The following is a 72089-nucleotide window of genomic DNA, read 5'->3' on the forward strand; positions in this document are numbered from 1 at the left end:
ATTATTGCATAAATCATCATGATGCATTAATCACGTCGCTTCACTCATGCATATCATTCATCTAGAATAGCATGAAGCCTTGTATGTAAATCAGAAAAGCCAAAGCCTAATATTTATTGGCACTTCCAAATATCAAACTTTCTTGGTATCTTTTAAAGCTAGTCTTGTTTAGCATCTCTCTCAAAACCTAACCTATTTGGCATCTTTTAAAGTCCGGTTTGTTTGGTATCTGTAGCGGTAAATTCATGACCACTGAGCTATTAGTTAACTCAACGTCAATAAAACCAGAATCACCACCACGCTTTTATTATTTCTAAAGGAAAAGGGCGAAAGTACGAACAAAACCCAAAGATAAGAAGTTTTCAAATCAAAACTAATAAAATTTCAGAGGTACGGGGGTTGGTTACACAGAGGGAAGGTATTAACACTCAAAGTGTCCTAGGTACTCCTAGGGAGCCCTTTTTGTGTGTACTTGTTTTGGTTGAAAAGATGTTTTTTTTAAAAATAGCATGAGGGGATGAGAAAATAATTCATTATTTACATTTCGTGTTTGATAAGACTTTTGGTCTTATGCCTACGTACTAACATAAATGAGGGATTAAAACCTCGTAGTTCGTGGTAAAATTTCAAAGATGGGTGGATTGATTTTAACAAAAGCTTAAAGATCTTTTGTTATCAATGAGAGAATACTCAACCAAACATCCACCGATATTGGGGGCTTTACAATATTTAAGAGGGAGGGCTCCAACTCAAATTAAATCAACAAGTATGCCTCTAACCACTAGTAAATGGAAAGTCTTACACTCAATATATCATAGAATAGGAGAATTACATCTCAACCAAGGATAACTCAAATCTAAATGCTTTCTTTTTGAAAAGCTTAAAAGGTAAAAGGCACCAAGTGGCCAAAAATGATTAGATGAGGTTATTAGTTCTTTTTGGTCTTTTTGAAAATAAAGTCAATATGATTAAGTCTTCTTACAAGTTTGATTAAGAAAATAGTTTGAAAATCAATGGCATAAGGCCAACTCATTAAAACAAGTATAAGTTGAAAAATAATAAGCAAAGAAGTTTTAAAAATGAGAAGGAGATTTTGAAATTAAAGAAGAAGGAGGAGGAAATGAATAGGCTATCTTAGACAAGATTAAGAGTTCTGAGTTGAAAAGATCTAACCTATGGTAAGCATCCACAAGACAATAGTGTCAGATAGAAAACCATTCCTTTGGATTGTCAAGCAAACAACAAAGCCATAATCATCCAAGCAATTAATAAGAAACCCAATGGTATCAAATAAAGATAACCAATCATCCAAGCTAGCACTCCAAAGAAAGCAATCTTCAATGTCCTTTATATGTATCAGATGAAAAATTCCTTGAAACATTCTCAAAGAGAAAACATCAAATAATAATAATAAGATCAAAATAACAATTTAGACAAAGAGAAAGAGTGTATCAGATAAACCCAAGGGAGTCTCTCAAGCTTGTGTTAGATGAATGATATCGGCCATGTTTTTGGTCTCAAATTAATGGCATTGGCCAAGTTTTTCTTCCATAGCTCAGGAATGTTGCCTACTCTAAGTCCATAGGTCCAAATCAAGTCACATACAAAGATCCAACAGTCCATCAATGTGTTTTTTAGTGGTTTTGTTTTTATTAAGTATTTTAAGGTCCTAAGACCACAAATAAAATATAATCACAAGCACAAATATATCACAAGCACAAAATATAATGGCTCAAGTGAGCAAAAATGAAAATAACTGAAGCATAAACATAGGCCCAAGTGGGCAAAGAGCAAATGAATGAAGCATAAACAATTCGAATTAATGTAAATGACAATGAATGATAAAGCGCAAGAATTTAAATTTCATTAAAGTAAATGACAAGAAAATTAAATGTTAGTTGTCAAGTTAGTATGTTAATTTGTGCCTTGAGGCAAATTTAGCGCTATTTTAAGCAACCGTAAGTAGGCTTATGTAGAAGCCATACCTATCTAAGGCCAGTCAATAATAATGTTGGTGTTAATGCATACTAGAGACAAGGTATCCAAGACCGAACTCCTAAAGCATACCACACACAAAAACAAGAGAGGATATGCCTATCTCAATCAAGCCTATGTTGATTCATTTGACACAAGGTCATTGATGAATCAACTAGCTAATGATCCATGAGAATTCACTGGCTAAGAGATTATTTGGGAATAAATGAGATGAAAATGGAGAGATGAAATGAAGGGGATCCCAAATTGGTCAAGGGATGAACCTCACTTGATCAATACCATTCATTCATTCGAGGGATAAAGTTTTAAACTTCATCAACCTCCTAAATCCAATGGTATTGACCAAGTCAAGGTCCAATTCAACCAAGACCAAGGCTAATCAGAAGTAAGGTCAACATAAAGTAAATACAAAAGCTCACCAAAGCATTAAATCAATTAAATTATTTTTAAAACATTTTTAAGAATAAAGAAAAATAAATTTTCAAAGATAAAAAACCTAAAACCCCTTCAAAACACTAAAGAAATGGCCAAGGGATTTATCATAGGTCAAGTAAGGTCAAATGCCCATTGACTATTTTTTTTGGTATTTTTCAAAATTCAGAAGTAATTAAAAAATAATTAAAACAAGTTAAAAAACACAAAATTCACCAAAAATATCAAACTTAATCCAAAAATTAATTTAAATCATAAATGGGAAGAAGAAAATATTTGTGAATTTTGGCGTTGGTCCCATAATTTTTGGATCAAAAATGAACTTATGGTGAATTTTAAAATAAATGGATATTTAAAAAACAATTTAGAAAAATAAAATAAAATGGGAAATCAGGAACCATCAGATCACCCCTCATTAATTGAGGTGGCAGATCTAATGATCCAAAAAACACATTCCATGTATTCCCTCAATTAGCGCACCACAAACATGGTCAAAGCAACCAAAGGCTCATATTAAAAGAGATAGGAGAGATCTAAGGGTGAGGGCATTGTCACGCCACCACTGAAGCCCTAGCTCTAGTTATCTTCTCCGGTGAGGGTCACTGGACTGTCAAGAACACACTTGCCCAGAAATTGATGAATCTAACATCATTTGAAAGGAAAAATTTCAAGGATCACGAATATGACCTATGGTTGTTCTATCTCTCATTCTATAATTAGAAAAGAGAAGATCAAACCAGAGGTATTCAACCCGAGTTGCTTCGAATCAAGCCTAAAACAACTCAGTCATGTTGCCTACATTGGTAGGACTTCAGCCATCACAAAATTCAGCTTAGATCTAGAGTATGAAGGGAGAATCGAAGAGATGAAGTTTTGTGAAATTCATCTTCTTTGAGCTGCTTCTGAGCTTTGTTCTTGATGTAATTCTTCGTGCTTTCTCTTCCTTTTGCTTACAGAAACTCAATGAAGTGGAAAAGGGAATGAATCTTTGGAGTTTTTGTTCAGAAACTTGAGTTCAATAAAAACTCTATTTCTCAAGAAATATTCAAATAATTCTATGATGTGAGATTAGGGAAATGGATAGCAAAGCTTGGGCAGTCTCCTCTTATTATTTCTGAGCAAATGGTGTTTGATTTATAGGTCAAGCAATTGATATGTGCACCTTTCTAATTTTGAATGAAAAATGAGCAATTCTTGGTGCTTGGGTGATAGTACATGCCCAATTAATTATTAGAATCCATTCTAAATTGTGCGAAGAGGTTGCTGAACTCATCACACAAGGCCATGCAAATTTGTGCGTTGTTTGGAGCTCAAAACTTGCCAAAATAAGGCATGGAAGGACCTTATGCATAAGTCCCCCATTTCTCATCCAAATGATTTGATCTTGGACTTTTTGGAAATATATCATCATAATGAATAACTTTTATATTGTGACTTTTTCAATTTGAAGCTTGGAAAATGGAGAAAACTGGCCTTGGAGGTGGAGGTATCAAACATACTTAGAATTTTTTCTAAGTTATAAGCTAAATGACCTCTCTTTCAACCTTTAATAACTTTTAACGTGAGCTTGAAATGAACTTGACTCCTTATACAAGGTTGTATATATTTCAATTAACTTCAATTTTACCATAAATTTTGCACCATTTGAAGTTTGGTTGATGGCGTTATGGATTTTAGAAGTTGAGGAGATTTGCTTGTTCAATGATGAGGACCAAAATGGACCTATAATGTTTCCTCACGGTACATGACTTTGAAAGTAGAATTTGATCTTTATCAAAGAAGAAAAGTTGAACAAGACATCTTGAAATTAATTATGAAACTTGGATCATCTTCATATCATAAAAAATGAGGAAGTTATGGCTCTTGGAAGTTGACCTTCTATCTAGGACACAAACAAAATGACCTATAATCTTTCACCATCCAAAATGACCTTCCAAGCAAAATTAGATATTGAGGCCAACATGAAAGATGTTTGGAATGTCATAAAGAGTAATGTTTCTCTTGGAATAATTTTCATATGACAAAAAAGGTAGGATATAGGGTCTATGAAACCCTAGATTTGACCAGTTGACTTTTCTGGTTAACTTCCTTGAATCAACTTGCATACTTGAAGTTACTTTTCTCTTAGGCGCTCATGGAGGATCATATATTCTTATTATGATGTAAAATTAAGTATCACTTGATATATTTGACCAACTGTTGAAGAAACTTGCTGAGGAAGGCACACAAGATACCCAGATGAATAAGGGATTCCTTGACAAACAAGCTTCAAACTCTTGATGAACTCTTGATCAAAATGAAAAATAAAGAACATGGGGATCCGTATATGATTTTTAGTACCAATGTGGACATTTTCTTGCTTGATATCTTGCATTGAGACTCTCAAACCCTAGTTGTGGGCTTGGTGGGGCACAAATGGACACACACACTACCTATAAAAGAAACAAAGTTATACTACACATATTTTTGTATTTTGGTTAGTAAACAAAGAAAATAAATTATGATACAATCATATATGCTTGGTGATCTTTCCCAATGCAAACCCAATGAATGATTGGTGAGGAGAATACCAAGGTGTGATCCCAATGCCAATGCAAAGTTATGAGATGGCATAAGGGATCTTAGGGGTCAAAATTAGGGTCTTACAGTATCCCTAAAGTTTTTAAAGCCATGATTGTTGATCTTTATTTACAACCTTCATGCTTGATGATTTTTGCTTCCAATCTTCGTGGGTGATGAACCTTTTTTCAACCTTCATGGTTGATAATCTTTTTGTTTTCAACCTTCAGGATTGGTGAATCCTTTTTCAAACCTCATGGTTGACAATCCTTTTATTTCCAGCCTTCACGGTTGATGAATATTTTTTAAACCTTCATTTTTGACAAACGTTTTTGTTTCCAACCTTCATGGTTGATGATATTTGTTTCCAACCTTAGGGGTTGACGATCCTTGTTTCCAACCTTCATGGTTGATGAGCCTTAATCTTCTTCCAACTGTCATGGTTGTTGATCTTTGTTTCCAACCTTCATGGTTGATAATCCTTTTTCCAACCATCATGGTTGATGAGATTATTTCCAATCATGGTATTGTTGATTTATTTGACATCCCTGACAGAAAAGATTAAGTTGAAACCTCTTAATGGAAAGGGTATTATGGAACTTGCTTGTTTAAAACTATGGGCTCCTTGTTTCCATACCAGAGCCAAAACCTATCTAAATAACATACATGGCTTCATGCGTCATAAAAAATGAATCATACATTACATATATCATGCACAACATGTTTTCCTTTATGATTGATATGTTTCCCCATAGAATATCTTCAATCAACCCCTAACAGATGAACCTATGAAAGTCTATCTGCCACTCCATATTCCATATACGCTTATCTGTATCACATTATAACTGTTCTCAACGGGATTTTTGTGTGGATATTTTGGTATTTAATCCTCTTCTACCTCGAATACTCGAAGAACTTTCACCATTCACGCATTCATGTTTAAGAAGATTAAATAGGGGCAACTGTCATCCCCCAAAATTTGCCCTCCCCTTTTCATTTTTTTAATCTAACCTATGGCTTGATATTCATATATACTCATTCATGCCTCATTCATGTGCATCATTCATTCATGTTAACACTTTCTAATAAGCATCATATATTCAAAGCTTGTGGTTAATAAAAATTAGGGTTTTGCTTAAGAATTGGAGTATTGCTTAACATATGAGGGGGAAACCTTAATTTCTTGATCTTTGGGACCTTGATTCATGAAGTCCATAACATGATATTCATATGTGCATTAAAGCACTAATTTATGGCTTTGCTACTATAGGGTCTTGTGTTTGACCTCATGAGTTTGAATGGATCATGAAACCCTAGTTTTGGGCTCATGTGTTGGGATGTGATTATGGAGCTCGATGCTTGGTTTGAAGACCCTGATCAGAAGGTGTGCATCATGAAACCCTAATCAGGGATCATAGGTATTTATGTGCCATGTTGGTTGACTTTTTGGATTTGTGATTAACCAAAACCCTAATTCTTGGTTGGTTGAACCTAATGGATCATTGTGGATTGCATCTTGGTAATTGGAGTTTAATCAAGGATTGTAAGTATGAATGAGCAACTATGAAGTTGAGTTATGACTAATCAATCTCTTTTTCTGACTTTGGTCATTGCATTAGTCCATTGTTTTTGGGTCAGATCCATGTCATGCATTGTGTTTCATTCAAAGATTATGTCCAAGTTGCAAGGTTCTCAATCAAAACTTAGGTTTCCACTCATTGCTCAGGTTCATTATCTTTTTCCAACATACCATTTCAAAGTCCTTATTTAAAAACCAAGTTTCATTCATTTTTGCTTGAGGATGTATATTTTAATAAAGTCATAAAGTCATTGTTTCATTTAAGTAGAAAATCAAGTTTTATTTCATACCAAGAACTTTTTTATATTACAAATCATATGTACATTTTACAAGTCCATACATTTTACATCCAAGAAAACCCTAGTCTAAAACCTACAAATGACTTTGGCCAACTAGTTGACCAAAGTCAACCACCTTTTCCCAAGTCCACGCCATTTTGATCTTCGAGCCCATATATTTTGGTTCATGTCTTGGCATCCATGATCAAATCTCCATGCCAAGCAAAACCTGTAAAATCAAATTCAACCAATGTTTTAAAAACCGGAGCGGAGATCGAACCGGTGAAACTTACAGTTTAAGGTTCAATTGGTTCAACCGGTTCAACCTACGGTTGAACCGTTTATTAAATAAACTAAAATATAAAATTAAACTTCATAAGTATGTCACACATAATCATATGTTCACAACTTAATAAAATAAATATTTCAAAAATTCATTACAAATTTAATACAACAATATCGATAATACATATAATAACATAACATAGTTCTACACTTCATTTTTCAACATTCATTTAAGAACAATTTGACCAAATTAAAGAATTACAATAAAATAAGTTAAACTAATTCAAATCAAAATTAAAATAATAAAATATAATAGCTAAAATAAAGTTCAAATAATTAAGAATATCTAAATTAAATAAGATAAAATATCAAAAATAAATAATATAATATATTTTATTAAACAAAAAAAAATGAATTTGAATTGAATTACGACAAATAAATCTTAATTGACAATTACAAACAATATTGACTTGATTGACAATCAATATTAAGTTAGATATCGTGACTATGTTTGAAAGAGGAGACATGATGATGATGAAGTGTGGTTGAAAGAAAAACTATAATGAAGTGATAAAACTTAGAAGTTTGTTTGGTTGTAAAAAATTATGGATTTTTTTTAGGTGATTGAGAATGTATTTTAAGTTTTGATATTGACATATTAAAATTTATAAAAAAATAAATTAAAAAATGATCAATTTGATGATTTTTTTTGAACCGGATGGTTTTACAAAATCGGCTCCGATTCTTTGGTTCGAATGGTTTTGAACGGTTCAATCCGGTTTTTCCGGTTTTACTCCGATTTTAACACACTAACGGTTTTGAAAGGTTAACCCAACCAGATTCATCTCCGGTTCCCGGTTCAACCGGTTGAACCGGCCGATTCGATCTGATTTTTAAAACATTGCATTCAACACCATTAATCACCAACCATATGCCATGGATATGTTCAACACACATCTTATTTTAACACAAAAATCAACACAAAATCATTTGTTTTTTTCCTATTACTAAGATGAATGAAGGGACCTAACGTAACAATTACCAATTACTCATTAACTTCATTTAACCAATGTATAACAATTTGTTGAAATAACTAACAATTTGTTGAAATAATCACCATTCAAGTATAGCATTCATTCAAACAATTCCTACACAGTCCAATGCAAACATTCACAATTCACATTCCATACACAATACAACCAATCAATTTAATACACAAACATATGCCATACGCAGTCCATTAATTAACAAGCATAACACTAGTCCAAATTCCATAACAATATTCCATGCATCATACACTAGCTCATTCCATTAATCCAAACATTCAACCTCAATTCCATCCAAATTCCATACGCAACCCTGAGATCCTAACAACATAGCTAATACATATTCAAGTATTATGGCTAACTGTACCGTCTCAATTAATTTGAAAACCCTATTCTATTTTAAAATTAGACATTTAATAGATGAAAATACAACAAATAAAAAAGATATATTTTGTTTAATTATAAATAAAATTAAATATATAGAGACAAAGATAATAAAAAATATTATCGAAGTTTAGTTATTCCCATTTTACTTCTCTTACTATCTTCGATTTATAAAAAGAGTTCATACCATTTAATAAAAGGAAAAAAATTTCTGAACAATTTCCATAATATTAATAATGAAGTGTTTTACTTAATAAACAATCAACAATTTAAAATTATAAATTTTCAAAATGTCACACAACAATGTAAGAACTAGCAATTGAACCCAGGTTGTATTACTACCTAAATAATATGATCACATTATAAAATTTGAGGCCCTAAAAAGTCGGAGGCCGGTAGCATTCTTCGCACCCTCAAAGGACCGGCCCTAATGGCTAAGCAGTTCCATACATTTCAAACCTTTCCACACAAACAATTCCATAACTCAATCCCCACACATTCATACGCTGGCCTATATTCCCTGACAACATGATTAACTTTTCAAGCAGCAAAATGAATACATGACAGAAAATTAAAACACATTGAACTTGTAGAATATTTTTTAAAAGAACAAATGGAAGACCACTGTAACTAACTAACATGACGCGGCACACATAGCATCACACTAAACTAACTGAATTTGGCAAACTAACCGAAAATCATCATCAACCGAATTCACCCTCATCTAACAGAATACTTAATAGATAACTAATCAAAACCTCTGAGATTTAACATAGTTTTCACTCTGTTAAATCAAGGGTTGTATAAATAGCAATCTCCCTGCAATTTTCGGAAAAAACATTCACTCACCAAACTCTCAGATTCACTCTTCAATTCTAACATTCATTCTTCAAGTTTCACTCTTCCATCTCCAATTCCTCACAAATACTCAACTCACGTCGTAGTAGTTGCACGAAGAAGAAGAGAGGTGAAATTCAAGAAGAGCAAAGAAAGAATTCGATACCTGTAATTGCCGGAAGGCCATCGCGTCGGAGCTCCAATTCGGTAAGTGTTCTTCTCCTTCTTGCTTCTTTAATCCGCGTGCACACGTCCATGCTTTGATAGTTCCCCGATTCTCCTCGATTTTGCGTGCAAAAGCGAATTAATTGCGAATTGATTTTGGTGTTGGATTTTGCAATTCGATGAAGATGAAATCAAATTGTATAGGATTTCAGTATGATGATTAAGCTTGTATCAAGATTTGTTTCTTTTTGGCTCATGGTTTGCATTTGACATTCAAAATGAATGTGAAAGCGTGGAATCGAAATGAATCAGAGGAGTTTCATTGTTGCTGAGTTCATGTATCCGAATTCGTTTTGATTTGTTCATTTTTTGCATTTGGTTTTCGTTTGGACTTTGGAAGTGAGAAGGAGAAACTGTGAGATTGATGCTGAAGCAAAGAGGAACTCAGGAGTTCATGTGTTTGTGTGTTAGCTTGGACCCGAGTTACTTGGAGCTTGGGCTTGAGGACCAAGCCTTCCAATTCACACACCTCCCAAACAATGTTCATACCCCTGCCTCATTCATTTTAATTTAATTCCATTTTATTATTTTGTTTCAATTATTTTTAATTGATTGTTCATAATTTTATTTTATGATTTATGATTGTGTGAATTGAAATCATTTGTTAGAATTAGTATTAGGTTAGCTTAATATTTTTTGATCATGTAATTTAATTAGGATTAATTAGATTTAATTATTTTTATTTAAAAATTTTATATTAGAAATTAATTCCATATTAATATATTTTTGTACATTGACCTTATTACCCCTAGGGTTTAGAAAATTCCTGATATGCATGTTTCCTTAGCTTAGGGTTTGTGTAGATGCAATTAGTATAATTTGATTGATCAATTCATTAGGTTTATTGTGTAAATGATTCAACTATTGATTTTCATCCTCATTAATTATGTTGATCAAAATTTACTTTAATCAACCAAATCCTTTGAAATTATGCTCAATTCCCCAAGCCTGTTCAAGTGATCAAAAAACCCTTGATCACTTGATAGGGCAAGTCCCTTGTGTTCAAGTTGTATTAGACTCAGGAGCTCAAGACCTAAAGATTCAAATTCAAGTTTAAGACTTCAATTTAGTACAAGACATTCACCTCTATTCATAGACTTTAGTACATTTCAAATGAAATGATTGTCAAGTCTCCTCCTACAACCAGCAACACTGCATCATCAGAATCAACAATCAGAATCTTCTATCAACACTTGTTAATCATGATGAGAGTTACACACCATGACCCTTAAGTAACGAAGAATGATGATATGGAGCATTCCTATCCTTGTCTAGAGTATCTTTGAGTACGGGGCGTAAGCCCCAATTTCTTAAAGTATTCGCCTTTGTTCATAGACTTTAGTGCAATTCTAATTTGGTAATTGACAAGGTCTTCTTCAGGAAAACAAATCAATCATTCAACACTTCAACAGTGCAACAACATTGCTTCATCAATCACACTTTCCTCTTTGGATCACTAATCATGCTCTATTTGACATCCATACACCCTTTGGATTAATTCTCTTGTGGTCAAATATTTGAATCCTAATCAATCTTATTCATGTTTTCCTTATTAGTCCTCTTGTGTTAGGCCAACTCTCTTATTCATTGTTTGTCTTATAAGACTTATTCTTAGACAAACCCATTTGAGTTATTTTTCCTTGTAAACCTTATCGTATGTTTGCAAATCACTCTCTTATTCATTGTTTGTCTTATAAGACCTCTTGTGCTTAGACAAACTCCTTTGAGCCCTTTTGCCTTGTAAACCCTCTCGTGTGTTAGTGATCAGTGCATTTTGATGCACATTCTTCTATAATTGTACTTAGGCATTTCTATAGTTTATTCTATTATTTTTACTATTTTAGTGTGTTTTTATATTTAAGTTTATTTTTGCTTTTATTTTATTTTCGAACTTTATTTTCAGCATAAACAGTTATTTGATACATTGTTACTATATAGACCATAACTTAAGCTACGAGAATCAGATTGATGTGTTCTAAAATGAGTTGAAAAGCTAAGAGAAAGAGCTACAAGTTTCGTGTTTAAGTAAAAATCTGATTCAAAGTGAAAGAGGGTCGAATAATTCTTTGAAGTGCCAGACATAATTAAAATAGTTAGTTTGGGTCAGTTTTTGTAATTTTCGGATCGGACCCCATAAGGGCCCGAATTTACCTTTTATTATGTTAGATATTTCACTACTTTAGAATCCTATTCTGAATTTTGATGATACAATATTGCTTAGAAAATTTCATGGAGAACTAAAATTCACAAGGTTGATCTGCTATAATCGATTTCCGCCGATACTTTGAGGTTTCTAAATTTTCAACCAAATGTCTTTTCCCTTTCAATATTTTGTTCTATGTCTTGTATGCTTTATTCAAGTTCTACATAATATGTGTTGATTAATTTCGATTGATATATATTCCATAATCGTGTTTGCTTAATTTGCGTGTGCTTAACCCGTTTGCTTAATTCAGAAATTAGGAACACTTATCATATATTAGTATCAATGCGCTTGCTATTGTTACTATAATCGAAAAGGGATTAGAATCCGCTTAGGGCATGTAAATTATATTAACCAATGATAAGTTAGGAAACCAAACCAGTAGATCGACTTATTTCATAATCATTTTTTATAATCACTTTTTATAATAACTTATTCTTAATCGAATCGAAAACCCCTATTTTGTTTTCTTAATTGATTAATTTTCCAAGAGTCCTTGCGATACGATACTCGAGGTGTCGCTTTCCGTTTACTATATTTTATTACTCGTTTTTGACCCGTGTGCAACAGCGGATCAAATTGGCGCCGTTGCAGGAGATTTTTGTGGATTTTAACCATTATTATAGTCTAACCATTATTATATTCATAGCTATTGTGTTTTAACATTTTTTTTGCCCTAACTTTCTTGCGTTATGGTCTTTTTGCGTTTTAGGATAAGAAAATCTGTTTTTTTTTAAAGAAAATTGTCTCAAATTACTCCGATTCTTTGTCGATTAACTAGGAAAAAATCAAGGATCAAAAGCCACTACTAAATAGTGGAAGTCGTCCTAAACACCCGAAATTCCTTATTTTTCTATTTTTTGTTTTGATAGTTTTAAAAAATTTCGAAAAAAATCTCAATTTTTTTAATTGATGTAATTAGATTAAATTTCGTGTTTTTCTATTTTTTTCCTTTTATTTTAATATTTTTTTTTCGTATTTCAATTATTTTTTCTTAATAGGGACATTGTCGGTATTTTCCTATGTGTTGCTACATTGCTGAATTAGTTATGTGTTTTCTCATTGTTTGTTGATTTTATTTTCTATTGAGTCTAACATGGCTGACCAAAGAACTCTGAGAGAACTTGCTTCCCATGATGTTAATTATAATGCTTTATGTATTGAATATCCTGTTGCTGTTGTACCTTTCGAATTGAAATCTAGTTTAATACACTTGTTGTCAAGGTTTAATGGTCTTGCAGATGAGGATCCGCATAAGCATCTAATTTTTTTTCCAGATTGTGTGTTCTACACCATTGAGGCCTCAAGGAATTACTGAAGATCATGTCAATCTTAGAGCATTTCCATTCTCACTACAAGGTGCTGCAAAAGATTGATTATATTATCTTGAGCCAAATTCTATTACAAGTTGGAATGATATGAAGAAAATCTTCTTAGAAAGACTTTTCCCTACTTCAAGAGCTTCTTCAATCAGAAAAGAAATATGTGGTATTAAACAGGTTGACATGGAATCATTGGCCGAATACTGGGAGAGATTCAAGCAGTTAGTGTTGAGTTGTCCTCACCACTATATTTCTGAAGAATTGCTAATACAATACTTTTATGAGGGATTGCTACCAATGGAAAGAAACATTTTAGATACTGCTAGTGGTGGAGCACTTGTTGATAAGACTCCAGCTGCTTCCAAATCCTTGATTGAGAACATGTCACTTAACTCCCAACAGTTCACAACAAGGGATAATTTTGTGGTCCAAGCAAAAGGTGTGAATGAGATTCAAGTTTCTTCTTCCAACAAAGCTCTAGAAACCAGAATTGATGAACTTACCTCTTTAGTGAAACAATTGATGCTACCCCTTCCACCACCACCACCATATAACCCTCCCCAAGTAACCACTTTTATACCTTCCGGGCCTTCACTTGAGGATCTTGTCAAGCAAATGACTATAAATAATCTTCAGTTTCAACAACGAACAGATTCTAGTATTCAGACTTTGCAAAAAGAAATTGGACAGCTTTCCACTTCAATGAATGTCATGCAGCAAGCTCAAGGATCGAACCAATTACCTTCCCAAACATTAGTGAATCCAAAATGCCTCAATGTGAGTGCAATTTCCTTGAGATCCGGAAAAGTTACAGAACCAGCCCTAGAAAAAAAACTGTTAGTGTAACATCTGAACCTTCTATTGTTGTTGAGGCTGAAAAAGAGTATGTACCACCAATCCCTTTCCAACAAAGAGTTATGAAAAATAAGAAAAATTAATGAGGAAGACAAAGAGAGAGAGAGATTTTGGATGTATTTAGAAAGGTGGCAATGGACATTCCACTACGTGATGTTATTAAGCAGATCCCGAAATATGCAAAATTTCTGAAGGATTTGTACACACGCAAGAGGAGGCTTACCGGAAATGAGAGAGTGAATTTAGGAAGAAATGTTTCGGCCCTTATTCAACCCAACACTTCACTTACCAGTTCAACCCTCACTCAGGACATGCCACAAAAGTGAAAGGATCCATGAACTTTTGCTATTCCTTGTAGCATTGGGGATAGTAGATTAAAAAATTGCATGCTTGATTTATGAGCGGGCATTAATGTTATGCCTACTTCTGTTTATAATAACCTTGATTTTTCCTGCAGATTTTTACATTCTGGACATGTATGGAGAAACAAATTCAAGAAGATCGCCCATCATTTTAGGCAGACCGTTCATAAAAACGGCGAATACAAAAATTGATGTTGACGATGGAACCATGTCCATGGAATTTGGTGACATTGTCGCAAAATTTAACATTTTCGATGCCATGAAACATCCCTTGGATGGGCATTCTGTTTTTTATATTGAATTGATATCTGAGTTGGTTGATGATACTTTTTCTGAACTGTTTTCACTTGGTTTTCCATCTCTATCTGGGTTTGATGATGTTTATTCATGTGATGATTATACTGACACTAACCTTTATATTGTATATGCTGAGATTGATGCTGCCTTGTAGGGTAACATTTCTCCTACAAGTGAATTTATCGATGAAACTGTTTATGTAGTTGAAGCTCTCGACATCCCGGCTGCCTGAAACATACCATCCATTGAACAACCACCTTCTTTAGAGCCTAAACCACTTCCCGAGGATTCATATTATTCATCAAAACTTCAACTTAAGAAGAAACATAAGAAGGGAATTGGATGGACCTTAGCTGACACTCGTGATATTAGCCTATCCATATGTATGCATAGGATCTCACTTAAAGATGAAACAAAAGTAGTGAGGCTACCCCGTAATCCTTTGATTCTTGATGTTGTGAAAAAGGAGATCACTTTCACGTGCCCATTCAACACTTTTATTTATCGAAGATTCTTCTTTGGTCCTGGAATACAAGGAAAATTCACTAATCAAAATTTCAAGGTTAATGGACACTACCCAAAGCTACTCCATGAGAACCCGACTTTGGAAGAAGAGACTGTAGAAGAACTCTCTTTGGGAAATGCTGCTTATGCAATCATTTATTCGCCTTTACTTCTCGAGTGTGTTCTTTCCTTTCTCACACTCTTATTTTATATTTATTCTCTTTCATTGAGGACAATGTATGTTTTAAGTGTGGGGGATGGAACCATTTATTTGTTTTGTTTTCAGTTTTTCTCTGTTTTGGTTTTTGTTTGCTTTCTTAAAAAAAATTGCATGTTTTTTCCTTTGGTTTTTGAGTTACAATTATGAGTATTTCTCTTAGTTCTCTTGACTAAAGTCTTGTGGTGTGATGTGAAAAATTTGTTGTGCATTTTTAATATGATAGGTATGACTAAACTCTAAATTGTACATCATTTATGGTAGATCAATTAACCTTGTGAGATTTTGAGCCTTATATGGATAACATACAAAAATCTATCTCTTTCTTTCTTGTGTGATTCACTCATGTCTGTTAGTCTCTAGAACTTGAATTGAATCTTGTTGATGAAGTTGTTTACTTGTGTACACTGATATAATAAAGACAATTTTGTTTTTTGTTTTTTTAGCCAGTTAGCCAAAAAGCCAACCCTGAAATAATATCATCCCTTGTTTGAAACCCCCTTGAGCCTATTATCTTTTTTTTGTTCAAAACTCATTACAAACCGAGAAGTGAAAAACAATGTTATCACCCTATTCAAAGGGTTGAAAGAGTCTTGTTTGGAGTTGTGTGAGGTTGAATAATTATGTTTGTAATATTTCAGAAGTTGGTAGAAAAAAAATAAAAAAAATAAAAATGAAAAGAAGAAAAAATGAATGAAAAAAAATAGAAGGGTGTATATATGTCAATACATACTCCTTACGAAAAAAAAGAAAAAAAAGAAAGGAGAAGAAATATATGAATGAAAACAGTTACTATAGAGTTGTTGAAGTGAATGAAATATTTTGTAAATTCAACTCCCGCAGTTTCTTTTAAGTCTCTTTTGTCTCTTTGAATTTTAGCCTAGTACCCCTTAGGATTTATCTCACGTTACAACCAAATAAAAGTCCTTTTGATCTTTGTGTGCATGTATTTCAATTGTGGATGTTAGAGTTTTTTCAAGCTTATGGTAGTACTAATTTTCATGTTGTGCTTTGAGTGTAAACAGTTAATCTAAACACTTGAGAGTTTAGTGAATTTTATCCTGTGAGGATCTTACTACTGTTGATGTACTCTTTGGTAATCTGTTTTCCTATCTGCTTTGAATGTCACAAAAAGTTGCTAACTAACACCATATTCTTGAATCTTAGACTTAGAATTATGCTTGTACCTTTCATCTTGAAAACTTTTGGAAGTGCATGCTCTATTTTCTTTCCTTTTGTTTTGAAATTGTAATTTTGCTCGGAGTGCAAAAGTTCAAGTGTGGGGGAATTTGATCAGTGCATTTTGATGCCCATTCTTCTATAATTGTACTTAGGCATTTCTATAGTTTATTCTATTATTTTTACTATTTTAGTGTGTGTTTATATTTAAGTTTATTTTTGCTTTTATTTTATTTTTGAACTTTATTTTCAGCATAAACAGTTATTTGATACCTTGTTACTATACAAACCATAACGTAAGCTACGAGAATCAGATTGATGCATTCTAAAATGAGTTGGAAAGCTAAGAGAAATATATACAAGTTTCATGTTGAAGTAAAAAGCTGACTCGAAGTGAAGGAGGGTCGAATAGTTTGTTGAAGTGTCAAACTTAATTAAAATAGTTAGTTTGAGCCAGTTTTTGTAATTTTCGGGTCGGACCTCATAAAGGCCCGAATTTACCTTTTATTATATTAAATCTTTTACTACTATAGAATCCTATTCTGAATTTTGATGATACAATATTACTTAGAAGATTTCATGGAGAACTAAAATTCACAAGGTTGATCTGCTGTAATCGGTTTCCGCCGATACTTTGAGGTTTCTAAATTTTCAATCAAATGTCTTTTCCCTTTCAATATTTTGTTCTATATCTTGTATGCTTTATTCAAGTTCTATATAATATGTGTTGATTAATTTTGATTGATATATGTTCCATAATCGTGTTTGCTTAATTCGCGTGTGCTTAACCCGTTTGCTTAATTCGGAATCTGTTTGCTTAATTCAGAAATTAGGAACACATATCATATATTAGTATCAATGCACTTGTTATTGTTACTATAATCGAAAAGGGATTAGAATCCGCTTAGGACATGCAAATTATATTAACCAATGATAAGTTAGGAAACCAAACCAGCAGGTCGACTTATTTCATAATCACTTTTTATAATCACATTTTATAACCACTTATTCTTGATCGAATTGAAACCCCCTATTTTGTTTTCTTAATTGGTTAATTTACTAAGAGTCCTTTCAATACGATACTCGAGGTGTCACTTCTCGCTTAGTATATTTTATTACTCGTTTTTGACCTGTGTGCGACAGCGGACCAGTTAGTAAATCACTCTCTTATGCATTGTTTGTCTTATAAAACCTCTAGTGCTTAGACAAATCCCTTCGAGTTCTTTTTCCTTGTAAACTCTCTCATGTGTTGGAAAATCACTGTCATATTCATTGTTTATCTTATAAGACCTCTTGTGCTTAGACAAACCCCTTTGAGCCCTTTTCCTTGTAAACACTCTCGTGTGTTGGCAAATTACTTTCTTATTCATTGTTTGTCTTATAATACCTCTTGTGCTTTGGTAAACCCTATCATTCATTATGAGCCTTATAATTCCTCTTGTGCTTAGGCCAACTCTCTTATTCATTATTTTTCTTATAAGAACTCTTGTGCTTAGACGAATCCCTATTGATCTCTATTACCTTGTAAACCCTCTAATGTTTAGGCAAATCATCTCTCTTTTGTCACTTTAGCTAAACACCACTCATTGGTTAATGCCACACTCCTGCTATTCAAGCAATTTGCTTCGCCTTTTGAAAACCTAATCATCTCTTTCTTTCTTTGTACCAAATTAGCTTCCCGAACTATAAAGCTATGACTTTCTCATTGCACGGTGAGAGTACGTAGGCACGAGGATTCAAATCCTCCGCGAGCACATATATTTATTCACTCCCTTTCTCTAACCATTCACCTATCATCATTCACTACTCATTATCTTCATTGAATATCTTCTACCAATCATTCACCCCAATGATATATTGTTCTCCTTGAACCAAACACAATCTTTCTTTGAGTTCCATACATACTTTTTGGCCAATAACCATTATCTTTCTCTGAACCAAGAGCCGTTTTATTTGTCTTGTTAGTCCTTTTGTTGCTTAGACAAACATCTCCTTGCTTACTTTGCAGCCTTATATATGCAATACCCTTCTTTTTGGATTGATGCCAGTTTTCTCTTGGGTTCAGATGTACCTACCCTATGGGTTCAAACAACATTATCCTTTGGTTCAAACCATACTTCAATTACAACTTCTTTCATCTCCCACCATTAGTTCTATGAACTACGGAGCTATGAATTCCTCATTGCACTATAAGGATACGTAAGCATAAAGACCCTAATCCTCACCGAGCACTTTGTTTATTCCATTATTTTTCCTTTATCCTTTTGCGAGTAATCTTCAGATAGTAACACCCATTCGAGCATAGAACAATCAAAACGGTTTCTGTTGGGTACAACAGATGTGAGGGATGCTAATACCTTCCCCTTGCATAATAAACTTCCTTACCCATTTTCTCTTCCCACGAGTTTTATCGATGTTTTCCCTTTCCTTCAGAAATAAATAAAGTTTGATGGCGACTCTGTTGTATCTTCGAGCGTGCGATGTACTCGGGTATTTTTCGCATAGCTTTAGGATCAAAATCATTGAGGATCATGTTTTTATGAGCAGTTTGAGTATCTGTATCAACAGAGAAAATTATCGTGTGATATTTTGTTGTAATTAAAATGATTGTATCAAACTTATGAAATAATGGAAAATCATGATTATTATCATACGACATTAACACCATTGAAGAGTGTTGTAGTCAAAGTGAGGACGAATGCGAAACCACTATATATTTTTGTGTACCTTTCTTTCTTCCCTTATCTCTTTAATTTTCTACGTTCATTACTATAGCTATTGCATCGTTGCATCATTTGTATGTCATTTAGGTTAGATCTTGCTTATTACAATTTAATGTGTAAGCTTAGGTTTGTGATGCATAAAACCTATTGAATCATCATAAATCCAATTATATTCTTAATAAATTTCTATGTAAAAGTTTTTAAATAACTTTTAAAATCGACTTTGGTTATCTAGGAATTGATTTGCATTAGAAAAAGTAATTCCTTTAGTGATATCTTATAATACTATCATTGGCTTAATTAATTGAGAAGCTTTCAAGCTCTCTTCGTGTTGTGTTTTACTTTCGCATATTTTAAAACCCCTGATTTTGTTTTATGTGTCCTAAAATGTCTTTGAAATTGTCTTTTTGGGGATAAGTTTATTCAACCCTCTTCTAGACCTTGTTGTGTCTATATTCTCAACCAACATAGATATTTCAAGTCATGCACTCACATAAGAGGATATTACTGGTGATTATCAAACCCTAACTCTTTTTCTTTATTTAGACGAATAACTTGATCAACCATCTTGTGAATCTTTGATTGCTTGGACTAGCTTTAGAACTTGCTTATCTTCATGCATTGTTAACATCAATGTCATTTTATATCTTTAGGTTTTGTCAGCATCAAAACCATGGTCTTATCAGGGATATACATAATGTGATTTGATCACATCCTAATTAAACTTGCAAGATGATAGTTCCATACATTCAGCTGATGGTCACCTTTGGAGAAACACCAAACAATCAACCTTTAATTCCTGGTAGTTCCTTGCTGAAGCGTGTACAACTGCATACCGAATAGATCTTTCTTGGAGAAAACAAAAATCAGTGTTACCTTTCTACATTATGTTACTAATTCTACGCCAATTCACCTTGTTACCACCTCATCTTATTTTGAATGTGAAGCAATTCATTGGACACCCGATATAGTCTTCTCCCTCAAGCACTCGCCTTCTCTATCTCTCACATCCATCTCTATTATCCGCTCCTGAAATCCCTAACTTCTAAATGAACTTCCAAACCTTCTTGTCAACTTCAGAATCCACATATTACCTGAGACGAGAGTTACATCTGACTGCGTCCGATTCAGCCAACGATTAACAACAGAATATCAAACCACCTGGGAATTAAACTTCCGAAGACTTCGATACCGCATTAATGTCTCACCGTTTAATGGTTCGACACATTTTTATTGAATTCAAAATTGTTGTCTTTGGAAAATTCGTTGACAAGCTCATTTAGAACCTATGATGCTCACTTAAAAACTAATTGAGACCGAATGTTTGGGCTGTCATTGTGAGAAACAATAATAATAAGAAAACAATAATAATAAGAAACTTGCGTATCTTTAACGAATTTTTACACATAATAATAAGAAAAGAAAACAATAATAATATTTGGGTTGTCATTGTGAGAAACTGTCAACATAAGACTTTCTCATAAATTGTTATAAATTATATCAATATTCGATTTTAACTTGTTTGACTTATCATCATGTTTAATAAAATGGATATTTAATAAAGTCTCTAAAAAATTAATTTTTTTATTACGCGATACACTCGCCCAGTTTAAAAGAAAAAAAATAGGAGTGTTATATATTAAGATCAATTTCTCTAAAAACAATTATATGTGAAAGTATGGTTGTCGATCAAATACATTTGTAAATATAAATGTGAAAAAAATAAGATTATCCGAGAAAGAAAATGGAAGTTGTCAATGATTAGGTTAATGGATAGTGTGTATAATAAATAATAGATTTTGACTCATAAGAAAGAATATAATATTGCATTATAAAGACATACAAATCAAAGGAAAATATTGAAAAGTATGTACGTAGAGATGATGAAGTGGCAAGAAACAATACTATTTGTCAACCAACCAACCAAGGGAGAATTGGTCAGAATTGTGAATATGGAAAAGGTTGAGGAGCGAATTAGCAAACCTTTGCAGTGCAACGCGTTGAAGGTAGCGGACATGAGTGACCATGAAACATTCTCTCGCAGTTTCTATTACACACACTATATATATATATATATATATATGCATGATCGATCATTTCATAATCATCTTGCTAACATTCATATATTATTTTCTGAAATTCAATCATCAATCAACACTTACATGGCTTATAGAATTGTTGTTACAATATTGGTGCTGCTAGCCACAATATGTGATGCACAGTTGTCTTCTACATTTTACGACACTACATGCCCCGATGCACTAACCACCATTAGAACTGCCATTCGTACAGCTGTCTCTAAAGAGCGTCGCATGGCTGCATCTCTCATTCGCCTTCATTTTCATGACTGCTTTGTGCAGGGCTGTGATGCATCCATTTTGCTAGATGACAGTACCACAATCGAGAGCGAAAAGACTGCACTTCCAAATCTTAACTCAGCAAGAGGATTTCAAGTCATTGATAATGCAAAATCACAGGTAGAGAAAGTATGTCCCGGAGTTGTGTCTTGTGCAGACATAGTAGCTGTAGCCGCACGTGATGCATCATTCGCTGTAAGTTTACAATTTGCATTGCATGCTTATTAATAATTTCATGACTATATATTAATAATTTCATATTTACAATTACAGGTAGGTGGTCCATCATGGACAGTGAAACTTGGAAGAAGAGATTCTACTACGGCAAGCAAAAGTTTGGCCAATACGGACCTTCCATTCTTTACCGACGATCTTCAAACTCTTATATCTAAATTTACTATTAAAGGTCTCACTGCCAAAGACATGGTTGCTCTATCTGGTAAATTTATTACTAGTTTCAAACATCCATATTTTCATATTTGCTTATATTAATCAATTTCATTTTAACTAACTTAGGTGCCCACACAATCGGACAAGCTCAATGCTTTACATTTCGTGATAGGATATACAACAATGCAAGTGACATAGATGCTGGATTCGCTACCACTCGCCAACGTGGTTGTCCATCTTCCAGTTCCACTTCAAACAATCAGAAGTTGGCAGCACTCGACTTGGTCACACCAAATTCTTTTGACAACAACTACTTTAAGAATTTAATTCAAAAGAAGGGTCTTCTACAATCAGACCAAGTTCTTTTCAGCGGTGGATCTACGGATTCTATCGTTTCTCAATACAGCCAAAATCCTACCGCTTTTAAATCTGATTTTGCAGCTTCTATGATAAACATGGGAGATATTCAACCATTAACAGGATCCGCCGGAATCATTAGACGTATCTGCAGTGCTGCCAACTAATTCTACACATTCTTTCTTTCTTTATCACAAACAATCCATTGATATTCATTAAATGGTCTGTTTCAATATTTTATAATTAAATTAATTATTTTATTTATTTTTGTTCTTGTGTAATCAATTGTAAAGTGTTAAATGATTATCTTTTGTTATAATTTTATTATATACAAATGTATTTCTAGATGATCAAAAGGATTTTCATATCTCATATGATGAATGGGTCTAAATGGAGAAACTCAACATATATTGAGAGATGTTCTAAAGAGTCATTGTTTCAAATATGCAATTTTTATATTTATCAGAATGATTAATTTGCAAACATCTATGTATAAGAAAAATTAATATTGATCAATTTGATTTTAACTTAAGTTAGCCCAAAACAGAACAAGTTCAATGCTTTACATTTCGTGACATAGTAGATAACGCAAGTGATACAGATGTTGGATTTGCTAACACTCTTATGTGAAAGCTTGAATTTTGATTTCAAAGTTGAAAGTGTGAAATCTTGCTCTATAAAACAAATGAGAATTTGTTATTAGTCTCAAATCTTGTTCTTTGTATGATTTACATGGATGCTTTTTATGTGCATAAATGGAGTGTTTTTCAGAGCTTAGATATTTTACACTCGATTAAACCTTTGTCAGTACCAACTAAATCTAATATGCAATTTTCAAACTTGGTATCCCCAATAGTTCGTGGAATAGAAAAGTTTCCTGAATCTTTTCACTTTTAGGGCATGGTCTGAGTGGGAGACAAAACATTCTGGCCAATTTTGACTTTTACAAATAAATGCATAGGTCGAATGAAAGTTGAAACGTTTTGTCTCATGTTCACTCTTTCATTTTCCTTTATTATCCTTTGTGTGTGCATAACTCTTTCATAAATTTTACATATTTGGGAACCTGCTTAATAACATCAAGAAGCGATTCAAAGAGATCAAACACATTACATGCATAATACTGCATAATTCTGACAAAACACTTCTCACAACCACTCCATCAAACATATTATTGCATCCTTCATTCTCCTAACTTTCCCATACATACCCACCAATTCATTCATCACAATGATATCTTATTTCAACATTAGAGAATTTCTACATTTCCATAAGGAAATGCATTCATCTCCACGGTTCTTCCATAAGTGATTCAAAGAGATCAAAACTAATACGAACGAAATCCAAAGACTTCCAACTTGGAAGAAGGCTGCTTCACGGAAAGAATCGTCATACAACCAAAAACAACACACGGATAACCAACAACCATCACTCTCAGCAGCGCCCCAAACGAAGTTTATCATGGAGGTTATTAGGGTTATGTAGGGATGAATTCCATGGAGGAATAAAAAGGGAAAGAGGTGTGATAGGAAATTCGTTATTCACAAAATATAAATGGAAAAAAAAATTAAAATATTTTCATTCATTTTTGTATTTTTTTTTTAAAAAAAAAATATAAATTAAATATAAAAAAATCCACATGGATTTTTAAAAAATAATAAAAATTATATTAAATGAGTTATGTTCTTCCCTTCTATATTACAAGGAGAGTACACATTTAGAAAGAAATAGTTCTGGCCTTTACAATCTGCGTTGACTCCAACAAACCCCTTGCCCTTGAAGCTAAAGTTCAAGTTTAAAAGACCCTTCTTCCAGAAGATAACCAGACCATCCGCCGCTCCATTAGCTCCATTAGAAGACGACTCAACACAATTGTTACAAAAAAAAAAAGAAACTAAAAAATAATTGAAAATAGGTAATTTTATTTCTTGGAGAAAACAAAAACCAACATTACCTTTCTATACTATGTTGCTAATTCTACATTTGTTCACCTTGTTACCACCTCATCTAATGTTAAATGTGAAGCAATTTATTGGACATCCAATATAGTCTTCTCCTTCAAGAACTTGCCTTCTTTATCTCTCACATACATCTTTCGCATTTCTTCCTCATACACCTTGTTATTCTCCACATTTCAAAATCATTACTTTTGGAAAATTCGTTGACAATCTCATTTAGGACCTATGATGATCACATATAAACTAATTGAGACCGAAAGGATATTTAAATTACAAGAAAATTGTCTATCTTTAAGGAATTATTAGAATTTTTTACCAAAATAATCCAATTTTTTAAAGAAATTCCCAAAATACCCCTGGTTTCAAAAAAAATCTCAAACTACCCCACTTTTAGGACGAGGCGCCAATTCAATTGGCGACTCCTCTTAAAGTTTGAATGGAGGAGCCAATTGGATTGACTAGGGCACAATTTAATTGGTGCTCATGTGTATTTTTACAAAGGAGGCGCCAATTGGATTGGCACCTCAGTGTAAAATGCATTTTTTTTGTTATAAATAGATGTGTTGTGTGAGTCTTTGTTCCACATCTCAATTAATCATTTGGCAATCATGTTTGGTGTTCGTGGACAATACAAAAAGGTGATTTATGCGAGAGACAAACCTCAGATGCTGATGCTATTCTGGAATATCACTACGTTCAAGCAACTGAAGAGGGAGTTGGTTCGTTGGTTAGATGAGAAAATACTAGAAGGGAAAAAAATTAGAAGTATTGAGAGACTCGACAATATCTTTGGTTGGGTGCGGATGAAGACTGATAAGGATGCTAGGGAAATGATGTTCGATCGAGATGACATCAATTTGATTGTTGTAATAAGTTAGAAATATTTTTGTTTTCAGTTAGCTTATTTTGTATTGATGTTTGTTGTGAACCTCGTTGTAACAAAAACTTTATGATATATAATGATTGAAGCTTACAGAAATACAATGTTACAAAAAGCTTATGACCCAAATGATGTTCCTCGGTTGGGACAGTTGTTCTTGTTGTGTCTTGGTTGACGACAGATACTACATAATCTTATCATTTTATCTGTCGAATCCATTTATGTCCTGATACGTGTGCTGTTTGGCCTTCCTTTTTTCTTTCTACACATCATGTCGTTGTGCCAAACTATATCACCTTCATATGGAGGCCAGTATTCCTTCATTGGCGCCTCCATTCAAACTTTGCGAGGAGTCGCCAATTGAATTGACGCCTCCTCCTAAAAGTGGGGTAGTTTGAGATTTTTTTTGAAACCAGGGGTATTTTGGGAATTTCCTTGAAAAATTGAGTTACTTTTGTAAAAAAATCGAATATTTACCCATAATAATAAGAAAACAATAATAATATTTGGGCTGTCATTCTGAGAAATTATCAACACAAGACTTTCTCATAAATTATTATAAATTATACCAATCTTCGATTTTAACCTGTTTGACTAATCATCACATTTAATAAAATGAGTATATAATAAATTTTCTAAAAAATCAATTTATTTTATTACGCAAGGCATTCGTTCACTTTAAAAAAAGGTTGTTTCACGAAAAGAATCGTCATCCAACTAAAAACAACACACAGATAACCAACAATCGTCACTCTCAGCGGACCCCCGAACGTTTATCATGGAGGTTATTAGGATTATGTATTGGTGAGTTCCATGGAGGAAGAAGAAGGGAAAATGCGTGGGGAATGGTGTGAGTGTGAGAGGAAATTCATCATTCACAAAATATAAATGAAAAAAATTAAAAAAGAAATTAATATTTTTTAAATATAAAAACAAAATAAAATAAAATACATGTGGATTTTAAAAAATAATAAAAATTAAATTAAATGAGTTATGACCTTCATTATATATAGACATTTAATAGAGTTTGCTAGAGCTCTACTTTTTTCAAATAAAGTACCAAATTATTTGTGGGGCGAAGCTGTTTTAACAGCTGCGTATTTAGTTAACAGAATGCCCTCCAAAATTCTCAATTTTCAAACTCCTATTAATGTCTTCAAAGAATGTTTTCCTCCTGGCTTTGAAAACAAATTTGGATCAAATGTGTGCAAACTAAATACGTCTTTGTATGGAGTAAAGCAGTCCCCTAGAGCTTGGTTTGAAAAATTCACTCAATCCATGAAGAAACAAGGGTACATCCAAGGACAGGCTGACCACACCTTGTTCACAAAGTTCTCCCACGATGGGAAAGTTGTTGTCCTGATTGTTTATGTTTATGATATTGTCCTTATTGGAGACGATACAGTGGAAATGGCAAGCTTAAAAGAGAAATTGGCAGTAGACTTTAAAATCAAGGACTTGGGATTCATGAGATATTTTCTAGGTATTGAGGTTGCTCGGTCAAAGAATGGTATTATGGTTTCACAATATAAATACATTCTAAACTTGTTGAAAGAAACATGAATGAGTGGATGTCGTCCTGCAGATACCCCTATGGATCCTAATGCTAAACTTTGGGGAGAATGTAATGTTTCTGTTGATACTGGGAGATATCAGAGACTGGTTGGGAAACTGATTTATTTATCACACACGCAACCTGATATTGCTTTCTCAGTTAGTGTAGTGAGTCAGTTTATGCATTCTCCTTTCGAGGAACATCTTGAGGCAGTCTATAGGATACTGAGATATTTGAAAGGAAATCATGGAAAGGGTTTATTTTTTAAGACTAGTGAAAGAAATGTGTCTATCTTCACCGATGTCGATTGGACAGGTTCAGTCACAGATAAAAGATCAACCTCTGAATATTGTACATATGTTTGGGGTAATCTTGTGACATGGAGGAGCAAGAAACAAGGAGTTGTAGCAAGGAGTAGTGCAGAGGCCGAGTTTAGAGATATGTATCAAGGTATTTGTGAATGATTATGGATCCTTAGAGTCCTAGAAGAACTTAAGATGAAAATTGAGTTTCCATTGAAATTATACTCTAATAGTAAAGATGTTATTAACATAACTCATAATCCAGTTCAACATGACAGAACAAAGCATATCGATATTGATCGACATTTCATAAAGGAGAAGTTAGATGTGGGAATCATATGTCTACCCTTCGTGATTTCAAGTTAGAAAACTGCAGATATCCTGACAAAAAGTTTGGCAAGACCTACTTTTGAGTATTTGATAGACAAGTTGGGCATGATAGATATCTATACACCAACTTGAGGGGGGTGTTGGAAAATATATTATTTTCGGTTTTATTATTGCCTTTAATACTACTTTTATTTTTCTTAATTATCCATTAAGGAGAAAATCAATTATAATAATTGTATCTTCACTATATAAATCAGCCTAAGACTAACGAATAAGATATAACAACTTTTACCTACTTTTTCCAATATAAACTATACCAATCTTTGATTTTAACTTGTTTAATTGATCATCACATTTTATAAAATGAGTATTTAATAAATTTTCTAAAAAATCAATTTATTTAATTACGCAATACCCTCGTTCACTTTAAGTTGCTTCACGAAAAGAATCATCATCCAACTAAAAACAACACACGGATAACCAATAGTCGACACTCTCAGCGGTGCCCCGAACGAAGTTTATCATGGAGATTATTAGGATTATGTATTGGTGAATTTCATGGAGGAAGAAGAAGGAAAAAGGCGTGGGGAATGGTGTGAGTGTGAGAGAAAATTCATCATTCACAAAATATAAATGAAAAAAATTAAAAAAGAAATTAATATTTTTTTAAAAATTAAAAATTAAATAAAATAAAATCCATGTGGATTATAAAAGAATGATAAAAATTAAATTAAATAATTTATGACATTCCCTTATATATTACAAGGAGAATACACATTCGAAAGAAGTAGTTATGGCCTTTACAATCTACATTGACTCCAACAAACCCCTCGCCCCTGAAGCTAAACTTCAAGTTTAAAAGATGAAAATTTTACCTCATACCCCATAAATTATACCCATACCCCTACAATAGAATTTTTTGAACAAAAATGCCTTCATATAAATAGGTTATATTTATGAAAAAAATTGGTTTTTACTTCATTTTTGCTTTAAGACTTTCAGAAGAACATTTTTACCATTGTAAATCGGAACTCATAGAGTAAGTCTTCCGGTTCACAAACAACATACTAGAACTCTTTGTGCAAGACTTACGATTCGCTCCAGATTTGAGACGTTGATCTGAAGTCTTTTTGAAAGACTTCCGGTTTTCAGATTGTTTATCGGAACTCTTCTTAAAAGACTTCCGATTTTGAACATTAATCGGAAGTCTTATTGAAAGTGTTCCGATGTTCAAACATAATTTTTATCACATCGAAACTTTTTTTAGATGTGTTCTGGTGTGGTTTTTTTTTAATAATTTTTTTATAGTGGTTCGAAGACGAGGTGTCGACGGTAAGATTCCAGACCATAATTTAGGACGGGGCGCATCTACATCTGTAGCAAAGTCGACTGACTATCCAGGAGGGCCATATGATACGTCTATTTTGGTAAAGTACGAGCATCATGTTGCTCGACATTTATGGTTTTGTGAGGTAAATAAATGACGTATATTTGAAATTGAGTAATATTTGAATATTTTATATTGTGTTTTATAACATGTGTTTTAATTATTTTCAGGAGATAGGTCCGAAGAAAGATTTGAAGGCTGATGGACACGGACTTAAGTTGACATCGAGGGTTCCACTATCTCTTCCATAACAGATGGACAGTTGGGTTTCTAGATCTGGGTTATATTCACTCCAAAGAACTAGTTTGACGAAGATAGACACAAACTTTGTATCCGTATTTGTGGAGAGATGGAATCTAGAGACGTCTTCATTTCATATGTCATTTGGTGAGATGAGCATTACTTTGGATGACGTCTCTTGTCTGCTTCACTTGCCCATCAGGGGTGTGTTATGGAGTCCTCAAGATGTCACTGAAGAAGTTGTTGTTGAACTTGTTATTGACTACTTAGGAGTGTCACAGAGTGAGGCACAGGGACATGTTCGTAGCTGCATGAGTTCTTATTATAAATTGGAGTTGTTATACGATTTATTCGTACATCATAAAGCTGCTTCTAGATGGACATATACGACTAAAGCATATTTGTTGATGTTGGTGGGTTCCATAATTTTTGCCGACAAGACTTTTACACTTGTCGAGGCACGATATCTCTTACTGATTACGAATTTAGATAGATGTTCGGGATACAGTTGGGGAGCAGCTGCATTGGTTACCTTTGGAGATACGTCCATGTTCAGTTGCAAGAAGCTTGGTGGATATCCTACTCTCCTACATCTATTTAATTTAATTTTGTTTATTATGTGTTAATTAATTTTATAAAGTATGTTAATTTGATTTATTTTGTTTATTATATTTTTATATTGTAACAGTGTTGGATTCACGAGTAGTTTCCAACTGTTGGAAAAAGAGGAGAGAATTGGAAACCAGTTGATAATTATGGTCTTCCTCGAGGGATGAGATGGTCATATAAGCAAGGAGTCTTGAAGGTGGATGACTTGCGAACTATTTTGGACGAGCTGACACCTATCAACATCATATGGCATCCATTTGAGGATCATAGAGGATGAAGTCAGTTTGATGAGTTATATTTGTACATGGGGTGTTTGAAGTGGGGTGACACAGTTGTTCCATACTTTCCTGATAGATGTATACGTCAGTTCGGATACAGACAGTATGTTCCATCCCCACCTCCTGATTGTACGATGACTAATGATATTGATGTTGATTGGATTGGTTACCATCAGAGCGTTGTTGTTGTGATTCGTCCAATAACATTGACCACCTCTCCATCTGATATAGAAGATGGATACCTATAGTGGTATTATTGTGTTTTGCATCATCGTTTTGTCCCGCCCCATCATGATGAACCAACACAGGTGACAGTTCATGTTTACGAAGCAGGACCACCTTGTCCTAATTGGGCTCGTGTTTCTACATTGATTCATCGTTATTTGAGACAAGTTAATGCCTAAGAGGAAGATCTGTAGTTTGTTGATTTATTTGAAGCTTTGCATATTTCTTGTTCACATTGATTTATTTATTAACTTTTAGAACTGAATGTATTAAAACTGACATAATATTCATAATATAATATTTATAATATAATATTCATGTTTTGATTACATCATGCTAATATAGGCGTAAGTAATTGGCAATGTTGTAGAGGTTCTGCAAATCCTAACATCCAAGTCGTTGCTGCTGGACAACGGAACTTCTTCCAATCTAATGTGACCGGTGGCAACGAAAACCCCTCTTTCATGTTTACCTGATAACAATAATTACAACATATATTTAATAAAGTGAACTAAGTTAAATAATTAAAATAGTAAGTCATTTAAAATAAAATATGTACCTGAACCCAATGATTTTGGTTAACAAAACCAGTGCAATAAATGGAGACATTTGGTGATTGTGAACTTGTCAAAGGAAAGAAAGTCACACACGAATTGACATAGCATGCATCCTCAATAAGCTTAAATAAACGATGTATCTCACTTCTAGGACCTCTTATATCTTTTTCTATCATACTCTTATGCTTGTATATTTGCGTAATCCGAGTGACATTCTCTAGATCTCGGTCTTGCAAGCAATATGTGTCTAGGTGGTACATGTCTTTTTGTAAAATCAACGATATGATGCTTCTCATCTATGGTCAACCTACCAACAAAGGAATGACCTTCTAATCTATCAGGTAAACTATGACAATGAACCCCATATTTTACATCAATCTTCCAACCAAACTCATCTTTCGCCGGAGTCGGCCTGACTTTAAATGGGCATCCACATTTTTTTGACGCATTTTGGGTTCTGTTAGGGACCAATTATCACTACTTTTCATATATTATTATTGGTCCCTTTTACCATTTTCTTATCAAATTTACACACTTTTATTCTCACAGTTTAGCAAATATGCAATTAAGTTTATTTTAATTATGTTTTGAGTAGATATTTCACTTATTTGTTAGTTTTGTAGAAATTGTGGACAAGAGAGCATTGGATTGCATGAGCAAAATTTAGAAGGAGCTTGATGGGCATTTTGGAAGCATTTGAATAACAAAGCTTGGAAGAAATGGTGTGAAGGAAGCTTGCAAGGCAAAGAAGCGGTACTTCCTTCAGTTCGTGCCGCGACCCATGTTGGCGCGCGAACTCTGCGAAGACAGCAAGCTTCTTAATTAGTTTGGGCCACTTGTTATGTTTGAAGCCCAATTTAAGTGTGACAGTTTTAGAACATTTGGAGATTAATTTTCTGTTTTAGACCAAAAGGAGATTATTAGGGAAAGAATTAACTCTTTAAACACACAATGGGAGAAAAGGAGAGATTATCACAAGTTTTGGAGAAGAAAAACATAGGCTATTTTGTGCATTCCATTTGCTGTCAAACATGGTGATGAGGAGTTAAACCCCACTTTATCAAGATTGGAGGTAGTATCTATCCCTTATTGATTATGTATTCCTATTGACTCTTGTATGTGACAAAAGATTATTGATGTAATGATTGATATTTTCACCCTATTTTGAATATTCAGATTTGAGTTATTGTTGAGAAAGGTTATTCAAGTCTTGACTTAAAATATGCTTTCAAGTAGTGAATAAATTCTAGAAATAGATTTATACACTACTTTCCTTTTGTATCAAACATTAAAGATTGTTATATTAATAGTTAGGTGGAGAAATCGTCTAAAGATTAATATAGTGATTATCACAATCTCATTTAGAAATAAATGTTATTGAGAGGATACTTGAATATTATCAATAATTTTGAATCCATATAGTTGTCACTAAGGAAACATAAGAAATTGGGATAGTGAACTCCAATCTTGGCAAGTCTTTTATATTTGATTAAAACTAATTTCGTTGTCTTAGTGTCATTTTAATTAAGAAATAACTATTCACTCAAAAACAACTTGGTGACTTTTCAAACTTACAACAATTGAAATTATAGAACGGCGGTAATATCAACCAATCTCTGTGGATACGATATAAAAATATTGGCCGGAAATATACTTTTTCAACAAATTGGCGCCATTGTCGGGGATTGGTGTTCGATATCGCAAGCATTTCAATAATTCATTGTTCTAAGTTTTTTTTTTCTACTATCACTCTTGTGTTTCACTTGGTTTGTTAGTTTTGTAGATTCTAGTGCATGCGAGGAAAGGCTACCGAGGAGCAATTTCAATTCGATCCCGAAATTCAAAGAACACTTCGAAAGCTCAATAGCAAAACACGAAGAAGAAGGAAATCAGCCGAAGAGAGGAACCAGAGAGAAGAAACATCTACTTCTTCACTTGTTCAAATTGAAGAAGTGGGTGTAGAAAATTTTGAAGGAAACATGGAGGGTGAAGTTCCTACCGAAATGTCTGCCAATAGTCCAAGGAAGAATGCCCAATTTGCTCGTGGTGGAAGGAACACGGAGATGAAAACCAGAATCCTCCAACTCCTTTATGCAAATCCATTCACTGGAATGGACCATGAAGATCCGTATACCCATCTCACCAAATTCTATGAGATTGCGGGTTCTACGGAAATAGAGGAAACGGGTGAAGAAGCATTATTCAAGAGAATGTTCCCACATTCTTTAGTGGGGAAGGAAAAAGAATGGTATCTTGATCAAGCACCAAGAGTGATGAAGGATTGGAATTTATTAGAAGAAAAGTTCCTTGAAAGATATTTTCCTCAATCCCGATTCATGGAAGCCAAAACGGCTATTGCGGTATTCAATCAAGGGAGTAACGAGTCTCTAAACGAGGCTTGGGAAAGATTCAAGTCAATGTTGAGAAAATGAAAAGTCCATGGTTTTGATGAACTCGCTCAAATCCACATTTTTCTAAATGGGCTCCAATCGACTCACAAGACACTTTTGGATGCTACCGCGGGTGGCTCTCTTATGTCAAAGAACGTGGAAGAGGCGAAAGTCATTATTGACTGGATGACACTCAATGATCGTCAAAGTCAACATGATTGTAGTCCTTCACAAAGGAAACCGAGAGTTCTTGAATTGAATACAAATGATGCTATTCTTGCCTAAAACAAGTTACTCTCTCAACAAGTGGAGTTACTCACTCAACAAATGTCCAAACTTCCACAACAAATGAAGGAAATTCAAGGATCTCAAGCTAGACATCAAGTGGCATGTTGTGAACTATGTCAAGGAGATCATCCCACCGGTTATTGCCCTCCATTGGAAGAAGTGAGTTATGTGAACAACCAAAATCAAGGTTATCAAAGGCAACCTCCACCTCACAACAACTCATATCAAAGGAACAACCAAGGCTATCAACAATCAAGATTCAATAACCAAATTTTTTAGCAACAAAGTCCATATCAAAATCCAAATTCTCAAGTCCAACAATCGCAAGGCGGAAGTTCAAAGCTAGAAGATACTCTCACACAATTCATGCAAGCCTCCATGGCAAACCAGAAGAGCAATGAGGCAGCTATAAAAATTTTGGAGAATCAAGTAGGCCAACTTGCGAAGCAATTGTCGGAACAACAAACGGGTTCTCCTTTCTCCGCCAACACTCAAACCAATCCAAAGGAGCATTGTAAAGCAATTGTTACTAGAAGCGGTAAAGAGGTGACAAGTGGAAGAAGTGAAGATGTTTCAGTAAAGGATGATATGAATGTCGTAACTGAAAATGAAGAGAACAAAGTGGTGGTGGAATATGAAAAGAAAAAAAAGGAAGAAACTGTTCAGTTCGCGCCGCGATCCCCTTTGGTGCCACGAAAAGAACATGGCCAAAATGATTTAGCTGAACATGAGGGTGAAGCAGGTGAGAAGAAAGAATCAAAGGCAGGAAAGAAGGAAAAAGGAGATAAAGGAGTGAGTGCTATTCCAGCTCAACATCTACCTTACCCGCACGCACCATCAAAAAAGGAGAATGCTAGACACTATGCACGGTGTATGGATATATTTAAGCAACTTCAAATAAATATTCCATTTGCCGAAGCATTAGAGCAAATGCCAAGGTATACAAAGTTCATGAAGTATATTCTCACAAAGAAGAAGAGATATGCAGAAGACGAGACAATCTTGCTTGATGCACGTTGTAGCGCTATAATCCAAAAAACTCTACCAAGGAAGGAATCCGATCCGGGCCGAGTCGTTTTACTGGTGACCATTGAAGGCACTTACATTGGCAATGGTTTGGTCGATTTGGGATCTAGCATCAATTTAATTCCCTTATCCATTGTTAAAAGATTGGGGAATGTTGAGGTGAAATCTACGAGGATGACTTTACAACTAGCCGATAAGTCTACCACTTCACCATATGGAGTTGCTCAAGATATGCTAGTGAAGGTGGACAAATTCTTGTTTCCGATTTTGTGGTAGTGGACATGGATGAGGATCGTGATGTTCCTCTAATTCTTGGAAGACCATTTATGAAAACAGCCCAAATGATGATCGACATTGATGATGGACTCACTGAAAGTAAGAGTGCAAGATGAAGAGGTAACTTTCAATCTTTTTGAGGCCATGAAGCACCCTAATGACAAGCATGACTCTTTCCGAATCGATGCCACCGAGGAGGAAATCGTGGAGGTTGAAAATCAAGTTCATCTTTCTAATCCGTTAGAGAGATCTCTTATAGGAGCTTACAATGTTTTAACTGAAAATGAAGAAAAAGAAATTGAAGCAATTTTGCATGAATTAGAGTCTCGCAGAGAGATTGCTTATCATGATGAGAAAAATAAGGACTTGGATATGAAAAAGAAAGTGGAAGAGCCAAAGTTAGAGTTAAAGATGCTACCTCCACACTTGAAATATGTGTTCCTTGGTGATGATTTCACTAAACCAGTGATCATTAGCAATGCCTTGTCCACAAAAGAGGAGCATAAGTTGATACAAGTGCTGAAAAAGAATGAAGGTGCAATAGGGTGAGTATTATCCGATTTAAAGGGTATTAGTCCGAATTATTGCATGCATAAGATCATGACGGAAGAAAACTACAAGGCCATTGCACAACCTCAAAGGCGCTTAAATCCATCAATGAAGGAAGTGGTGAGAAAGGAAGTTGTCAAACTATTGGAGGCTGGAATGATTTATCCTATCTCCGATAGTGAATGGGTGAGTCCGGTGAAAGTAGTCCCAAAGAAGGGTGGTATGACGGTTGTTAAAAATGATAAAAATGAGTTGATTCCAACTAGAACGGTAACCGGATGGAGGATGTGCATTGACTATAGGCAGCTAAATCAAGCTATAAGGAAAGATCACTTCCCGCTACCTTTCATGGACCAAATGTTAGAAAGGTTGGCCGACAATAATTTCTATTGTTTCTTAGATGGTTATTCGGGTTACAACCAAATTATGGTCAATCCGGCGGATAATGAGAAAACGGATTTTACATGTCCTTTCAGAATTTTTGCTTACCGAAGAATGCCTTTTGGATTGTGTAATGCACCGACAACATTTCAACGGTGTATGCAAGAAATGTTCTCGGATTTGATCGAAGAGTGCATTGAGGTGTTTATGGATGACTTTTCCGTTTATGGGTTGTCCTTTGACTTATGCTTGAAAAATCTTGATGTAGTTTTGGAAAGATGTGTGGAAACAAATTTAGTGCTCAATTGGGAGAAATGCAATTTTATGGTCACCGAAGGTGTTGTTCTTGGTCACAAAATCTCTTCTGAAGGGCTAGAAGTTGATAGAGCAAAGGTGGAAGTCATTGAAAAACTACCACCTCCAACAAACATCAAAGGAGTAAGAAGCTTTCTTGGACATGCCGGATTCTATCGAAGATTCATCAAGGACTTCTCAAAGATAGCAAAGCCCTTGAGTAATTTTCTCAACAAAGGTACGCAATTTCTTTTTGATGAGTCGTGTCTAAAAGCATTCCATGAGTTAAAATAAAATTTAGTCACCGCACCCATAATCGTTGCACCTAATTGGACACTTGATTTTGAACTTATGTGTGATGCAAGCGATTATGCGGTTGGTGCGGTTTTGGGTCAAAGAAGAGCTAAAGTTTTTCATGCCATCCACTATGCTAGTAAAGTTTTAAATGAGGCGCAAGTCAATTATGCGACAACCGAAAAGGAGTTACTAGCTATAGTGTATGCATTGGAAAATTTAGAGCTTATTTGATCGGGTCCAAAGTTGTAGTTTACACCGACCATTCGGCAATCAAGTATCTGCTAACCAAGCCGGATTCCAAACAAAGACTAATTCGTTTGATTTTGTTATTACAAGAATTTGATTTGGAAATCCGGGATAAAAAGGGTTCCAAAAACTTGGTAGCGGATCATTTGTCCCGATTGGTTAATGTGGAAATTACAAATAAAGAAGAAGAAGTGAGGGAAGAATTTCCGGACGAAAAGCTTTATGCGATTCAAGTGAGGCCTTGGTTTTTCGATTTTGCTAATTATAAGGAAACCGGTTTGACACCGGAAGACCTCACTAGTAATCAAAGAAAGAAATTTTTAGCGGATGCAAAGTACTATGTGTGGGATGACCCGTATTTCTTCAAAGCGGGTGTGGACAACATTGTAAGAAGGTGTGTGACACTTGAAGAGTCGAAAGACATCCTTTGGAATTGTCATAACTCTCTGTATGGAGGTCATTATAGCGGTTTACGAACAGCCACTAAAGTCCTCAAAGCGGGATTTTATTGGTCGTCCGTGTTTAAAGACGCACATGAACATGCAAAGAATTGTGACACATGACAAAGAAGCGGAGGGGTAGGCAAACAAGATGAAATGCCCCTAACCAACATGTTGGAAGTGGAAGTCTTTGATTGTTGGGGCATTGATTTTGTTGGCCCATTTCCTTCTTCTTTCTCTAATGAGTATATTCTTGTAGCCGTTGACTATGTGTCAAAGTGGGTGGAAGCAATTGCTTCACCTAAGGCCGACTCCAAAACCGTGATAAGATTTCTAAAGAAAAACATATTTTTACGTTTTGGTGTGCTTAGGGTGTTGGTAAGCGATGGGGGATCACATTTTTGCAATACACCCTTGGAAAAAGTTTTGGAACATTATGGTGTAAAGCATAAAGTGACTACTCCTTACCATCCACAAGCAAATGGTCAAACAGAAATGTCAAATAAAGAAGTAAAAAGGATACTGGAAAAAACTGTTTCGAGCTCAAGAAAAGATTGGTCTTCAAAATTGTATGAAGCTTTGTGGGCGTATCATACCGCCTACAAAGCTCCTATTGGACTAACCCTGTTTCAAATGGTTTATGGGAAGACTTATCATCTCCCGGTAGAGATGGAACATAGAGCACTTTGAACTTTGACTCCACTTTAGCCGGTGAGAAAAGAAAAGAACAACTCCATGAATTAGAGGAATCAAGGGACAATGCTTACCACTTAAACAATCTTTACAAGGAGAAGGTGAAAGCATACCATGATGGAAAGGTCCGTCACAAGGAGTTCAAAGTTGGACAAATGGTACTCCTTTTTAATTCAAGACTCAAGTTGTTTCCGGGTAAGTTGAAGTCCAAATGGTCGGGACCGTTTGTAGTGAAAGAGGTGCGAGATTATGGAGCCATTATGGTTGAGGACCCAAAGTCAAAAGAGAGCTGGATTGTGAATGGGCAGAGATTAAAAGTCTACCATGGTGGAGAAGTCAACCGAGACGTCTATGCCGTTTCGCTCACCGGACTGTGAAGTATCACCGAACCGTCGAGCTCAAATGATGTTAAACAAAGCGCTTGTTGGGAGGCAACCCAACTTTGTAAGCCTGTCTTTTGTAAGGTATTTTGTTTTGTTTTTCAAAAGTAGAATGGAGGTCAGTCAAATTTCCAGCATTTTTTTTGAAAATTCCTTCAGTTCTTCCCACGAGCAGCTTTCGCCCTGCGAACTGAATGGAAACTTAAAGTTCGCGCCGCGAACCAAGTTCACCCCGCGAACTGAGCGAGGCAGACCCTTTTAATTTCAGTTTTGTTTTACTTTTGTTTCCTTATTATATTTTATAACTTCATATCTCTCTTCACCACTTTCACTCTCTCACTTCCAAACTCAAACTTAACCCTCTCAATCTCAATAATCCCAATTGTTTTTTTTAGCAAGAATCATTTTAATCTCCTTCTCTCATCAAGGTATGTTTACTCTTTTTCCTTTTTCCTTCTTTGTCTCTCATCAAGGTGAACTAGGGTAATTGTTAGAGGATGATTTGTTTGTTGAAATTCACTTTGCATGTGTAGATATTCTTTAAATTAGGATAGGTTAAGAGTTTGTGGTATCAATTTTGAAAAGATTTGAGCAGTAGGAGAAACCCTAGGGCTGCTGATTTTTCTGGTTTTCGCAGAGATCGCGTCGTGATCTGGCCTTCGCGCCACGAACTGGAAGAATTTCAGCTTCATTTTTTTGTTGATTATGTATGCTGACTTAAGTCTTGGCTGTTGTGTGGTTGCTTGTGGTTTTATTGCAGATGTCTAAGCACACAAAAACAGTAAGCTCCGATCCCTCAAGGTCCGTGCGGAGATTCATTAGTGATGAGCATGAGGAAAGGTTTGAAAAGCTGATTAAAAGAACCATTCAGTCAGAGAGATTCATTCGTTTGTCATCAGGGGGCAACTATAGAAAGCTTGTGGCAAACTTTGAAAAGAGAAAGTGGGGAAAACCTGTGTGCCGGAAGCAGAAATCAACTACGACATTGTCCGTTAATTTTACGCCAATGCTCTTCAATTGGAAGAAGGTATAGTATACCGTTATCAAACTAGGATGAGAGGGAAGATCATCACTTTCAATAGGGATGCAATCAACGCTTATTTGGGTCATTCTCTCACCTTGGCGGATAACATACGGTGTGAATATCGTGCCAAAGAGATGGCAAATGATTGGGATCTTGCTGCTATTAGTGCTCACCTTTTCCTTGAGGGAAGGACATTTGACTTGAATGATCAAGGATTTCCAAAATCTTGGAAGAGGGAGAACCTGAATTTGGAAGCAAGGGCGTACTTGGTTCTTTTGTTGAACAACATTCGGCCACGGAGCCATAGCACCACAATTCCACTAGATGTCGGCTGCCTTTTGTATCACATCATGATTGGGAAATCAGTGGATGTGGCGTCTATCATCGCAGGGGAGATGAGAAAAGTGGAGACTAGCAGAACAAAGTTCGGAGGAAAAGCCAATGTGCTCATGTATCCGGGGCTGATTATAGGGCTTTGCCGAAGGGCAAATGTGCCTATTCCGGATGAGGTGCACCTTTCCATAACCAGTGTGATTAACGATGCATTTTTAAATAGGTTCTGCCAGAGTTAGATGGATAGAGCTGAAGGAGAAAACACTTCTTCATCTAGACCTCGCGCCCGCAGTACACCAGCTTTTGATCAGATGGCGTTTGCCACTTACTGCTGTGAAAACTTTGAGGCTTCTAGGAGGTCTCAATCATTCTTATTTGATGCCATGCAGCAGCAGTTCCAGAACACCTTCTTAGCACCCGAAGCCCGCACTTTTCCGACTCAGACGGAGTATGTTTCTTATTCTAATTGGCCTGAGGGCAGGCCAACATTCATGGGGGTGCAGGAGGTAGTGGTCGAGCTAGTGGTGCGGGTCATGATGAAGACATGGAAAATGTCATTGCGTCTGTAGGCGGTGGAGTTGATGAGGAGGATTGAAGACTTTGTTTTGAGTAGTATTAGATTTTTATTTGTTAGTTTTTTATTATTATTGTTTTGTGTTTTTAATTATGGTTGTACTTTTGGTGGCTCTCGTTTCATTGTAAACTTTGGTTTTGTTAATTGCATGGATCTTTATTGTGAGGTTTAATTGTGTGTTTCTATGAACTTTGGTATGCCCTATTTGTTTGTTTAATTTTTCTTATTCTTAAGTTAAGCTTGAAGGAACCAAGTGATGCTTGCAAGGAAGGAAGCGTAGGACACTTCGAGTGGTGATGATAAGAATTGGTTGTCGGAATTTCAAGGTACACTTTAACACTTTCTAGACTTAACATGGATAGTTTGATGGTGTGTTGCAAATTTCCTATCATAAATTCCTTGAGATACATGTCAATTTTGAAACAAAGTAGAACTTAACCAATTGTGAGGTAGCCTTCCATTGTGCACTAAATGCGGGAGACCGAATATTATTTCAATTCATTCTTATCATGCTAAATCATGCATTAGTCTATTTTTGTGCAAATTGTGAAAGTGATAGAGGCATTGTTTGTTATTGAGAAAAACCACTTGGACAAAAAAGTTTTAAATCAATTAACCTTGTGAGGAGTGATCCTTAGTTTAACCCCTTTGAGCTTGTATTAGGATTCATTCGATTGATAAGTGCAAATTCCATTAAAAATATTACAAATAAATGAATCCTAATTTCTTTCGTTTCAATTGAACCTTCAACCGAATTTGGTTGCAATTTTTGTCTTTTGCCTATGTTTAAGTAGGGAGCATTATTGCATAAATTTTGTCTTGAAGTCTAAAGTTGGGGAGAATAACTTAGAAGAGATGATAAAAACTTGAAAAAATGGCGTTTTAAAAAAAAGGTGAAAGTGTGAAAAGAAACAAGAACAATAAGTCACCTTTGAAATTATGGAGCAAAGAAAAAGAAAAGAAAAGAAAAACAAAAAGAGAGCTTATGGTTGTGTTGTTGTTGAAAATAAGAAAAGAAGAAAAATTGGGATCAAAAACAGAATTTGTTGTTGAGTTTGAATTTATGGGAATGCTCCCTTGGGATAGACATTTTTGTTTGAATTCTCTTAATCATATCCTTTCTTTGTAACCCAAGCCACATTACAACCTTTGAAAGACTTCTTGATTCTCAATTTTCACATGATTTAGTGTTTGCTTTGATAACCGCATGATTCAAGTTGATGTTGATTTAATTGTTCGGATGAGTGAAAGAAAACCCTCATGTTTATTCATCATTACTATGATGTGTGTGTAGGTTTGATTCAATTTTGACATTTATTGCTTTGAATTTCTTGGTATGTCATTTGCAACCAACCATTGTTCTTATTCATGTTTTGTCTAGCATTGAGGTAAGTGGATTGAGAAAGAGCCGTACACTTTTGAACCATTTGAGTGTCTTTGGTTAATCCTTGTTTCATTCTATTGTTTCATTACTTTGGTGAAACACTTTTGTTTAGGGACAAACAAAATGATAAGTTGGGGAGAGTTGTTAGGGACCAATTATCACTATTTTTCATATATTATTATGGGTCCCTTTTACCATTTTCTTATCAAATTTACACACTTTTATTCTCACAATTTAGTAAATATGCAATTAAGTTTATTTTAATTATGTTTTGAGTAGATATTTCACTTATTTGTTAGTTTTGTAGAAATTATGGACAAGAGAGCATTGGATTGCATGAGCAAAATTTAGAAGGAGCTTGATGGGCATTTTGGAAGCATTTGAATAACAAAGCTTGGAAGAAATGGTGTGAAGGAAGCTTGCAAGGAAAAGAAGTTGTACTTCCTTCATTTGGCGCCGCGACCCATGTTGGCGCCGTGAACCCTGCGAAGACATCAAACTTCTTAATTAGTTTGGGCCACTTGTTATGTTTGGAGCCCAACTTAAGTGTGACAGTTTTAGAACATTTGGAGATCACTTTTCTGTTTTAGACCAAAAGGAGATTATTAGGGAAAGAATGAACTCTTTAAACACACAATGGGAGAAAAGGAGAGATTATCACAAGTTTTGGAGAAGAAAAACAGAGGCTATTTTGTGTATTCCATTTGCTGTCAAACATGGTGATGAGGAGCTAAACCCCACTTTGTCAAGATTGGAGGTAACAACTATCCCTTATTGATTATGTATTCCTATTGACTTTTGTATGTGACAAAAGATTATTGATGTAATGATTGATATTTTCACCCTATTTTGAATATTCAAATTTGAGTTATTGTTGAGAAAGGTTATTCAAGTTTTGACTTAAAATATGCTTTCAAGTAGTGAATAAATTGTAGAAATAGATTTATACACTACTTTTCTTTTGTATCAAACATTAAAGATTGTTATATTAATAGTTAGGTGGAGAAATCGTCTAAAGATTAATATAGGGATTATTACAATCTCATTTAGAAATAAATGTTATTGAGAGGATACTTGAATATTATCAATAATCTTGAATCCATATAGTTGTCACTAAGGAAACATAAGAAATTGGGATAGTGAACTCCAATATTGGCAAGTCTTTTATATTTGATTAAATCTAATTTCATTGTCGTAGTGTCATTTTAATTAAGAAATAACTATTCACTCAAAAACAACTTGGTGACTTTTCAAACTTACAACAATTGAAATTATAGAACGACGGTAATATCAACCAATCTCTGTGGATACGATATAAAAATATTTGCCGGAAATATACTTTTTCAAGTGACATTCTCTAACATTCTCTAGATCTCGGTCTTGCAAGCAATATGTGTCTAGGTGGTACATGTCTCTTTGTCAAATCAACGAAATGACGCTTCTCATCTGTGGTCAACCTACCAACAAAGGAATGACCTTCTAATCTATCAGGTAAACTATGATTATAGACCCTATATTTTACATCAATCTTCCAACCAGACTCATCTTTCGCCGGAGTCGACCTGATTTTAAATGGGCATCCACATTTTTTGGATGCATTTTGGGTTCCACTATCAGTATCCTTGTACTTCCCATCTTTATCACAACCAAATATTAATTTGTTACTTCTTCCTCTCTTGTCTGTTTCAGTATCTGAACGAGTGATGATAACAGTTACTTTATTATGGATTTGAACCTCTTTAATCCATCTAATCACCTCTTCTCGTGTACCAAATCTTTGAGTGGTTAAAAAATCATCAGAAGTATCTACACATATTTGAGAAAGAATTTACATACATGTACAATAAAAAAATATTTTAAAAAATTCGATTTTTTTAAAAAAATGTAAACTGGAAGTCTGCAAGGAAGAGTTCCGGATCATACAAATAACATATCGGAAGTCTTTGTGAAAGACTTTCAGTGTATGTGACTCTATTAACCATAACACATATGATAAGTGTTCTGAAACGTTCTTTTTTCAAAACTGAACCGGAACTCTTCAAGTAAGTCTTCCGGAATACGTTATGCAAAAAACCAAATGTCTTTCACGAAGTCTTCCAGTTTGGAAAAAAACATACCGGAAATCTTTTCCAATGAGTTCCAGTATGAGGGTGAATAGTGTAATTTTCGAAAGTCTCAATTGAACGTTAAAAGTGAAATGGTAAATTGGTTAAAAATAAACAAGGGTAAAATTGGTATTTTTAAACATATATATGGGTGTTGGTATAACTGCAGGGATATGAAGTAAAATTTCCTTAAAAGACCCTTCTTCCATAGGATAACCAATCCACTTGCCGCTCCGTTAGCTTCATTAGCAGACGACTCAACACAATTTTTACCCCAAAAAGAAGCAGCTAACAAATCATTGAAAATATGTAATTTTGTTTCGTGGAGAAAACAAAAATCAGTGTTACCTTTCTACATTATGTTAGTAATTCTACGCCAGTTCACCTTGTTACCACCTCATCTTATATTGAATATGAAGCAATTCATTGGACATCCGATATAGTCTTCTTCCTCAAGCCCTTGCCTTTTCTATCTCTCGCATCCATCTCTATTATCCGCTCCTGAAACTCCCAACTTATAAATGAGTTTCCAAACCTTCTTGTCAACTTCGGAATCCACATATGATCTGAGACGAGAGTTACATCTGACCGCGTCCGATTCAGCCAACGATTAACAACACGGTATCAAACCACCTGGGAATTAAACTTCTGAAGACTTCGATACCGCATTAATGCCTCACCGTTCAATGGTTCGACACATTTTTATTGAATTCAAAATCGTTGTCTTTGGAAAATTCGTTGACAAACTCATTTAGAACCTATGATGCTCACTTATAAACAAATTGAGATCGAAAGGATATTTAAATTACAAGAAACGTTTTTTTTTCAAAACTGAACCGGAACTCTTGAAGTAAATCATTAGGAGTTTAATATGCATTTCTCTAAAAACAATTCCGTTTCAAGGTGCTATATGTGAAAGTATGATTGTCCATAAAATACTGAAATAAGGTTATCCGAAAAAGAAAATAGAACCTAGGTTAGGGGATAGTGTTTAAATTACAAGAAACTTGTCTATCTTTAACGAATTTTTACCCATAATAATAAGAAAACAATAATAATATTTGGGTTGTCATTGTGAGAAACTGTCAACCGAAGACTTTCTCATAAATTGTTAGAAATTATACCAATCTTAGATTTTAACTTGTTTGACTTATCATCAGATTTAATAAAATGAGTATTTAATATAGTCTCTAAAAAATCAATTTTGTCTCAAGGTGCTATATGTGAAAGTATGGTTGTCGATAAAATCAATTTTGTCTCAAGGTGATATAGATTTTGACTCTTAAGAAAAAATATAATATTGCATTATTAAGACATACAATTCAAAGGTATGCAGGTAGAGATGACAAGGCAAGAAACGTTTTTTTTTCAAAACTGAACCGGAACTCTTGAAGTAAATCATTAGGAGTTTAATATGCATTTCTCTAAAAACAATTCCGTTTCAAGATGCTATATGTGAAAGTATGATTGTCCATAAAATACTGAAATAAGGTTATCCGAAAAAGAAAATAGAACCTAGGTTAGGGGATAGTGTTTATAATAAATAATAGATTTTGACTATTAAGACATACAAATCAAAGGAAAATACTGAAAAGTATGTACGTAGAGATGATGAAGTGGCAAGAAACAATACTATTTGTCAACCAACCAACCAAGGGAGAATTGGTCAGAATTGTGAATATGGAAAAGGTTGAGGAGCGAATTAGAAACCTTCGCAGTTTCTATTACACACACTATATATATATATATATATGCATGATCGATCATTTCATAATCATCTTGCTAACATTCATATATTATTTTCTGAAATTCAATCATCAATCAACACTTACATGGCTTATAGAATTGTTGTTACAATATTGGTGCTGCTAGCCACAATATGTGATGCACAGTTGTCTTCTACATTTTACGACACTACATGCCCCGATGCACTAACCACCATTAGAACTGCCATTCGTACAGCTGTCTCTAAAGAGCGTCGCATGGCTGCATCTCTCATTCGCCTTCATTTTCATGACTGCTTTGTGCAGGGCTGTGATGCATCCATTTTGCTAGATGACAGTACCACAATCGAGAGCGAAAAGACTGCACTTCCAAATCTTAACTCAGCAAGAGGATTTCAAGTCATTGATAATGCAAAATCACAGGTAGAGAAAGTATGTCCCGGAGTTGTGTCTTGTGCAGACATAGTAGCTGTAGCCGCACGTGATGCATCATTCGCTGTAAGTTTACAATTTGCATTGCATGCTTATTAATAATTTCATGACTATATATTAATAATTTCATATTTACAATTACAGGTAGGTGGTCCATCATGGACAGTGAAACTTGGAAGAAGAGATTCTACTACGGCAAGCAAAAGTTTGGCCAATACGGACCTTCCATTCTTTACCGACGATCTTCAAACTCTTATATCTAAATTTACTATTAAAGGTCTCACTGCCAAAGACATGGTTGCTCTATCTGGTAAATTTATTACTAGTTTCAAACATCCATATTTTCATATTTGCTTATATTAATCAATTTCATTTTAACTAACTTAGGTGCCCACACAATCGGACAAGCTCAATGCTTTACATTTCGTGATAGGATATACAACAATGCAAGTGACATAGATGCTGGATTCGCTACCACTCGCCAACGTGGTTGTCCATCTTCCAGTTCCACTTCAAACAATCAGAAGTTGGCAGCACTCGACTTGGTCACACCAAATTCTTTTGACAACAACTACTTTAAGAATTTAATTCAAAAGAAGGGTCTTCTACAATCAGACCAAGTTCTTTTCAGCGGTGGATCTACGGATTCTATCGTTTCTCAATACAGCCAAAATCCTACCGCTTTTAAATCTGATTTTGCAGCTTCTATGATAAACATGGGAGATATTCAACCATTAACAGGATCCGCCGGAATCATTAGACGTATCTGCAGTGCTGCCAACTAATTCTACACATTCTTTCTTTCTTTATCACAAACAATCCATTGATATTCATTAAATGGTCTGTTTCAATATTTTATAATTAAATTAATTATTTTATTTATTTTTGTTCTTGTGTAATCAATTGTAAAGTGTTAAATGATTATCTTTTGTTATAATTTTATTATATACAAATGTATTTCTAGATGATCAAAAGGATTTTCATATCTCATATGATGAATGGGTCTAAATGGAGAAACTCAACATATATTGAGAGATGTTCTAAAGAGTCATTGTTTCAAATATGCAATTTTTATATTTATCAGAATGATTAATTTGCAAACATCTATGTATAAGAAAAATTAATATTGATCAATTTGATTTTAACTTAAGTTAGCCCAAAACAGAACAAGTTCAATGCTTTACATTTCGTGACATAGTATATAACGCAAGTGATACAGATGTTGGATTTGCTAACACTCTTATGTGAAAGCTTGAATTTTGATTTCAAAGTTGAAAGTGTGAAATCTTGCTCTATAAAACAAATGAGAATTTGTTATTAGTCTCAAATCTTGTTCTTTGTATGATTTACATGGATGCTTTTTATGTGCATAAATGGAGTGTTTTTCAGAGCTTAGATATTTTACACTCGATTAAACCTTTGTCAGTACCAACTAAATCTAATATGCAATTTTCAAACTTGGTATCCCCAATAGTTCGTGGAATAGAAAAGTTTCCTGAATCTTTTCACTTTTAGGGCATGGTCTGAGTGAGAGACAAAACATTCTGGCCCATTTTGGCTTTTACAAATAAATGCATAGGTGGAATGAAAGTTGAAACGTTTTGTCTCATGTTCACTCTTTCATTTTCCTTTAATATCCTTTGTGTGTGCACAACTCTTTCAGAAATTTTACATATTTGGGAACCTGCTTAATAACATCAAGAAGTGGAATGTTTATTGTCATCTTTAAGTTCCTCATCCATCTTTTTATTTTTCACTGCTCTCTGCAGCAAAGGAAGTGTTGGGGTAAGACCCCAATTTTGACCCTAAGATCCCTCATGCTATCTCATCATGTGCATTAGTTTTGGGATCACACCTTGGCATCCTCCTTCCTCCTCATTCATTGGGTTTGCATTGGGAGAGATCACCAAGCACAATTTGATTGTATGATACTTTGTTTTTCATTATTAACTAACCAAAATACCAAAAATATACCCATGTATAGTTTGTTGTTTTTGTAGGTAGTGTGTGTGTCCACCAATGCCTCATCAAGCTCATATCTAGGGTTTAAGACCCTCAATGCAAGGAGATCAATCAAGAGATGATTCACAATGGTTCTAGACATCATATATAGATCCCCATGTTCTTCATTTATCGTTTCTCAGTACAGCCAAAATCCTACTGTCGCAACGCGAAAAACAACCGGCGGGAAAAGACACAGAGCCGCCACCGTGCGTTATTTATCCCAAAGGAGGGAAAGGAAACGCTCGAAATAAACCTGAAAAAGGGAAAGGAATGGTCTTACGACCAAAGATTGCTAGGATCGGGAGTCGGTTACGCAAGGGGAAGGTATTAGCACCCCTCACGTCCGTTGTACTCGAAGGGATCCACGCTCAAAAGAATAGGAAAAGGTTGCTGATAAACTGCTCAAAGAATGCACACACACCGGAATAATAACACAAATGAAGGAAGACGGAGAAAGCGGACTCGGCAGGATGTCGCATCCTGGGCCTACGTAGTTTGTCAGACACAAACATCAGAGTCGACGTAGTTCGGGGAAATGGGAAATGTGCTCGCTAGGACATCGCATCCTATGCATACGTATCTTCTCTAACCAGAGGAAGAATCAGAGCACTCGTAGCTCGGCTAACGCACGCCGAAACACAACACTGAAGAAAGACGCTGAGACGCCAAAAGAAACACACAAACGGAAACAGACTGCCAATGGCTGGTCTTACATCTGACTCCGAACAAACAAATACAAATAGGAAACGGAATGCCAATCGTTGGCCTTACATCCAACTCCACAAAAGAAACAGGAAACAGATAGCCAATCAATGGTCTTACATCTGACTCCAAACGAAGAAACACAAACGGGAAACCGAATGCCAACAGATGGACTTACATCAGCCTCCGGACAAACAAACACAAACAGGAAACGGAATGCCAATGGCTGGTCTTACATCCGACTCCTAACGAACACACACGAAAAGAGGAAGGGTCTCGATTGCAACTAGGGCAAGAGAAAAGGAAGGTCTCGATCGCAACGAGGGCGAGAGAAAAGAAGGATTAATGTTAGTCGTCAGTCAAACTCGACAAGACATCGCATCTCGTGCCTACGTATCTCATCTGGACATGAGAATCAGAGTTGTCGTAGTTCGGCTAAACTATTTCGGTTTGTTTTGTGTTTTTTAAATGAACAACGTCACTACGCAATCTACCGGATGCTCGACCTTGGGAGACTTACTCACCTGTAGTAGAAGGAGTTAACGTGTCTTTAAGAGAAGGTAATGTTTGTTTGTGTTTTAGGAGAGCTCACGCAAGAAAGGAAGTCCTAGACGAAGGAACCGTGCTACCTTAATTGACATGCAAACGAGAGACTATGCGAAGTCTAGCAATCCTATGAGGATACGATCACACCACACAAACACATACAACATGAAGTAAACACACCAACAAGGGGCTCAAACATCAAGGGTGAGGCTTTAGTCAAGGGGTCATATCAACCTCGACAAACAAGCCGGGCTTTAGTCAAGGGGTCATATCAACCTTGACAAACAAGTCAACTGGAAGGGTATCTGAGGGCTCTTAACCACTGACATTGACCTCAGGGTGAGAAGATGAAAGGTAATGAGGATTGGACCTCATAGCTCTTAACCCGGGCCTGGGTGAGCTTGAATCAATGGAAACGTGGGAATCCAGAATGAGGGACCCTATTCCACTTGACCGACTCTATATACAAGGATCTTGGGTTAGGTTCAAGAGCGTCAGCACGTAGTGCGAGCTTAGTGAACGACTCAAACGAGTAGCAGGGGATTGATTGCTAATCCCTTCTATCTGCCAATTGCCTCTTCACTTAGGAGGACTTGAAATACATGACACAAAAGTAAACAAACACAGTCATTGCCTCTTAAGGAGGACTTCAGCCAAATGCCTGCCAAAAGAAATGACAGGGCTTCCAGACTACATGGAGTTAGAGGATGATTACCTAGGTGGTATGCCAACCACAAGCAAAGCACAACTCAAGCAATGAGCTAAAGCAACTAAAGTACCTGTAAGAAAGTCAAACAAGTCAATATTCACATTCAGACAAATCAAACAGACAGTCAACAGTGTTACAACCAATATGCACACAAGGCAAGTCAACAACTCAAGTGAGTTCATCACCAAGGGACCTACAACACAATAAGGTTAGTGGACAAAGCAAATTTGCATCTCAAGTCATAAGATTGCATTAACCACTAGAGCTAATAGCTTGAACCTGAAATACAAAGCTCAAAAGATGAGTACAAACCACTAGTACCAAGACTAGGGTCAAAGGCAAAGAAAAAAGTCAAAACAGCAACCAATATTCAACATGAAGCATATTTATTCAAGTAAGAACATGTCCTAAAAAGGACCAAACTCAAATCCTAAGGCAAATCCATCTATTGATCATGATAAGGCAAAGGCATACAATGTGACCAACAATATGACATTCAAATGAGAAAATGCACATTAAATCAGAAACGAATCAAATAACCATGAAATTTTTTATGTGCACACAACATGTTAAACACAAGCATCATGCAAATATTTGGAATCAGAAAAGCTCAATTGACATGTATATGAAAATGAACAAGAGCAACATCAAATTGTGTGACACACATTGTCACACCATACATTCATGTGTCTAAAACAGAAATGGAACATGCTAAAAATACCAAACAAAAGCTCAAACATCCTACAACATGTTGGGAATCAGCATACCAAATTTCAAGTTAATTGGCCAAATAATGAGCATTTCACAAGAGAATTGGCACAACATGTCATATTTTGCCTCATGTTCAAACAACCAAGCATATTCAAAATTCCAGCAAGGCACAAATCCAGAAATTCACACCACAAAATAATAGACATCAAGATGAACATGTGGCAAAAAATTGCATTCAATTTGGAGTTATTTTCAGTTTTTTATGATTTTTACAATTTGCATGAAATAATGAAATAAATGTGAAACATGTGAAAATGAAATTGGAAAATGCAATTGGAAACAAAAGCATCATGGAGGAATCGAGCTCTGGCCACTATGGTTAAAAGAGGCGCTGGGAAAACAATGAACTGGAATTAAATAAACATGCCAAGGCCAGGTTCGAATTGGTGAACTTAAGGCTGCAAGCGCCTCATACCAAACGCAGCATTTGGTTTAGTAAAAGGAAATGGAATTCCAAAACGTCTTCAATGGGAATCAAACCCTGGTCTGTCACATTCATGCATGCGCTACAGTAAGCCCTAGCACTATGAATTGCAGACGGCGGTTGCACTATTCATGGACGGTGGAACACGGTGGTTTCCACCGTCTTCTTCCTTGCGTCCGGCGAAGCTACAGTACACGCTCATAATTTTTTTTTGCAGAATTACGCATAGCTTATATCATTGGAAAGCTCTCGTCGCGAGGATCTTAAATATCATAAAAGCTAAGCCTAACTCTCCATGAATTGGACGGATCGAAGACAAACATATTTGCACATCAAACTTTAAATCAACACAACTTCATCAATATTCATCCATTTTTAATAAAATTTATATCAGAATTCTCAGCGTGGAAAGATCTACAATACTATGGCAATAAAATCAAGAATCAAGGTGATCGAATTTCCAACCTCTTGAAGAGCAGTGTATGGATTCTGTGGATTCAAGGCTTTTCCAGCTCCAAATCTTCTCCTCCAACCTTGATATGAAGTCTGGTACACGAATTGATGCTTGCAAAGGCTTGAATCTTGCTTAATCTTCAAGTTCCATGTTCATCTTCACGAGTTCAACTTGCTTGATTCTTGGCCAAAATCTTCAAATCAATACTCAATTCCTACTAAATGACACTCACTGAACAAGATTATGCAATAAAATTGAGGTGTTATGTGAAGAATTTTCAAATTTGAGATGAGAGCAAAAATGGAGAGAAAAATGATTCTAGATCTAGAACTTGTTAGAATGAGCAAAACAATTACAATTAAGCTTATATATGACATGTTAATTATGCTGTAATCATGATTAGGCATTGGCTAATGAAAAATTAAGAAGATATGAGGTGTATGACCAAATTGCAAAATTCACCTTATGCATGGCAAAATGGACGTGAATAGTACACATGCATGGCTCAAATGCTCTGAAAATCAACCAAGGAACACAATGGCAATGGAATTAAGTTCATATGATGCACCAATTTTAAATTCTTCATTTTCCCTCCAAAAAGCACATGCATGGCCAAATGATCATGTGAGATTTTTTCATGCAATGGAATGATAAATTTGGAAAATATAGGTCATGAGAAGAAATATGCAAAAAGAGTGGCTCAAATTGGAGTTTTGGATCAAAAGTTATGGCACTTTGAAGTTTCATGCACACTTGGTGATCATTTGCTCATAACTCCTCAACCATTCATCAGATGCTCATGATCTTGGACTTTTTGGAAATGGGAGAGAAAGATCTTCAACTTTCATGTTGACCAAAATTTCATTTGAAGTTTCTTTGATGTTGGAAAGTCAAGTTGAATGTGGTCCAAAAACTTGCCATTTTTGGAAACTTGAAATTACAGGTCACTTTCCATTTTGGGAAACTTTTGATCAGGCTTCAAAATCTTCAAAGTAGATGTTTGACATGATGAATAAACCTCTTTTGGACATGAATGAAGTGTCTCAAACCATTTCTCCACCTCCTAGCCCTCAGTTGACTTTACAATTGACTTATATGGGCCTCAGATGACCTGGCAATGCACTGATGACTTTGAGCTTCTAACACTTGGCAAAATTGCTTCAAAATGCGCGTACACATAGATAAATGTGTCTTTAAACACCTTCTCTTATGATAAAATCTCTTAAAACCACCTAAGGAAAGCACTTAATTGATTAGAAGCTTGCTTAATCAATTAGAAATGTATTATACAATGTCTAAGTTAAGAGGTCATTTAATCAATTAGAATGAAAGTGTAATGCATCCTAATCAATTAAAGAGGATGATAATCGATTAATTGATTTAGAAAATCAATTTTTCATATTTTAACTTGATTAATTGATTAATACATAGGTTTAATTGATTAACTCATTAAGAATGACCATGGATTATTTTCTTTTTTAGCGAAATATAAACCTTCTTTCGAATTAGAAGCCTTCTTTTGTCACTCTTTTTTCATTAGAGTTGTCTTAGCGAAAAAAGAGTAAAAAGTTCCATTTGAGAATTATTGTGATGAAAGTGTTTATTCAAGAGCATAGTCTCTTGTGTCTTCTTTGTAATAATTTTAAAGGTTACAAGCATAACATATTAAGAGATAAGTGAATTTTATTGAGTTGAACCTGTTAAAAGCTCTAGTTAACGTTCTTGAGTTGAGTTTGTGTAAAAAGTCTAGATAAAGTTATTCAGTTGAGTCTGTGTAAAATTGATGGTTGTTGGTAGACTGTTTTTGAATCATTAATGTGCAAAAGCTCTTCTTTTTAAATGATGTTTTGGCCGATTGTGGGAAAATCCCATGTTTAAAAGGGACATTTTCAGTCAACTATGTGTCCACACTCTTGGATTTTTCAATTGTCTTTTCACTTGATTTATGACTTCTAAAAATTTTGTCATCTTAAATTTTCCCAATCAAAGTCCATTTTTCAAGTTCTTAAAAAGGAACCCAAGTCAGAATGGCAATCAACACTTCAAATATAATGCAACAAATCTACAAAGGCTTTCAACAATGGAGTTTAAATAGAAAATACTATAAGACAAGAAAAGAAGAATTTTTGAAAACAAATAAGAAAGTTAAGCATAGGAAGATACACTCAAAATGATTATGAACGAAACAACTCAAGAGATGATGAGAATGACTAAATGATTCAAGAATGTGAATGGCACAAATATGAGGGGAAAATGTATTAAAACCAACCTGAAATGTATAATAGAGACAAACAAAATCATGTAGCAAAATGAATAATTATGGAATTTTTTAAGTATTTTCTTTTTTAATGCCTTTTTTGTAAGTGCTTTTGTGCAGAGTCACTTTATTTTGCATCATTTTAGAAGGTTAATTTACTCTAAAGAATTAATGATCAAAAGGATTTTCACATCCCATATGATCAATGAGTCTAAATGGAGAAACTCTGCATATATTGAGAGATGTTCTAAAGAGTCATTGCCTCTATAAAAAAATTATATTTACCAAAATGATTAATTTGCAAACATCTATGTATGAGAAAAATTAATATTGATCAATTTGATTTTAACTTAAGTTAGTCCACAACAGAAAAAGTTTAGTGCTTTACATTTCGTGGCATGGTATATAACGGAAGTGATATAGATATTGGATTTTCTAACACTCTTATGCGAAAGCTTGAAGTCTTGACATTTTGATCTCAAAGTTGAAGTCTATCTCTTGTTAGTTGGGACCAATATAGTAACCAGTGACCTCTGAAGAGATCAATCCTTATTAAAAGAGAAGGATTATTATTAATAAGTACAAGAGGGGACATTTTGATAACATTAGTAATTGGTACTAGAAGACAAAATATCAATTGAGATATTTTTATCACTACTTGATATTATATATTATGATTATATATTATGTATGTATATTGTGTGGTGGTGATTGAAAAGAAATAAGAAGTGGATATGAATGAAGATAGAAAGGAAGAGTATCTAGGAGATATAGAGATATCAGAAAGAAAAGAAAGAAAGGGGAAAAGGAAGAGAAAAGGAGAAGAGAAAGAGAGAAGAGGAAACTTGGAGGATGAAGAAGACTTGAAGAAGAAATGAAAACATCAACCATTAAACCAAATCCTTTCCATCATCTTCATCTTCAAGGTGAGTTCTTAGCTAGTGTAACATTGGGGGGAATTTTTTTTATAAATTTGGGGTTAGGTTTTGTGTGTAATACATAATCATGAACTTGATGAATCCATGATGAACTTGTTGTTGTTGTTGTGATTATGTTTTCATGATCTTGGGTAACTTAAGGAACGATTGTATCATGTAAGGTGAAACTTTGATGAATATTGTTTGAGGAATCATTATTCTGATGAATATTGTTTGAGGAACAAGTGTGCGTAATGGATTCCTTGTATTGAGATGGATGTGAAGTAACACACACTTTGTTGAGTAGTGAGTCTTGTATTGTGAGAAGTTGAGTTTATGATAGACAACGAAAGACAAGCCAAGCTGGAGCATGGGGAATAAGTGTAGGATGTGAAATATGTTATGTTGTAAGAGCTTATGGAGAGACAATGAGGAATGTTAGTAGTAAGTCATCTAGATGAGTAACCCCAGTATGATGAAGTGTATAATAGGTATTGGTGTAGAAGAAAAGTCCAGTCATAAGTGTGTGGTAATGCTAAGGTTTATATTAAGTGCATCTTGTTGAATTTCAAGAGTAATGTAGGCTTATTGGAAGTCTAGTTGTTATTTATCTTCTTAAGTAGTGTTTGGTTGGTTGGTCACAGAGTATAAACATTCACACCTTGTTGGAGCTAAGGGTATCCTAAATCTCATAAGTGTACCGTTGTGGATGTACAAATTGAGGATGGAGTTACAAGTTACCATAAGTCAGATTGATAGTTTTGAATTTGGGATTTTTGAAGGTGTAATGCATAATTGGTCATCTGTAGAGATGTCATAGAAGTCAGATGTTTAGAGAACCCACCTGGTGACCCATGCTCAGTTTAAGTAAGTCTTGGAAGTACCATTCTTATGACTACGAATAACTATAAGGAACATAAATGGAAGAGACTTACCGAGTGGTGATCTTGAGGAGGTTATTTGTGTATTTTACATATGTGTTAGTAAGGTGTAAATTGGTTAGTCAGATTATGACATTCGATAATTTCTTGGATTCATGGCTTCGAATGTGGACCCCTAGGAGAGTAGTATTTTTTGTATACAACGATACTCTACCCTATTGGAAGGATTCACGAGTTATACTTCCGAGGAGGAACGAGAATCAAATGTTGCTGAAGTTAACCGTGTAATCCAGGCTGTATATTAGTAAGTGCTTAAGCTAAGATTCTTGAAGATGGATCAAGGCGTTAAGATTGAGGGGTCTAGATAAGGAGTGCAATGTTATTTCTAAAGTTGTGAAGCGTTGTGTGACTCAGAGACTAGTATGGAAACTCATAGTTACATTCTAGATTGCTTAAGGCTTTTGGAAGTGGTGTCTCATGGATGACTCGAAGTTCCTTGATGGTGTTATTTTGTTATTGGTCGAGATCCTGTGTCAGCAGAAACCTTGAAAGAATCAGAACCATATAAGAGGATTTGATATGGAATATAGTAACAAGAATTAGATATTGTCAAACTAATTTGGATAAGTTCATTTGAGCACAGGATAAATCTGAATGTCATACACCTTTATGGTTATAGTTATGTGCCTCCTGCATATCTATCTTATGGAGGGTGTTGGTCATATTCTAAACCTTTGTATGTCAACAAGAAATTTATTCTATTAATAGATGTCAGTGAGGTCCTAGTACTGTTTTGGGTGGTGGGCACTCTGGAGGATAGGTGTGGTCCTCTATGTAGACTGTTAGCTAACCAATAATGCCTAGGAATCTCGGGTGTTCCACTGTTGGAATTATAGTAGTGTAGTGAAAAGTGATGGATGAAAGAGCTTAATCAAGATTATAGGGATATGAGAGATAGTTACTCATAAGAATGGGAGTAAGACAATCTCGTGTTAATGGTGCTATCTTATTGGAGTAGTACGAGAGAAGTGAAACAGTAGGAGTAAAGGCTTGCAGCATATAGAATCAGATTAAGTGAAGTTAATGAGATTATGAATAGGTGGATTACAAAGTTTGTCGCATTTGTTGAAGGAATAATAAGAGAAGAGTAGTAAATATTGTGTGTGATCAAGGAATCAATAAGTTTTCTTATGAAGATTAAATGAGTATTGATTACCCAAATCAAGATAAGATGTCGTAATTATGTTTTGTGTCACTTAGTGCAAGGAAGGGAAGTCGTGGTTTCCGGGAGGAAAGTGACCAACTGATGTAGAGCGGTATATCAGATGAATTAAGTGGGAGTGTAGCGGTGTATTCGTCGCTATATGATTTATTGATTAAACCATAAGCAAAGCATACAAAGAAATCGAGTCGCCACCGCACTTTTATTTATCCAAAGGACTGGCTAAAAAGCGAACAAAAGCCTAAGAAGTTTTACACATAGAAAACTAATGAAAAGATCAGAGAATCTGGGTAAGGGGTAAATTACGCAATGGGAAGGTGTTAGGCACCCAAAACGTCCTAGGTACTCCTAGGGAGCCCTTTTCACACTTGTTGTATAAAAATGTTTATTTGTTTATGACATGTTGTGCAAACATGAATGGGAAGATGAGAAAAGAATATACAATTTTTATTGTTTTTGTGTTTGAACGGATGAACCCGTTGCCTACGTACCTTCCATGAAAGGTAAGGATCAAAACTCCGTAGTTCGGTTAAAAGATTTCCAAAAATTAGTGAGTTCATTTTAAAACACAAGCATTAAGGCTTTTCATTACCAATGGGAGAAAACTCAACCTGAATCAACAATCCACCATGCGAGGACGGCTTCGACGTACTAGAGGGGTTAACCCTGTTTTCAGTACGGAAGTCTTACAATCAACTCACTAAGGATAAGGTAAGATTTACATCAACCACTATGGTAATTGAAACCTAAGGCTAATGCATGAAAACATATTAACAATGGACGAAGCCACAAAACAATTGAATGGGTGAAGTTAATTGATTATGAGTATTCACAAAAGAGGTCAAGGTATGATTAGGATTGATTCAAAGAAGTGTTATGAAAAGTGAAGTTTGGAAAGTCAAGGACTTAGGGTCCAGGTTTCTAATTTGAAAAAGACATGAAGATGTTTGCACAACAAGTCAAAGTTTTGAAAGCAACAATGTGAAAAGGTTTAGGACAAAGAGGGTATGGGTAACGGAGTGTAAAACTTCTCAGAAAGGTTCACCTCTTGAGATCATATAGAAGATGATTCAAGTGTGTCCTTAGGAATAGGCAAATGAGCAATAACAAATAAGCAAAACAAATGATACCGGAGGCCAATGGCTGGGCTTATACCAATCTCACAACAAAGGTGGATACCGGATACCAATAGATGGATTTACACCAGTCTCCTAAAACAAACATGGATGTCAGATGCCAATAAATGGACTTATTCCAACCTCCTAAAACAAAACAAAACCTGGATATCAGATGCCAATCTATCTGGGCTTACTCTAATCTCCTCAAAGCAAAACAAAATGTGGATGTCAGATGCCAATCTGTCTGGACTTACTCTAATCTCCAACAGATGATCATAGGAGTACAAATGCCAACAACATGGTCTTACAATTGCATCCTCACATACAACAAACAAACAAGCACTAAACAATGGACATGAGTGGCCAAATGAAATGGTCTTACACTCTATCCCTTCCAAATCATAGGAACAATGGCCAATGGATGGACTTACAATTGTCCTCAATGGGTAAACCAAAGATGGATCACAAAGATATGAAATGATGATCATGCAATAATGAACAATTAATGATGATAAATGCATAAAGGCAACCAAGAAAACATGTACAAATGGACTAAGCAATCAATCAAACAAAGTCATTTAGCACACACTATAACCAAGCAATTAGGCTCAAGCAAGGGTTAGACTTTTCACTCAACTGGAATGGGGTAAATGGTGCTCTTAACCTTAACATTGCGAGTTAAGGTGAAGCAGATGAAAGGATATGAGGGGTGTGCCTCATGCTCTTATCCCTGGTCAGGGAGAGCTTTGAATATCAGAAGGTGTGGGAGTTCAGAAAGTTGGAACTCTCTCCACAAGTTAATGACTCGATAGATCTTGGGTTGAGATCCACAATGCTACAACATGTGATGTGAGCAAAGGGAAGACACACAGAATAGTAGGAGATAGACTACACATCTCTTCTATCTACCAATTGCCTTATTAGAAGGACTTTTCCTGCTTGGGGACAAAAATAAACAATCACAAACATTGCCTCTTAAGGAGGACTTCAGACAGGTGCCTGGCCAAGTAACAAGCCAGGTCTTCCAGACTACATGAAGAAGAGATGCTATACCTCAATGCTTAAGCTATCAAGCAAAGCAATAGCAAGTTCACAATGAACTATAGCAACTAAATGTACATGTGGAAACATCAAACAAATCAGTATGCTATACAGACAAACAACCAACAGTTAATGCAACAGACAACCAATATAGGCAAAGGCAAAAGCCACAAGTCAATCCCAATTGAATCAACTTCAACCTACAAAACACACATTAGTAATCAAAAGCAAATATCAAATGCTCTCAAGATGAGGCATCATCAATTGTGTAACTTGCATGTGCAACCTGAAACAAAGCTTCAAACATGAGAAGTAAACCCTTAGGCTAAAGCCTAGGGTCCAAGATAGGGAAAAAATTTAAAACAGAACATGAAAATTGACCAAAATCAAGATTAATCAAATAAGAACAAAGTCCAATTGGTCTCATGTCAAAACTATGCACCAATTCCATTTCATAAGCAAAACATGTCAAACTATGCAAATTGAAACACATTGGAGCAAACAGAATGAACACAAGCATATCAATACCACAATGGCTCAATAAATTCCAAGAAAAATCCTGCCTAAACAGAACACATTGAATGAGTAACACACCAAAAATCATGGCAATTGGATAAGTGGAAGTATGTCAATTAAAATCAACAAGTCAAAGCATGTTCAAGCAAGCTCATACAAGGCCACAAATGGTACATCAAGTTCATGCAAGCATAAAACAGAAATGACATAAGATAAATGAACGAAACCAAATCTATGGAAAACTTCAAGATGTCTATAATACACATGCCAAATTTCAAGTCCATCCAATAATCACCAAGCATTTCACAAATCATATGAGATCATGACTCATAAAATGTTCACAATTGGTCAAACAGAGGGAAAATTCTCAAACAAATAGAAAATGCATTCAAAAATTCCAGGAAAAATCACAAGCAAACTTAACATCCATAAGTATCAACATGCACAAATCCAGATCAATTCAGGTTCAATAGGCATGGCAAAGGAATTCCACAAAATGAACAAGAAATGGTGTGACACACATTGTCACACCTCCAAAGATCACATCATATCTCATAATCCAGAAATGCAAAAATACCAAATCATATACCAAAATGACCAGGAATGAGTCTAGATTATGCATGTAAAATTTCAAGAATTTTGGATCAAGCATCATGATTTCACAAATGAAATGGCAAGCTATGTGCAAGAAATGACATGTGAACATAAACCCTAGGAAATTATTTTTTCCAGCCGTGCACAAATATTGAAAAAATAACCATAAAAAATTAGACATGATGATGAACATTTCACAAAAAGAATCATGTGTTTTGGATTAGTATTTTTTGAGTTATGGATTTTTTTATGGAAAGAAAAATTAAAAAAAAGTGAATGGAAGGCATGTAAACATGTGAAGCCTAAGGTAAAAATGCAAAAGCCAATATGAGGAAATGATGGAAGCCAGAATCGAAGTGTGTGTGTGTTTGAAGTTGGCGCTCACTTAATGAAACATAGCGTTTCATTAAGTGAGGTGGCATGTTTTGATTCGCGACATGGCATACAAACACGATTTTCATGCAAAAGCAAGGCAAAACGGATCAAAGCTATTTCTGGACACGAAACCCTACACGTTCATCACACATTCATACTATTCTTCATGCTCAAGATCCAAACTCCACAGAAATGCACGAAAATTATATGAATCGAACCGTCTTTCATCACACATCGATAATCTAGCAATGACTTCTCTTAACTCTAACTACATGACAAGAATCGAGCAGAATAAATTTCATCCATCAATGTTCAAATCAACATATCTTCTTCAATTCTTAATGAAATTTCATGATCTAAGTTGCAGTGTCATCTACATGCTAAGATCTATAAGAACCACATGATAATTGCAAGAATTGGCTCGATTGATTTCTCACCTCTATGAAGATGCAGCAACTGGTTTGCTCGATTCAGAGCCTAGCAATGCAAAACAGATGTTCTATGTGGATGCAGAAGATGAACGAAGGCAAGAATCCAGCTCAACAATGCTCGCTTCTCTAGAAAACTCCAACTGCCATATGAATGTGCAAGGTTCAACAGTCAAGATCCAGCATGAATTCTCAATGATCTTCCTTCAATTCACACCAATAAAGCCTGCAAATGATGATTAGAACAAGAACAAAGCAAAAGCAATGCAGAAATCGATGAAAAGAAGTTGAGAAAAATTGAGAGAATTTGAGAAAATTTTGAGATGAAGAAGTTTTGATCTGAAATTGTGAATGTGTCCATCGATTTTCTGTTATGATTAGGTTTAAATACCACCTGTTAATCACACTAGCTAAACATTATTAGGCAAAATGCAATGAATTAGTGAATTAAGCATGTTATGCAATTTGGCAAAAATGCCCTTATGCATATGCAACCAATGGAACAGTAAAATTCCACTTGAAGTAAGTCACAAATTCTGTTTTAAGGCAAATTGAATTGGTTTGGCATGAGAATTATGTGTACTTTTCAAAATCACCTTTTTTCCCACCAAAATTCAAATTGATTCACTTGAAAAATGAAGTTTTTGTATGATGATTTTTGATGAAATGTAATGATGGATTATGATAGAGCATGTCAAAAGAGATTTGCTCAAAAAAGAATCACATGAATTGGCCTTTTGGTTCAAAAGTTATGCCTCCTTGAAGTTCAAAAATTCTTGACAATGATTTGATCATAACTTTCCAAACACAAATGAGAAATGGATGTTCTTGGACTTTTTGGAAAGTTAAGAGCAAGATCTTAAACTTTCATGTTGGAAAAAATTTGATTTGAAGCTTTCTTGATGATGTAAAGTTGAGGAGAAGACCTTTCCATTTTTGGCAGTTTGAAATTACAGGTCACTTGCTATTTTTGGAAACTTTTTGTCTGACCTCCAATTCCTCAATGTTGGTGTTTGACATGTTATATGAGGATTTTATGGACATGAATGAGGTCTCTCAAACCATCTCCCACCTTCAAATCCCTGATTAAATGCACAGTTGACCATAGTTGACTTTGCTAGGATTTTGGTTGACTGAACAATGCTTTGATGAATTTCAAGCCTCTACCACTTGAGATCTTGATTCCAAATGATGTCACAACTTATATGAACTCTTGTGAATGATCATGGTGCCCAAATTCTTCAGAGTGGCCACCATCTATGGCTCAATGAATGATTTTGACTGTCTTGACCTAATGGTTGCTTCATCTGCAAGTAACAAGGTTAGATGACAATATTTTTGTACTTTTGGTTAGTAAACAAATGAAAAGCAATGATATACAAATGATAAACATGCTTGGTGATCAAGAAACCACACTCACAAGATAACCCACCCACAAGAAAGGAGGCAAAGGTGCACAAAGATCCTTGAGGCAATGATGTGATATGATATGATGCCATGAGGGATCTTAGGGACAAAATTGGGGTCTTACAGGGAGCAAGTTTAAATGTTAATCCAGTATTGGAATGAGGATATGGTTAAGACCATGAAGTATTGAGAGTTCACATAAGAAAGAAGTTTGCCAAGGAAAATAAGTTGGAAGAATGAATATGTATGAGGTTTGAAATTGAAGAGAAGTCAAGTGTTGGTCTAAGACGTTTATGCAAGAATTGGTTATTTGTTGAGTGGAGGAAATTCGAGGGTGAATTTAAATTTAAGGGGGGAGAATGTAATATCCCATATTTCCTTGAATACTTAATTAGTTATCAGTTGAAACCAATTGAGTTCCTATGTACTCTATCTTTTGTCAGTTGGGACCAATAGAGTAACCAGTGAACTCTGAAGAGATTAATCCTTATTAAAAGAGAAGGACCATTATTAATAAGTACAAGAGGGGAAATTTTGATAACATTAATAATTGGTACTAGAAGACAAAATATCAATTGAGATATTTTTATCACTACTTGATATTATATATTATAGTTACATATTATGTATGTATATTGTGTGGTGGTGATTGAAAAGAAAGAAGAAGTGGATATGAATGAAGATAGAAAGGAAGAGTAGGTATTAGAGATAGATATATCATAAAGAAAAGAAATAAAGGGGAAAAAGAAGAGAAAAGGAGAAGAGAAAGAGAGAAGAGGAAACTTGGAGGATGAAGAAGTCTTGAAGAAGAAATGGAAAACATCAACCATCAAACCAAATCCTTTCCATCATCTTCATCTTCGAGGTGAGTTCTTAGCTAGTGTAGCATTGAGGGGAAGAAATTTAAAAAATTTGGGGTTAGGTTTTGTGTGTAATGCATAACCATGAACTTGATGAATCCATGATGAACTTGTTGTTGTTATGATTATGTTTTCATGATCTTGGGTAAATTAAGGAATGATTGTATGATGTAAGGTGAAACTTTGATGAGTATTGTTTGAGGAATCAATTGAATTGTTGTGTTAGAAAAAAAAAGGAAGTTTATGCAGGTGTCATTTGATCAATCAATTGACATGAATTAATTCCTTGATAAATTAAAATATGTCACCAATGGGGGTTAGAGTCGGGACCTCATTGGTATGGAGCAAGCCTTACCACTAGGCTAAGCTCGTGTTGTTAAATATATGTGCAAGGAACAAGTGTTAACCTACATTCTTGATTAAGTTAGATTGTTAGATTATTTGAGTGTTGTAACTCCATTTTTGACGCGGACGGATGCGTTAGAAAGATAACGTAAAAGACTATTATTCTTGTACCATGTTATAGTATATTATGTGCCTTACAAATGCTATGAATTATATTATGATGAATGCTAAACATTTTTGTTGTGTTGAATGTGAAATAACATGTTTTAAAATCCTATGAAGATGAGTGAGGAAACCTAGGAGAATAACTTGATTAACAACTTAGAAGATAATCTAGGTTATGGAAATGGGTATGCGGTGATGCTTGGACGCAACAGTACCTAGGTGTGTATCATAGACAAGTGTTCACCTAATAAATGAATTAATATGATTTGTATGGAACATGTGTGACTTTATGTAATAAGAATGGATCATTTTATGATGCCATGAGAATTGATATGATATCATGAGAATTTGTTTGATATTTTGGTGAGGAGCTTTTGTTCCAAAAGTCCTAATGTGGTGAGGAGTGTTGCTCCGAAAGTCCTATTGGTTATTGAGAATTAGTCACATTATCGAAACTAGTTATGATTATGCACATACCACTTCAAGGGCTTAGGTAAAGTAATAAGTGGGGATATGGCACCAATGACTCGTGTCTCAATTAGGTTTGAGCCCCAACCATGGTGGATATGGCGGAAAGATGGACACCTAAGTGGGTTAGAGTCCCATATGGTGAAAGATACTCAAAGTGGGTTCGAGTCCCATACGAGTGATGGTTCTTAAAAGTGGGTTTGAGTCCTATAGGGGAACTTGATATCCACCGTGAAAGTTGAATCATACGGGCATGCGTGAACCCAGCCTTGGCCTAGACGTAGGTACGGTTGGGGATCGATGTTGCGTGAATCCGAATAGTGATGTTACATGTTTCCATACATTGCAATTATCCCTTAGTTACCCAAGTCCTAGTTACAAGGTGCGAGTGACGATCAAGTAACGAAAGGTGGATACTTGAGTTAGAATCGAGTAGAAAGCCTGTAGAGCCGAGTGGACCAATAGGATAGGAGAACTCACTGAGACTATCATCTCATCCCATTATTGTTGTTATTTTTCAGGCATTCCTTGCAGGTTGAATTCAAGAGAGGTTGTCTACAGATGTTTCAAGGGATGTTGTTTATCGTGATCTTCTGCTGCGGAGTTGTGTACAATGAAGATATTGTACATAGTTATTAGATTTTTATTTTTAGGCACTATGGTATAACAAGTTCATTTGATGTTTTTAGTTTGGACATGTGTATATAATGATGTCAATAGGAACTTATGACTGTGTCAGATTTAATAACACTTGTATGATATTATTCTAGATATATATTATACGGGTTGTTACATTTATAAATTATACTAATATTCAATTTTAACTTGTTTTACTGATCATAAGATTTAATAAAATGAGTATTTATAAATGTCTCTAAAAAAATCAAGTTTTTTATTACGCGTTACATTCGTCCACTTTAAAAGAAAAAAAAATAGAAGTGTTACATATTACAAAAATTTCTCTAAAAATAATTCTGTCTCAAGATGCTATATGTGAAAGTATGGTTGTCCATGAAATACTCTTTCTACATGTAAATATAAATGTGAAAATATGATAAAATCAATGAAATAAGGTCATCTGAAAAAGAATTCATTGGACACCCGATATAGTCTTCTCCCTCAAGCACTTGCATTCTCTATCTCTCGCATCCATCTTTCGTATTTCTTCCTCATACACCTTGTTATTATCCGCTCCTAAAATCCCTAACTTCTAATAGAGCTTCCAAAACTTCTTGTCAACTTCGGAATCCACATCTGACTTAAGACGAGAGTTACATCTTACCCAGTCCTGTTCATCCAACGATTAACAACACAATATCAAACCACCCGGGAATTAAACTTCCGAAGACTTCGATACCACATTAATGCCTCACGATTCAATGGTTCGACACATTATTTACATATTCAAAATCGTTGTCTTTGGAAAATAAGTTGACAAGCTCATTTAGAACCTATGATTCTCACTTATAAACTAATTGAGGTTGAAAAAATATTTAAGTTACAAGAAACTTGCATATCTTTAACGAATTTTTACTCATAATAATAAGAAAACAATAATAATATTTGGGCAGTCATTGTGAGAAACTATCAACATAAGACTTTCTCATAAATTGTTATAAATTATATAAATATTCGAATTTAACTTGTTTGACTAATCATCGGATTTAATAAAATGAGTATTTACAAAAGTCTCTAAAAAATCATTTTTTTTATTACGCGATACAGTCGTCAACTTTAAAAGAAAAAAATAGAAATGTTACATATTACATCAATTTCTCTAAAAACAATTATGTCTCAAGATGCTATGTGAGAAAGTATGGTTGTCCATGAAATACTTTTTCTACATGTAAATATAAATGTGAAAATATGATAAAATCAATGAAATAAGGTCATCCGGGAAATAACTCATTGGACACCCGATATAGTCTTCTCCCTCAAGCACTTGCATTCTCTATCTCTCGCATCCATCTTTCATATTTCTTCCTCATACACCTCATTATCATCCACTCCTAAAATCCCAAACTTCTGAATGAGCTTCCAAAACTTGGTTTCAACTTCGTAATCCACATCTGACTTGAGACGAGAGTTACATCTGACCCAGTCTGCTACATCTAAATATTAAAAACACAGTATTAAACCACCTGGGAATTAAACTTCCGAAGACTTCGATACCGTATTAATGCCTCATCGTTTAATGGTTCATCACATTTTTATTAAATTCTAAACCGTTGTCTTTGGAAAATTAGTGGAAAGCCTCATTTAAAACCTATGATGCTCAATTATAAACTAATTGAGGCTGAAAGGATATTTAAGTTACAAGAAACTTGCTTATCTTTAACGAATTTTTATCCATAATAATAAGAAAACAATAATAATATTTGGGCAGTCATTGTGAGAAACTATCAACATAAGACTTTCTCATAAATTGTTATAAATTATATCAATATTTGATTTTCACTTGTTTGACTGATCATGGGATTTAATAAAATGAGTATTTTAAAAAGTCTCTAAAAAATCCATTTTTTTATTACGCAATACAATCGTCCACTTTAAAAGAGAAAAAAAAATAGAAGTGTTACCTATTATATCAATTTCTATAAAAACAATTCTGTCTCAAGATGCTATATGTGAAAGTATGGTTGTCCATGTAATTATAAATGTGAAAATATTTGAAAATCAATGAAATAAGGTTATCCAAAAAAGAATTCATTGGACACGCGATATAGTCTTCTCCCTCAAGCACTTGCATTCTCTATCTCCCGCATCCATCTTTCATATTCCTTCCTCATACACCTCATTATTATCTGCTCCTAAAATCCCTAACTTCGAAATGAGCTTCTAACACTTCTTGTCAACTTCAAAATCCACATATGACTAGAGACGAGAGTTACGTATGACCCAATTCGATTCATCCAACGATTAACAACACAGTATCAAACCACCTGGGAATTAAACTTCCGAAGACTTTGTACCGCATTAATGCCTCACCGTTCAATGGTTCGACAAATTTTTATTAAATTCAAAATCATTCTCTTTGGAAAATTCGTTGACAAGCTCATTTAGAACCTATGATGCTCACTTATAAACTAATTGAGGCTGAAAGGATATTTAAGATACAAGAAACTTGCCTATCTTTAATGAATTTTTACCAATATTTAAGAAACATTTTTTTGAAATTCAAAATCCTTGTCTTTGGAAAAATTCGTAGACAAGCTCAGTTAGAACTTATGATGCTCACTTATAAACTAATTGCGGCTGAAAGGATATTTAAGTTACAAGAAACTTGCCTATCTTTAAGGAATTTTTACCCATAATAATAAGAAAAAATAATAATATTTGGGCAGTCATTGTGAGAAACTATCAACATAAGACTTTCTCATAAATTGTTATAAATAATACCAATATTCGATTTTAACTTGTTTGATAGATCATCGGATTTAATAAAATGAGTATTTTAAAAATTCTCTAAATAATCAATTTTTTTATTACGCGATACATTCATCCACTTTAAAAGAAAAAAATACAAGTGTAACATATTACATCAATTTCTCTAAAAACAATTTTGTCTTAATATGCTGAATAAGAAAGTATGGTTGTCCAAGAAATACAGTTTCTACATGTAAATATAAATGTGAAAATATGATAAAATCAATGAAATAAGGTTATCCGAAAAAGAATTCATTGGACACCAGATATTGTCTTCTCCCTCATGTACTTGCATTCTCTATCTCTCGCATCCATCTTTCATATTTCTTTCTCATACACCTCATTAGTATCTTCTCCTAAAATACCTAACTTCAATATGAGCTTCCAAAACTTCTTGTCAACTTCGGAATCCACATCTGACCTGAGATGAGAGTTACATCTGACCCAGTCCGATTCATGCAATGATTAACAACACAATATCAAACCACCTGGGAATTAAACTACCGAAGACTTTGATACCGCATTAATGCTTCGCCGTTCAATGGTTCGACACATTTTTATTAAATTCAAAATCGTTATCTTTGGGAAATTCTTTGACAAGCTCATTTAGAATTTATGATGCTCACTTATAAACTAATTGAGGCTGAAAGGATATTTAAGTTAAAATAAACTTGCCTATCTTTAACGATTTTTTACCCATAATAATAAGAAAAAATAATAAACTTGCATATCAACATAGGACTTCTCTCATCAATTGTTATAAATTATACCAATATTCGATTTTATTTTGTTTGACTGATCATCGGATTTAATAAAATGAGTATTTAAAAAACTCTCTAAAAAATCAATTTTTTTATTACGCGATACAGTCATCCACTTTAACTGGAAAAAAAAATAGAAGTGTTACATATTACATCAATTTCTCTAAAAACAATTATGTCTCAATATACTGAATGAGAAAGTATGGTTGTCCAAGAAATACATTTTCTACATGTAAATATAAATGTGAAAATATGATAAAATCAATGAAATAAGGTTATCCGAAAAAGAATTCATTAGACAGCCGATAAAGTCTTCTCCCTCAACCACTTGCAATCTCTATCTCTCGCGTCCATCTTTCATATTTCTTCCTCAAACACCTCGTTATTATCCGCTCCTAAAATCTCTAAATTCTAAATGGGCTTCCAAAACTTCTTGTTAACTTCGGAATCCACATCTGACTTGAGATGAGAGTCACATCTGACCCAGTCCAAATCATCCAACGATTAACAACACAATATCAAACCACATGGGAATTAAACTTCTGATGACTTCGATACCGCATTAATGCCTCACCGTTCAATGGTTCAACACATTTTTATTAAATTCAAAATTGTTGTCTTTGCAAAATTCTTTGACAAGGTCATTTAGAACTTATGATTCTCACTTATAAACTTATTGAGGCTGAAAGGATATTTAAGTTACAAGAAACTTGCCTATCTTTAATGAATTTTTACCCATAATAATAAGAAAACAATAATAATATTTGGACAATCATTGCGAGAAACTATCAACATAAGACCTTCTCATAAATTGTTATAAATTATACCAATATTCGATTTTAACTCGTTTGACTGATCATCAGATTTAATAAAACGAGTATTTAAAAAAGTGTCTAAAAAATCATTTTTTTTATTTCGCGATACAGTCGTCCAGTTTAAAAGAAAAAAAAAATAAGTGTTACATATTACATCAACTTCTGTAAAAAAGGTTATGTCTCAAGATGTTATATGAGAAAGTATGGTTCTCTAAGAAATACTTTTTCTACATGTAAATATAAATGTGAAAATATGATAAAATCAATGAAATAAGGTTACCGAAAAAGAATTCATTGGACACCCGATATAGTCTTCTCTCAAGCACTTGCATTCTCTATCTCTCGCATCCATCTTTCATATTTCTTCCTCAAACACCTCGTTATTATCCGCACTTAAAATCCCTAAATTCTAAATGAGCTTCCAAAACTTCTTGTCAACTTCGGAATCCATATCTGACCTGAGACAAGAGTTACATCTGACCCATTCCGATTCGTCCAACGATTAATAACACAGTATTAAAACCACCTGGAAATTAAAGTTCTAAACACTTCGATACCGCATTAATGCCTCCCCATCCAATGGTTCGACACATTTTAATTAAATTCAAAATCGTTGTCTTTGGAAAATTCTTTAACAAGCTCATTTAGAACTTATGATGCTCACTTATAAACTAATTGAGGCTGAAAGGATATTTAAGTTACAAGAAACTTGCATATCTTTAACGAATTTTTACCCGTAATAATAAGAAAACAATAATAATATTTGGCAGTCATTGTCTGAAACTATCAACTTAAGACTTTCTAATAAATTGTTATAAATTATACCAATATTCGATTTTAACTTGTTTGACTGATCATCAGATTTAATAAAATGAGTATTTAAAAAAGTCTCTAAAAAATCATTTTTTTATTACGCGATACAGTCGTCCACTTCATAAGAAAAAAAAATAGAAGTGTTACATATTACATCAATTTCTCTAAAAATAATTATGTCTCAATGTACTGAATGAGAAGGTATGGTTGTCAAAGAAATACATTTTCTAAATGTAAATATATATGTGAAAATATGATAAAATCAATGAAATAAGGTTATCCGAAAAAGAATTCATTGGACACCTGATATAGTCTTCTCCCTCATGCACTTGCATTCTCTATCTCTCCCATCTATCTTCCATCTTTCTTCGTCATAAACCTCATTATTATCGGCTCCTAATATCTCTAACTTCTAAATGAGCTTCCAAATTTTTTGTCAAATTCGAAATACACATCTGACCTGAGACGTGAGTTACATCTGACCCAGTCCGATTCATCCAACGATTAACAACACAATTTTAAACCACCTTAGAATTAAACTTCCGAAGACTTCGATAGCACATTGATGCCTCACCCTTCAATGATTCAACACATTTATTTAATTCAACATCATTATCCTTGGAAATTCGTTCACAAGCTCATTTAGAAAAAGAATTCATTAGACATCCGATATAGTCTTCTCCCTCAACCACTTGCAATCTCTATCTCTCGCGTCCATCTTTCACATTTCTTCCTCAAACACCTCGTTATTATCCGCTCCTAAAATCTCTAAATTCTAAATGAGCTTCCAAAACTTCTTGTTAAGTTCGGAATCCACATCTGACTTGAGATGAGAGTCACATCTGACCCAGTCCGAATAATCCAACGATTAACAACACAATATCAAACCACATGGGAATTAAACTTCTGATGACTTCGATACCGCATTAATGCCTCACCGTTCAATGGTTCAAAACATTTTTATTAAATTCAAAATTGTTGTCTTTGCAAAGTTCTTTGACAAGGTCATTTAGAACTTATGATTCTCACTTATAAACTTATTGAGGCTGAAAGGATATTTAAGTTACAAGAAACTTGCCTATCTTTAATGAATTTTTACCCATAATAATAAGAAAACAATAATAATATTTGGACAATCATTGCGAGAAACTATCAACATAAGACCTTCTCATAAATTGTTATAAATTATACCAATATTCGATTTTAACTCGTTTGACTGATCATCAGATTTAATAAAACGAGTATTTAAAAAAGTGTCTAAAAAATCATTTTTTTTATTACGCGATACAGTCGTCCACTTTAAAAGAAAAAAAAATAAGTGTTACATATTACATCAACTTCTGTAAAAAAAGGTTATGTCTCAAGATGTTATATGAGAAAGTATGGTTGTCTAAGAAATACTTTTTCTACATGTAAATATAAATGTGAAAATATGATAAAATCAATGAAATAAGGTTACCGAAAAAGAATTCATTGGACACCCGATATAGTCTTCTCTCAAGCACTTGCATTCTCTATCTCTCGCATCCATCTTTCATATTTCTTCCTCAAACACCTCGTTATTATCCGCCCTTAAAATCCCTAAATTCTAAATGAGCTTCCAAAACTTCTTGTCAACTTCGGAATCCATATCTGACCTGAGACAAGAGTTACATCTGACCCATTCCGATTCGTCCAACGATTAATAACACAGTATTAAAACCACCTGGAAAATAAAGTTCTAAACACTTCGATACCGCATTAATGCCTCCCCATCCAATGGTTCGACACATTTTAATTAAATTCAAAATCGTTGTCTTTGGAAAATTCTTTAACAAGCTCATTTAGAACTTATGATGCTCACTTATAAACTAATTGAGGCTGAAAGGATATTTAAGTTACAAGAAACTTGCATATCTTTAACGAATTTTTACCCGTAATAATAAGAAAACAATAATAATATTTGGCAGTCATTGTCTGAAACTATCAACTTAAGACTTTCTAATAAATTGTTATAAATTATACCAATATTCGATTTTAACTTGTTTGACTGATCATCAGATTTAATAAAATGAGTATTTAAAAAAGTCTCTAAAAAATCATTTTTTTATTACGCGATACAGTCGTCCACTTCATAAGAAAAAAAAATAGAAGTGTTACATATTACATCAATTTCTCTAAAAATAATTATGTCTCAATGTACTGAATGAGAAAGTATGGTTGTCCAAGAAATACATTTTCTAAATGTAAATATATATGTGAAAATATGATAAAATCAATGAAATAAGGTTATCCGAAAAAGAATTCATTGGACACCTGATATAGTCTTCTCCCTCATGCACTTGCATTCTCTATCTCTCCCATCTATCTTCCATCTTTCTTCGTCATAAACCTCGTTATTATCGGCTCCTAATATCTCTAACTTCTAAATGAGCTTCCAAAACTTTTTGTCAAATTCGAAATACACATCTGACCTGAGACGTGAGTTACATCTGACCCAGTCCGATTCATCCAACGATTAACAACACAATTTTAAACCACCTTAGAA

At 34.5% G+C, this 72089-nt stretch overlaps 3 protein-coding genes across 3 annotated transcripts; all 3 read left to right on the forward strand.

Moving 5' to 3' along the window:
• Positions 1-21398: 21398 nt before the first annotated feature.
• Positions 21399-22813, forward strand: LOC127107370 (lignin-forming anionic peroxidase). Its single transcript, XM_051044657.1, has 3 exons — positions 21399-21834; positions 21913-22078; positions 22156-22813. The coding sequence occupies exons 1-3, from the start codon at positions 21445-21447 to the stop codon at positions 22551-22553; spliced, it is 954 nt and encodes a 317-aa protein (XP_050900614.1). The 5' UTR covers positions 21399-21444; the 3' UTR covers positions 22554-22813.
• A 6239-nt stretch (positions 22814-29052) lies between these two features.
• On the forward strand, positions 29053-29924 carry LOC127103393 (protein MAIN-LIKE 1-like). The gene is made up of 2 exons (XM_051040657.1): positions 29053-29565; positions 29745-29924. The coding sequence occupies exons 1-2, from the start codon at positions 29053-29055 to the stop codon at positions 29922-29924; spliced, it is 693 nt and encodes a 230-aa protein (XP_050896614.1).
• A 15249-nt stretch (positions 29925-45173) lies between these two features.
• LOC127107372 (lignin-forming anionic peroxidase) lies at positions 45174-46626 on the forward strand. Its single transcript, XM_051044658.1, has 3 exons — positions 45174-45609; positions 45688-45853; positions 45931-46626. The coding sequence occupies exons 1-3, from the start codon at positions 45220-45222 to the stop codon at positions 46326-46328; spliced, it is 954 nt and encodes a 317-aa protein (XP_050900615.1). The 5' UTR covers positions 45174-45219; the 3' UTR covers positions 46329-46626.
• The last annotated feature ends 25463 nt before the right edge of the window (positions 46627-72089 follow it).

This window comes from Lathyrus oleraceus, chromosome 7 (genome assembly GCF_024323335.1).
Source record: "Lathyrus oleraceus cultivar Zhongwan6 chromosome 7, CAAS_Psat_ZW6_1.0, whole genome shotgun sequence".
In the NCBI taxonomy this organism is placed as follows: Eukaryota; Viridiplantae; Streptophyta; class Magnoliopsida; order Fabales; family Fabaceae; genus Lathyrus; species Lathyrus oleraceus.

What these genes read in the sequence shown, in the direction of transcription:
- LOC127103393 (XM_051040657.1), top strand. Translation starts at nt 29,053, where the DNA reads ATGGACAGTTGGGTTTCTAGATCTGGGTTATATTCACTCCAAAGAACT. An exon ending in GTTGGGGAGCAGCTGCATTG is followed by an intron (nt 29,566 to 29,744) that starts GTTACCTTTGGA and finishes ATTCACGAGTAG; the next exon opens with TTTCCAACTGTTGGAAAAAG.
- LOC127107372 (XM_051044658.1), top strand. Translation starts at nt 45,220, where the DNA reads ATGGCTTATAGAATTGTTGTTACAATATTGGTGCTGCTAGCCACAATA. An exon ending in CACGTGATGCATCATTCGCT is followed by an intron (nt 45,610 to 45,687) that starts GTAAGTTTACAA and finishes TTACAATTACAG; the next exon opens with GTAGGTGGTCCATCATGGAC. An exon ending in AGACATGGTTGCTCTATCTG is followed by an intron (nt 45,854 to 45,930) that starts GTAAATTTATTA and finishes TAACTAACTTAG; the next exon opens with GTGCCCACACAATCGGACAA.
- LOC127107370 (XM_051044657.1), top strand. Translation starts at nt 21,445, where the DNA reads ATGGCTTATAGAATTGTTGTTACAATATTGGTGCTGCTAGCCACAATA. An exon ending in CACGTGATGCATCATTCGCT is followed by an intron (nt 21,835 to 21,912) that starts GTAAGTTTACAA and finishes TTACAATTACAG; the next exon opens with GTAGGTGGTCCATCATGGAC. An exon ending in AGACATGGTTGCTCTATCTG is followed by an intron (nt 22,079 to 22,155) that starts GTAAATTTATTA and finishes TAACTAACTTAG; the next exon opens with GTGCCCACACAATCGGACAA.